The sequence below is a fragment of the Sander vitreus genome, chromosome 1 (genome assembly GCF_031162955.1).
Source record: "Sander vitreus isolate 19-12246 chromosome 1, sanVit1, whole genome shotgun sequence".
Classification (NCBI taxonomy): domain Eukaryota; kingdom Metazoa; phylum Chordata; class Actinopteri; order Perciformes; family Percidae; genus Sander; species Sander vitreus.
In genome coordinates this window covers 22556521-22617468 of record NC_135855.1, presented here as the reverse complement: position 1 = coordinate 22617468, position 60948 = coordinate 22556521, and the positions used below count along the sequence as shown (strand labels likewise).

At 39.1% G+C, this 60948-nt stretch overlaps 2 protein-coding genes across 6 annotated transcripts; one reads left to right on the top strand and one right to left on the bottom strand.

Annotated features, from left to right (window-relative positions):
* Positions 1 to 235: 235 nt before the first annotated feature.
* On the top strand, positions 236 to 3107 carry bmal1b (basic helix-loop-helix ARNT like 1b). Its single transcript, XM_078258595.1, is given in 8 exon segments — positions 236 to 344; positions 1917 to 1960; positions 1962 to 2047; positions 2176 to 2304; positions 2306 to 2420; positions 2594 to 2699; positions 2955 to 2995; positions 2997 to 3107. Coding segments are annotated over 8 exon segments (741 nt in total).
* Positions 3108 to 3650: 543 nt separating this feature from the next.
* btbd10b (BTB (POZ) domain containing 10b) lies at positions 3651 to 14218 on the bottom strand. 5 transcript variants are annotated; one of them, XM_078248384.1, is made up of 9 exons: positions 13933 to 14025; positions 13364 to 13511; positions 10099 to 10292; positions 8835 to 9150; positions 8537 to 8639; positions 6235 to 6355; positions 5736 to 5933; positions 5527 to 5637; positions 3651 to 4681 (listed from the first exon to the last, which is right to left on the bottom strand). In XM_078248384.1, the coding sequence occupies exons 3-9, from the start codon at positions 10247 to 10249 to the stop codon at positions 4353 to 4355; spliced, it is 1329 nt and encodes a 442-aa protein (XP_078104510.1). In that variant the 5' UTR covers positions 10250 to 10292; positions 13364 to 13511; positions 13933 to 14025; the 3' UTR covers positions 3651 to 4352. The 5 variants fall into 5 exon arrangements, with proteins under 5 accessions (XP_078104510.1, XP_078104527.1, XP_078104501.1 ...); XM_078248401.1 differs by lacking the exon at positions 13364 to 13511 and having other exon boundaries at positions 10099 to 10295; positions 14012 to 14218; XM_078248375.1 differs by lacking the exon at positions 13364 to 13511 and having other exon boundaries at positions 14012 to 14218.
* Positions 14219 to 60948: the final 46730 nt, after the last annotated feature.

Here is a 60948-nt window from a genome sequence, read left to right as displayed (position 1 = left end):
GTTTGTTGTTGACTGCGATCTAGGGAAAACATTGTTTGTTTATGAATCAGTATACAAGATCATATAGCCTGGTAGGTGCTGTTCATTTGTTCTGTCATTTTAAATGACAGTAATCTTACTTCAGTGTGCTAGACATTTGACTTTACTAAGTGTATTTTTTGAGACTGAATGGCATACTGTGGATACTGTTTGTGTAATATGGCCTCAACAATTGGTTTGTCTCGAGAATGACCTGATGGGTCAGAGCCTGTTTGATTACCTGCATCCTAAAGACATTTCCACAGTCAAGGAGCAGATATCCTCAGCAATAACCGCACCACAAGAAGGACTCACCAATGCAAAAAGAAATCCACAATAATAGCAAGAGCACCTTAGATAATTTCATTTAATATTTATGCAAACAAACGCAGGATAATTCATCCAAACAACTTACATCATTATTTACCTTAAATTCAAAATCTAAAGTATTTTCCCCTATGCCTATATTTTGGTACTAGTAGGTATGTATTTTATGTACTATAGTACAATAAATTACACTGTTATCTAGTAGAGATGCACCGATTACAACTTTCTAGGCCGATTCCGATTTCCGATTTTCTTTGAGTTAGGCCAGCTGATACCGATTTTAGCCGATTCCGATTTCATTTTTTCTAACCACTTTACAGCACACACAAATATTTATTTTCTATCTTTTCTTTAATAGAAAATGTTACATTTTGCATAGAACATTTAAATAGATAATTGATTGCTATAAAATACAACTATATAAATTACTCCTGGTGTGGGAAATTAACACACATCTAAAGTGCAATGTTATGGAAGAACCATTTCCTTCTTTTCACATCTAATATCCAACTAAACAAATGTGATATATTTAGCAAACTAAACTTCTGTATGTATGAAAACAGGGAAAACAGGTAATGGCAATAAAATAATATAAAAATAACAAATAAAAATAAAATAAATATAGCCTTAATGCAGTATAAAGATATTTCTCAAAACACACACACAGGCCTGTTTGAACGTCAACAGTAACGTTACCTAAACAGCGTGTAGTTCCTTTTTTAGCAAGTTTGCTTTATGTGTCATTGTGCATAAATGTGAACACTACCATTGCTGTCAACAGGGTTATCTGCTAACGTTAGCTACCCATGGTTACCTCGGAACAATCCAGCAAATAGACGGTAGGCTACCCTAGAGTGCCATTACCTGAAACAGATGATTCAACGTCACCGCTCATTTTACACACAGTTTAACAACAAAACTAAACTCTTTAAATTATACTATGTTTTTAATGTTGGTTTTAAGCGGTATGCACCCCCACTAACCTGGAAAGCGTTTTAAACAGTAATGTTAATACAGCATGTCGGAGGAATACAGCGTCTCTTTTTTTGTTGTCTCCTACAGTGGCCAGCGGGGCGTCAGAGGCAGAGGGACCACACAGCGTTTGCTAACGTTAGCTTCTTGTCTCATCTGGGGTCTGATACACTCATCAAAGTCAGTGTGCCCAGCTCTATTTTCCGATAAACTGTAGCCCCCATATTTCATGGGACCCGCGTGAGTGTGGTTTTCATGTTCCAGTTTTTCAGCCTCGGAGGGGAGAGAGAGCGGCTGACTGTTCGAGCCGTGTATAATTACGACTTTATGACATTCCATAAACAGCTGATGGAGCGGCAGTGTGCCGCTGCTACATGCATACCGCGAAAACCCTGCATGTGCACGTGTGATGTTGCGCGATGTAAATCATGCGGCGCCTGAGTGCATTTGACCAGCATAAAATCGGCATATGTCAGTCTGACCGGCAGGTCGCCGGTCATGGCCGATGACGTGAAAATCGGCCAATTCCGGTCAATCGGTGCATCTCTATTATCTAGTTCCACTGTTACATTTAAAAAAAAAAAAAAATGTATTTCCAGGTGGTCTTTTCGTGAAGACAGATATCAATCCAAGTTCTTTATGACTGTTTTGGGATGAGACGCTCATTTTTCTGCAGGATGAAGTGCAACCGAAACATGGAAGATTTTTTCTCCAGCTGCTAGAAAAAGAATTATGCTTAGTGCCCACAGTATCCATTGAACCAATATTTTGTGTTCTGTCGATTTATCAAGTCTCATGCTCACACATCAGTGTTGCTTATCATTTTAGAATACACCTGAACAATTTTTCTCTATCCACAGCAGATTGTAAAGGCTTCTGCACCATTCACAGCACTGGCAACTTATATAGTTGGCCCCCCACTGAGGTAAATCTGGATGAAAATAATGAGCTGGACAATGATGGATGTATCTTGGGCTGTCTGGTGGCTGTTGCATCCTCACACGGTTTCTCAGCCGCCGCAGAATCCCAGCAAGGTCAAGCCTGTGGAGTTTGTTCCACGTCATACCATTGACAGGAAGTTTGTCTTTGTAGATCAAAGGTAGGTTTTACCAGAAAGTCTGACTTTTAATGTTTATGTGATGCCTACACACCTCTTATCAATCATGCTTCAGATAGTAATGCTTGGATTTCACTTCCTAATCGTTAAATTATCCAACATCACTAACATATATTGAAAGACAATAAAGTAAATAATACTCTTTTCTATCTTTTAAAGGGGCTCTGCCATTTTGGTTATTTATCTCAAGAGCTGCTGGGAACTACATTTTACAAATACTTTAATGAAGATGATATTGCTCATTTAGCAGAATGTCACAGGCAAGGTATGCATCTTACAGAAGGGACAACACTTGAATAACTGTTATTGCTCACATGTACAGTACACAAGGCTCTCTCAAAAACAAGGACTGCTGTCCATGTACAGTGATTACAGTGATTAATGTATGGCAGTCTGATCTGCTCTGGTGGAATTACAGTGCTTTGCTGCAATGGGTGAAAATAATGTTGTAGTTCATCTTACCTCTGGACACTTCATCCATTACCTGTGATTGTCCCCCACTGTCCATGTCCATTGTAAGTGCTGCAAAGAGAGAAGATCAATACAAACTGCTACAGGTTAAAAAATCAAAGATGGCTCATTCATCACACTGAGACGCCGCTGGTTCGGTTTGAAGAAGCCTTGGACCAAAGAAGTGGAGTACATTGTCTCTACCAATACTGTAGTAGTGTAAGTAAAACTTACCTTTTCTGGTTTATAACATGTTGTACCTTCCTGTTGTATGACATTCTTTCTATATTTGCGGTTTCTGGTGTTATATTTAGTGTAATATATTTTATTAAGCCTTATTAGATTGGGAATAACATAAATAACATGGGATTATTTAGTTTTATTATTTTGTGTGTTATTTTTGCAGATATTGTAGTTTACCAAGAGTAAGACTCTACAGCCATGCTGGCAGCTCTGTGCAGTTGTACTTGACCTTCCTCCTTAGGGGACCATTAATGTATGTATACATTTTTATGAAATGTATTGGTAATCTGATACTATGATTATTTGTTTTCTGTACCTTTTTTTTGTATCCTAATTACATGATAACGTTCCATGTAATCCGTTGCTCCCCAAGCCTGCTTGTGATCCATTCTGTGTAAGATGTCTAGACTACTAGACTGTTCACTCACTTCCCTTCTTATTCATCACATTAGCATGAACACTCCTTTGACAGGTCCTAAACTATTAACAGGTTTTACAATTAAGGATTGAATATACAATAATGTTATTTTGATGTATTTATTTGATGATTTTACGTTTTATTTTTTAACAACAATTTCAAGCTTTGCACAAAAAAAAATTCTGACCACAACAGCCTGTGCTCTGCTTAATATCCTGGCTGTGGGAGGAGCATAACATCACCTATCAGATCCAGCCAATGACTACATACCCAATTACAAGATTAAAAGACATCTGAGAGGAGTTCAACTGGAGATCATGACATTATGCGGTGATAACTGATTTTCTCCATGACCAGAAAATCACATTTTCCCCAAACTATGTTTAGTAGTTAGGCCACCCAAGAGAATCAAAATCAATATTATCAGTGAAATAAAACCCTGTGAGAAAACAGTGACACCACAAGAGTGCTCAGCCAAACCCATCAAGTTAAGGTACAATAACATTGTAAATAATAATGTTAATAATAAGTGTTTTACAGATTTTTTTTTTCAAACAGAAAAATAAATTCCTTTGGTCAAGTAAAAAACAAAAACAAAAATAATAGTTAACTCTTCCTTTCAACAGTCTTAAGTCCCTCGTGTTCCTTTTTCTACAGTCAACCAGGTTCTTGAGGCTCTAAGGCTGCAATGGAGGTGTCAAGGCAATATGGTTATGGTGCCCCTGGCGCTCCTTGCTGCAGCATGCTGGGAGAAGGACTAGAGGAATAGGAGAGGGGCAGAGGCATTGAAAGAGGACCGGTGTGTCCTCAGACAGCAGGTGAAGGTGCATCAGGGTCAGGCTCGTTGCTGTAGTTGTTGCTGTAGTGATTTGCACTAGGTGGGTGATTAGGTAGGATGTCCAGTTCATCCACTTGAGGGCCAGGGTGCATCACCAGCTGGTCCTGGGGGATGTCTGCTGCTGCTGCTGCCAGGTTAGTGATGGACTTGGACTTGACACACTGGAAGTCCACATGGCGGCTTTTACCCTCTTCCTTCTCCCAGGACATGCGGATAAAGGGCCTCTGGACATAGTTGTAAATTACCTCTGGACGACCTCCTGGTCGTTTTTTGACTTTCTCTTTATATGTAGGGTAGCCTGCCAAAGACAGTGTGGACAATTATTAGATCAGTTTTTCCTAGTCTTGTTCACCTAGAATACAATAACACCAAAATGATGGGACTAGAGCCAATCATATATACAGGTAATTTGGACAGCACTCCAATTAATACTTTTTATTGCCACACGGACGTTTCGGGCAAGACGCCCTTCTTCAGCGTGTTTTTCAGGCAATCTCAAACTACTACAAATACTACACAACCAGCACATCAACTACATCCCAACAGAGGGAGCCACAGCCTATCCAGACACCGTAAGCTACCCAAGTCAGAATGATAAGAAAAACACAAATGAAATGAATAAGCATGAATACAATTAAGAGACAGGGAAGTCACCAATTCATAAAGAACAATCAAATTAAATCTCCTCATTCATTCCATTGCGATTCTGCCCCTAACCTATACTTTTTTACAAGCGCCAATCAACCAGGAGGTAAATAATAATAAGGTAATAATGTTTCAGTGCTTAGAATAATATATATATATATATATATATATATATATATATATATATATATATATATATATATATATACATATATATATATATATATATATATATCCACCTCGACCAGGGTTGGGTTTTGAAGGCTAGATTTATTTTGGATCTAGTTTCAAGTCGGGAAAAAATACCCAGATAAGACAAGATACTGTTCTGGTATCCAGTAGACAAACACATCCAACCCCAAACCAAAGAAAATTCACTTTTTAACCAGGTCATAACTTTGGACACTTTAACCTTGTTTCCCTTAACTGATCTTTACAAATTGGCTAGATGAAGCAGATTTAAATCATCACGTTTTACCATTAGAGAGTTCAACTTACCTTCAATGCCCAGTCTTATTTTCTTTAATCCTCTCTCCTTTAAAACTGATTTGGCAACATCTCGGTTCTCAATATACTTGAAAAATCTGTACAGTTTTGTGCTGTAGATGACTGCAAAGAGAAGAACCAAAACAACATTTCTTAATCACATATCTGTCTTCTGTATATGTGCAGACCTGTGTCTGTCTTTTGTATTAGTGTGTACTCACTCTGTGAATACTCTTCTCCCATTTGTGGTGGATATTCTTCGTCCCAGTCAACCACATCATCATCAGTAAGGACTACAATGTGACATTCCCTCTCTCCGCTCTGGGCACTGGCAACCATCAAAGGCAGAACCATTTCCTCCAGGTAAAACTCAAATTGCCGCCGAGCTCCATCATTAGACAGCTCATGCATCAGGGCACCTGATAATAAAGGAGATTGTATTGGTTAGAAAGTGTTACCCAATTCAAACTGGCTCTCAGAACTCTCCGCCATGGGTTAAACTTGTCTAAACCCTTAGAGGCCATTAATAAAAACCTTGCTACCTGATAGATAGAATAGATGATAGAATACATTTGTCATGTTGCACCTTTTTTGTAAGACTGTAGACGGTGAATGAGACAACTAAAAAGGGCAGCCATGCTGTGTCTCTTAAAGCTGACTCAAACTGCCACCGTTAATGGTTAACACTAACAGCTTCAGTCCCCCAGAGAAAATACTCACTAAGGTCTCTGCATTTGATGGTGCTGTAGTCAAAGGAGATGCATAGATAGTCACACGCCTCCCGCAACTCCGGGATGGAGATTCCATCAGGACAGCGGATTATCCCAGATTTGTAGTAATCCTGTCAATTAGACAGAAATCACATAGAAGGCAGCCATTTTAAACACTGTGTTAATCCATTAACTCATAATATGAAATACACATAAAAGAATCAAACCTAAACACAAGCTTTCAATAAACAAGACCAGGTAACCCAAAACCTAGAATATGGCATGGCCACATTGTTACAGGGATAGTCAGCAGTGGTGTCTATGATGTGAATATACAGTAGATATTAAGTGTTCATCTGTAGTGGTCCCAGTAATATTTGTTTGTGGTAAACTGAAGTAGCATATCACATGACATGGTAAAGATTACATTTCAGACAAATGATTGAGGACAAGGAATCATGCTATTTTAAACAAGTTACTGTTCTAGAGTACTCATCCAAAGTGTTATTCTCTAATTAATGTTACTTTGTTAAACAGACAAGACCTAGGCTTCACCCCAGGACAATTATGAACCTCAGCTTTAAATGTTGGTATTGATGAACTGCAGCATTTATTCGTGGACACTACATTTACTACCACCTCACAACTTCACCGTTTTATTTCACTCTCTGCAGTGCACAGATGTTAATATCTCCACCGGAAACCGAGAGTGAAACTTAAGTTCCATTGTTGCATCGTTGTATTGTAGCCTACTACTTTTTGTTATTTTGAGTTTATCTTTCACCAGCGGCTGAAGCACCGTGAACGGCCGGCCTAATGCCATTAAACTGTTGAGCAATTTTTTCTGTGAGCCACAACAAAATCTTGCAAGAAAACACACTGATAATCTATTGCAAACTATATATATATATATATATATATATATATATATATATATATATATATATATATATATATATATATATATATAAAAAAGACATATTATGATATAAATGATCTGGTTTCGAAACTTCTGTAACAGCATCTTACTTTTCCAAAGCATTTTGCCATCTGAATTTAGAGCTCCACAAGTTAGACTTTACAGGTTACTGAACTCATTTATACTCAAATCGGTCAAACTGTATCAAGATGGGTTCTGACTAGGCCGAGGGCAACATGCAGTTAGCCAGGAAATGAGATGTACGTGTTAGTTGCTTTATGACTGTTAATATGTTGTATGTATGCGTGATACTAACTGTCAAGCAATTAAATCAAATGCGTGCAGCTGTCTATTTGTCATATTGTACTATAGTTTAATGTATTTTTTTCCCTTTATGAATGTCAAATAGAGTTGGTCTGTGATGCAAGACAAATTTCAGAGGAATCTGACAACAAAGTCCTACCTATCTAATCATCATCTATCTCATCTTTCCTAAGAAGTCACCAGAAGCATCTTTTCCAGTAGTAAGTATGTCACTCACTCAGGCTACATTTACATTGCTACGTTTTGGTTTAAAAACAAATAGCTATTGCTACGTTTACAGACAAGACCTGTCTGACCTGTCTCTGGCGTTTCAGAGCCCCTAAACCGGAGAAATTTTAAAAGTTTTGGTTTGGAATCTCCGGGGTTGCGTTGCAGTCTCAACGGCCGCAAACGGAGACCTTTGGAAACACCAACACTGACGCCAATGTTTCGCCACCTAATTGGGTCTTATCGGTCATGACATCTTGTTGTCTGAGACTAAGCTACTAACGTTACCATGACAACTACCAGCAACGGGAGGAGTATACATGCTGCCTCCCGTTTACCCTGGCACGTGCATGCCCAGTATACGAGAATGTTCATGAGATATGTGGTTTGGGCTTGTTAGTTTAAACAAGGTTAGTTCTTCTGCTGGAGCTAAAAACACTTGTGTGCACGGAGATCGCTTTTGGCTCAAAACTCAGCTTAAAAACCAAAACGTAGCGATGCAAATGTAGCCTCACTGTATCACAAAGTAAATCTAACTTTCCTGCAATTAGTCTGATAATAGTTTGAACATATACAATCAGTCGCAAGTTTCTGAGATGCACCTAGTTTAATGTCATGCAGGCAACGTACAACAGCCCTGCTATAAATCCCACCTTCATGATATCATCTGACATCATATAATGTTCAGTTTTTGTTGACACTATCTTAGAGAGGTGTAGCTTTAGTTTTATTGTTTTTTTTGAAGGCTGTAGTTTGTGGTGCTGTTGAACTGTATTGTGTTATAGTGTGAGGTGTTTCTAATTTTTAGTCTAGCATCATTGATACATCATTGAAATAGAGAAAATGTTAGAGAGAGACTGACCAGAATTGCTCGGAAAACGGTTGAGCTAATGCCCTCAGCCACCTCGTACTCTCCCTTCTCGTTGGGTCGTGTGAAATTATGTTCTCTTCCAGATCCAAACATTCTAAAATCAAGACAGAGTGGTTTATTTTCTGAACTACAGACAATGGAAATCCAAAATGTCCATAGCATTTTTATGTCTACATTTATATGCATATACATTGAGTACATACATTGCTGCTGATTAGTAAAATACTTTCAGTTATTGTGGCAATAATAAATAATGACAGATAATAATGACGGTCAAAGTATACTCTACCTGCCCAACATGGTATTGGGTTGTGCAGTGAAGATGGAAGGATCTACTACAAAGCGTGTGTTGTCAACGATTAGAGTGACTCTTTCTGAGGTCCGAATGTTTCGGTTTCCCACAGTGGCACCTGCTGCTCCCTCCTTGGGATTCTCATAGACAAAAACCATGTCTCCAACTCCCAAGCTCTTGAAGGTGCCTTCAATACTTGACAGGCTGCTGTTGCGACTGCTCACCACCCCGCTGCTGCTGGAGCCGCTGGGAGAGACTCTCTGAGGCCGTGGGCTACTGGGCCTCGATGATGGGCCACCATCTCGTTCACGGTCTACACACAGACAGGCAGAACAATGAGTAACAAAGGAATATTTTCCCTTTTAACTAAAGACACAAACCAAGCAAAGATCCCATCAGAAACATTTAACAACTTAATTATTGACATACATTTTCTACCATTTTGCAGCTTGATTGGAATGTTTTAGTATTTGTTCAATTCTTATTTATGCATTCTTGAGAAATCAGATTTGTGACCATCTTTGGCATGGTGTTTGGTGTTTTAAGCCCCCAACGTCATCTTCCAGGCAGTGCTGCATGGAAGGCACTAGGGTTAGGGTTAGGTGCCTTGAAGTCGACGGTCGCAGCGCTGCCTTGAAGTCGACGGTGGGGGCTTAAAACACCATCGAGCCTTTGGCATGCATTTCAGTAGTGGTCCACTGCTAGTAATATCTGATCTAAAACAACCAGACTAAAATGGACCCAACTCAGAACATGTGTCTTGTATCTAGAGCTGCACGATATGAGGAAAAATTCTAATTGTGATTATTTTGACTGATATTGCAATTGCGATATGATTCACGACATTGGAGGGATTGATCATTTTTGTATCATTATTCTCATTTTCATTGACATTTAAAAAAAAAAGAAAAAAAAATTATAGTGTGATTTTTGCGAGGATCTGTAGCAAACAAAGATTTTTTTTTTAGTCTGTAGGATACAATCTGTTGGCCGGGACATCTCTGCAGCACCACAAAGCGATTAATTGTGCAGCTCTACTTGTATACAAGCAATCAGACTACAATCAGTCTTGGTCTAAAACACAAACAGGTGTAATACTGCTAACTTGATCCATTCACAGCCAGAAACATTAGAGATATAAATCATGTCTGAGCTGCAGGTTAATAAATGCAGTCAGCTGTTCTCAACAGTAGCTGCCAAGAGCTGTGAACCTCTAACATGATATCCACATAAGCCCTCTATTCTTTCCATGCACACTCACCACTGTTGTGTTGGCGGGTGGGTGAGGTGACGTTGCGAATGCAGGGGGTGAGCTGGCCTTCTCTCTCGTGTGAGGAGTCCCTGGAGCGATCGCTGGAACGGCGGCGGTCACGTGAGCGGTCACAGCCTCCACTGGCACCATGCATGCTCATCTTCCTCTGTTCTGCCTCCTCTTGAGATGCTCAGGCCTGACTGCTGCTTTTCAAAACAAAAGCATACTTAACATTCTTCTCTCGTTCTTTTTCACCCAGAAGATGTTTTTATTTCATATTATGACAGACAGGCACACCCATTTCTGGTAGATAGACTCAAGAGCTTTACAGATGTTGTGCACACGACTTCCGTGCACTTGTTGACAAAGTATGATAAACAACAACACATCTGCCAGAACATGGGATAGGTTTCCCTTAAAGGAGAATTCCGGTCGATTTCAACACGTAGCTCTGTTGTTTGTAAAGTTGGAGTGCTGTCAGTAGCGAGAAAAACGAAAACAATCGGTGTTGCCTAGACTGTGTTATCTTCCTGCTACAGTTTGCACCCAGGAGGCTGAAACAGGGGAAGTTTTAAACGTGCTTTTAGCCTCTTAACATGTTCAAATGTCATTACAAGTGCCTACCCATGTGAAGTGATTCCTTCCGAGTGAACACAGTGAATCTGACTGCCGTAGATGTGAAAGAAACGCATAAAAGTGTTGCTAATTCAGCTCCGTTTAGTTCCGGTGTTGAGACAGCAAGACTTAGGACCATCTACAAACTACAACACCGAAAAGAGCTACAACAAAAATATGTATTAACCTCTTAACAAACGGCTGCATTTTCAAGCTTTTTGGTCTAAACCAAATTAAAAGTGGTACAGCTCCCATATACTTTGACACTCAGCGATGTGCCTGGTATCATTGGAAAGGAAACACTCTGTACCAGTGTCAGGGTGATTCTAGACCTTACTGACATAGAGTTACAGAGGCTAGAATGGAGGGTTTTTATTTCCATCCAAGTCATACATCTGTAAAATTATTAAAATACACTGCTGTAAACACATCTAGTGAGTTACAGACAACACAATGGCATAGCCACATGTCTCAGCTTACTACAGAAAAAAATCCAGAAGCCAAAAGACTCAAAAATGGATTTTATATGACTTTTTTTTCTACATATATGTCTGTGCGTTTTTCTGATTTCCATTTGAAAAGTGCAAAGAAAAAAGCCAATAAAGTACAAAAAAAAACCACTTCTCAAATACACAAACACACCCACATCAATCATACATATACTTGAAATAACTATATACATAAATATATAGAAATAAGTAATTATACATTGCACAGGGTGCCATATGCTTATAGGAGGCCCTGTTTTTGCTTTGACACAGCTCCAGCCATTACAGGATTAAAATTTCAATGGCACATTTGGTCTCCATCGACTTGTCTGCTCATTGGCTAAAAATGTAGACGGGTCTTATAGCATTTAAATCTAACTGGTCCGAGCAAATGTCGATCGTTTGCACGTGGGCTCACATCGCGTCAGAGGACTCTTCAGCTTTCCATTGGTGTATCACAGGCAAACCTGCACCGATTGGCTTATACCAGGTCTCTATGGAAACCTAAGAAGTCAGAGAATACAGTGACGCCCACATCAAGTTGGTAGGAGCCTCAGAAGAGACGCAAGGAAGCAATACAGATACGGAAATGAAAAACAGTTTAGCGATTTTCCGTTGTGATTCGGCCAGAAACGTCAAGATTGTGAGGCGAACAGCTCGTTTTGGATATAATGGCTTGGATATTCCATTTCCTTGGACTCTTGGGGATTTAAGAAAAAAAAGTTTTGGGCAAAAAACCCTGCAGTGGCTAAAGGGACAAGAAAAAAGGTATGGATGCACCAGACACGGGCTGTGCTGTTTACGCTGTATTGTTTTATTTTCTATAACTTTGTAGCAGTTGCATAACTGCTATAAATCATCTTATGCTATGTGTGTGGTCTTAATGGAATCCTGAGAGTCTAAGCTTTCAATTGGTGTGTCGCATGGCTGTATATTTTGGAGATTTAATGCTTTAAAGTTATAAAAACGTTTATGAGTGGAGGTTACAGCGACGCCACAGCCACAAGGTGTACCGTAGACGGTACAGTGAACGTTAAGTTAATGTATAATGATTAAATAAAGTAGTGTATCCAAACTTACCTCAATTAGAACTTGTCTCCTGCTAGTTGTACTACAGCACTTACTTTTAATAAATAAGCATATGCCTATTTTTGAAAATATTTTTGTATCTCTTTTCGGTTTTGTAGTTTGTAGACGGTCCCGAAGCACTAGTCTTGCTGTCTCAACCGGAACTAAACAGAGCTGAAGTAGCACAACGTTTATGCATTTCTTTCACATCTAGGGCAGTCAGATTCACTGTGTTCACTTGGAAGGAATCACTTCACATGGGTAGGCACTTGTAATGACATTTCGAACATGTTAAGAGGCTTTAAAACTTGCCCTGTTTCAGCCTCCTGGGTGCAAACTGTAGCAGGAGGATAACACAGTGTAGGCAACACCGATTGTTTTCGTTTTTCTCGCTACTGACAGCACTCCAACTTTACAAACAACAGAGCTACGTGTTGAAATCGACCGGAATTCTCCTTTAAACTTTAACAGGGTTTTCACACAGTTTATCTTCATGATCTGGTTTACACACAACTATTTTCACAGTTAAGGGAGTGTAAAACATTACCACTTCTACAAGCTTACACAAGGGCCTTAAAACGCATGCAACAACCAGACCTACCACATTCTGTAAGCTTGTGATAAGAATGTGACACACAGACTTAGAATGCAGCTAAGTTGTGTTGCTATCACCTTTGATGTCTTATCTAACACAAAACAAATACTGTATCAGAGATGCCTCAGCTTTAGATCACACAAGTAGTGTGTAATCAAACCGTGTAATTACAGTTACAGAAGGAAGTACACACAGAGTGAAGTGCAAAAAGAATGTAAAAGCACCAGAAGACATAGGATATATTATAGGAGTCGTGTACAACATACAGATAAATAACCTGATACACAGATACTGTATGCTTATAATCTGATATATTTGAAATATCTATGATTAATACCTAATCAGTTTTACTTGAATGCCACGATATCCCAGATTATTAATTCACATTTCAAGATACAAATGTGTGACTAATTTAATCCAGCATCAGTCCTGTCTCTTAACAGTGAGTGACACAAATATGCTGCCATGAACTCTTCCACGGGGGTCTGGGAATTTTCAGATGGCTCACCTCGAATGCTTGCAGAGTTTGCGAGGTCGGCTTGTTGCGTTTCGTTCCCAGTTTTCGGTGTCACTGGAGTTACTGTCATATGACTGCAGACGTGCTTCCATTACCCGAACAGGGGGGAGTATGGTCTGGATCTTTCAACGTTCATAATCTAGTTGATGGCGAAATCAACAAGTCAGTTCGATCCACTGATCAGCTCCTTACAAACCACGGGCTAGCAGCTGTCAGCTAACAAAATAGTTTGTCAGTGCTGTCGATTTGATTGTAAACGAAGCTGGGCGACGCGGTTGTCGTTAAATGGTCAGATGAGTTTTACCCATCTCAGAACCAAATCTGGTCAACGTTGCTGTCAGGCTGAGTCAGCCTAGATTAGCTAGCTAGCTAGCTAGTTTGCTGCGTTAGCATACCTAGCTAGCTAGCTAACATTAGCTGGCGTTGCTAGCGGTACGATACAACACTATAAACATAATATTCTGGGACAGCTGTGTGGCTAGTGGACTTGTCCCAACAGTACTGGCATAAAGGCTGTTATATTCTAGGCAGACATGGCAAAAAATATAAAGAATAGCTACCTAGTTGGTTACGTTTTCCGTTGTAGTGTAATCCCAATCTTTTACCAGCTAACCAGCCATCTCCCTTCAAAACACTCACCAGGCTGACGTCCGACGTGACGATCGTTGGCTTGACGTACTGACGCACTCAAAGCTAGCTAGGTTAGCTGTCGATAAACTTGCTAATTACATTACTGTAGCTCTGGCTGGAAAGTGAATTGGATTTGAAAATGAAACTGCTTGAATGTGTTCGATTTGTTTTCAACAGCTGGTAGTTTTACTATTTCCTAAAAAGGAATCGATTGTTGAGTTCTCGCGAGATGTTGCGTGTGGGCGATATTTTCTTTTTTGTCCACTTGAAAATGTAGCCTAAGCACATAAACTACCTATGGCACATACAAAAGCATAAAAAGATAGGCCTAAACACATGAGGAAATAAACATACAACATAGGATATAAACAGCCATGGAGAAAAAGGAAAAATAACAAAGGAAAATGATAAATTAGACAAATTAAATAATTAAATTACATTACATTTGTGTACAGATATGGTTGAAAGTATTTTGTTAGAAGGTTTAACAGATCTAACTTTCTAAATATGTTTGGATCAAATGATAAATTATATTTACATTTACAGATATAATTGCAATTGTTCTTTAAAAAAATATCAAAGATTAATTCATTTAAAAGTGATGATAATTTTAATCATATACTTTGGAGTATGGTTTCAGAATAGAGTCACATAGATCAGCTCAGCTCTCACTCTATACGATCAGGAAAAACCTTAACACCTTATGAAATGCAAGAAACCTTTGAACAGGAAAGTCAAAAACCATGAAAAAGATATAGCATATGGGGAATAATAGATACGTCAATGGGTGGTGGCTGGTGGATGGTGAATAGCCTCCCTATTGGTAGCTGATAGTTATTTTCAGAGAAAGCTCTACTACCTTAGTACAGTATTTTGTCTTTATATAGGCCTAGTGAAGGCAAGAAGACTGTAAAGATCTGAGGACTTGTCAAGGAATGTAGTGGGTTAAAAGGGCTTTGTACAGTAAGATAGGACAAAATTCTGAATGTGGGCCCATGTGTGTTAAAAGTTGAATGTGGAGCTGAGTCTTTGATAATCACAAGGAATTGGTACGATCAGCATTGAACAACTGGTTTGAAGCAAAATCACCATCAGATAGAATTAAAGTAGGCTAATACACTACAATTTAAACATTATTAATCAAATTATTGGGAGAATTTCCACACAAATTCAGATAGACATGGAATGAAAAATCTAATCTAAACCAAGCTGGAAACAAGAAAAGATTAGAGTAGATCATTATACACATGAGATGGATAGAAAAGCAAGTATTTATTAAATACATTTCTTTTAACTGTTACATCATCATCACCAGACCTTGGCTGTTTTATCAAGCAATACGGGAAAAACGTTTCTTAAAGGCTACAGACAGACAGACAAATGAAAAGGTAACAGAGTTTGTAAATTGGAATAAATGTTACAGGTAACTAAACTAATTTCAGATTATTTATCAGGATACACAGTTGAAATGATTGTCATTTCATTTTAATAATTCAGACATACAATGTTGTAATATACTGAAACTATAGAGTTATTTGTATGTAATACAAGACAAGATAATGGCGATACTCCAGACATTTTAGTCAATGAGCATCTCTGTTGAGTTTTTGTAGGTTTCAGCTCATAAAGGGACACAGGAAAACAAAAAGGTGAAGAGCTTATAGTGTTGGGGATATAAACAATGATGAGATTTTTTTTTTTATGATAGTCAGCAAAGAGTGAGGTGAGGGAGTTTAAACAGATCTTTTGTAGATGAAATTTGTTGTAGAAGCAGGAGCAGAGGAGAAGCTGACAACCCGGCTCATGCTGTAGCAAAGTACAAGCAAAAAAGATTGTACCAAGACTGGATCACAAACAAATTATTCCTAATCCAAAAAGTATTTACATAAGAGGAAGCCTATAATGTGCAAGTGAAACAATAAACAGTACATGTAAGACTAGCTGTTTACATTAGTTGGTCCTTATTTACACATTGCAATACACAGTAAACACAATTTATTTAAAATAGTTCATTTTGACACCTATAGTAAGAACAGGAGATATTATTTAATATATGTAATATAATATATATTATAATATTTAACCTAAAACATTGTGTGTATGAACACTTCTACATGATGGCCTGAGATGTTGACTTTAATCATTGCTAGACATTGCAAAAGAATGTAAACAAATTAATTATATTAAAGTTAATTAATAATAAATAAATAAAACACAATAATGATAACACAGAAATAAATAAATAAATAAACAATAAGAAAGACAAACATACAAAATAGTAACAGCTAGAAAAAAAAAATTTCACTGTCAGATCCACAAATTTTGCATGGGGCTTCTGGTTGGTAAGAAAAAAGATAACTAATAGGTTGTATTTAACTTTTTCGCATGTTTGATTCAAGAACGTCATTTGGGAAAATATTTTTAATATTCCCTGATTGTCCATGCTGTGGTTTGGCGCTGACAACAATTATGTCCTTTAACTTTTCCTGAAGCCAGTCCTGTCTGTCTCCCACTTGTTTGTGTTCCCGAACGTTGTGCATAAGCTGTACCTCACTGATGCTTCTTTTTCTGTAGAAATAGAAAATACCACAAGGAACAAACCCACCATCAATGAATTATTCATTATAATTATTCACTGTCAATTAGTTATTTTCAAAGTAAAAATGATGATGATATAATGTTATTTCACGACGTTAAGAAACAGACTTTACCTCAGTGGTTTAGCCTCTATGTGTAAACTGACGAGGAAGAGTATCAGAACCAATGTTTCCAAGTACCTCAATGAAAACATGTTTAGTAACTGAAACAAATTAAGTAAAATAGTGGTTAGAACATATTTCTTTTCCTCCCAATATAACACTTAGTGTTTTTTTAATCATATCCAATTGTACATTGACTAAATATTCTACTACTGATCCACTATCATGCCATTCTTACCAGATTTTCAGTCCTAATATCCAGGAAAAAGTACGGCAGGTTTTGTTGAGATAGTACTATCAGTGCGGCAAAGAAGTCAAACTTGTTGATCAGTCTTTCGTGCGAGGAAGGTGCTCTCCTTTATATACAGCATAGCCCTCCCCTGGTCATCAATGAGCCATTTTCCCTGTTGATGTTGATGTCACTTTTCCAATGCATCGATGGGGACAGGCATCTGCATGACACCACCTCCACCACCACTCACTACTAACTCATCTTTCAACACCTCTGCAAAGTGCCCTGTTCGTCACACTGTTTTTAAACTTGTTCCATTTTCACTCTTCATGCTAAATAATGAGAGTATTGTGTATCGGATGAAACACTGTGTGAAACAAACCTATTTATTGATCTCTAAGTAGATATGTTTCATGCAGTGGGACTGCAGTGAAAACATATACTCTTTGAAATGGCAATGACTGTCAAGCTTAATTTATTAGCAATGCAATTTATTTTATGGTTCACCTCATGCAAGCATCTAAAGGTCGTGTTGAAGTGCAACTCGGCCAGCCTGAAGGAATGAAGCAAAGAGACAAATCCAGTGCTGATTAAAAGTTATTCTCAAACACAGAAAATCACTGAAGAGATAGCCACGGCTATTTAGTGCAGGATGTTCGAGTCAGGAGACTGTACCTGCTCTCTGACTGAATCTCTGCAAATTACAGTTTCCGCATTTTCTGTCAATGACAAAGTCTCACTGTAGAACCTGTCATGTTGGATCAGCTATGGAAAGGTTACAGGCATCTTATTTTGATTTAAACAACACACCATTAAAGGTCCATTAAACCATTTTGGAGCCAAATTTGAAATTCTTCAGCTGTATGATGCACACCTGTTTGCCTGTGTGTAAACTTGCAGTATGAGTGTGGATTTCCACAGCGATCCCACTTGTAATTTCACACATGATCTCAATAAGAATGATTTGACATGACATTTGAAAAAAAAAATGCTTTGAGAAACATACATTCAATTAATCTTTTTAAATGTGTAAAGCAGTGTTGCAGTTATATGATGTATGAGTTGTGCATAACCTTGTCATAGTGTCACAAGGTGCATGAGGTAACCATGAAAGACATTTTCTAAATGTGGCAAAGGAATGGCTATGCCATGACTGGAGGAATAGGTGCCACAGAAGGACCTATATCTTTCTGTCATTAAGCTCCCCTGCACAATATGCTATGTATTTATGTGTGTGTGTGTGTGTGTGTGTGTGTGTGTGTGTGTGTGTGTGTGTGTGTCCTCTAGCAATTATGCACATTTTAAGTTATATTATTTCTTTTTGGGGGGGTGTTCATTTTACTTTTCCTTTAAATTGATGATTTAACTTCCAAATCATTAAAGACTTATTTATAATGCAACAGTTCACAATTTTGTATCTCATATTTAAGTGTTATTACTTATTTTGATTGCTGTGTTAACGTGCTTCTATATTACCACATCACTAGAATTTATCATTATCCCATATGTCGATATCCTAATTTAGTGTCAGGCTTACTATCTTAGTAAACAATATCCACATTTGCCCCATGTAACATCACCAATCTTCCACAGAAATAAATATAAAGTGTAAGGATGTTATAACACCTGTCTCTCAGTACATGTACGTCCATATAGTTGATGCTGACCACTGTCTTTAGCAGCTCTCTCCATCGTGCACGTAAACAGCCTGAGCACTCAGCCCCACCTGTGGTTTCAACTAGGCTAGATTTTTTGTACATGTGTAGTATACTCAAGTGAGTTGCTCTCATTACCTCATGCGGTCACAATGTGAGCCATCTCAGTCATGGTATGCAGCTGGTGTGCAAGAGGACTTGACAGGTATTGATGGGAGAGAATTGCACGCAAATCATTAACTTGGGTCACCCCCAAGTCACAAAGAAAGTAATGCACATAAAAATGACTCATCGCTTTGATCTATATATATAAGTGTATTGGCTGTAAATAGGCTGCCTCTATAAATATTTGGGTTTTGAAAGCTTTCATTGATTTTCATATGATTATATTTACCATACTTCCTGGTCATTTAATGTTTTGCCATACCTGTTGTGTTCTGTATAAGTTAATGATTTTAGAAAGTGAATAGTAAACAGTTTCATTAATTTTAATCCAATGTGTGAGATGTGTTTTCTGAATGTATGCACATTTCCAGTGAGGAAAAGATTAATTTATCTGGCCTCTGTATGTTTATATAAGGTCTTATTATATTGAAGGACACCAGCACTATATAATGCTTTCCCAGAAATCTTTTTTCATGAAATGAGGTCACCTCACTTGAAGATATCATGTAACGAAACAGGATATATTTAGATTGTCGACATCATCCCATCTTTGCTCGTGAAACCAAACTAACACATAGGATACATATCTAAATCCAACCACTTGGACAACAATTATGAAATTTATGAGGGGGTTAGAATCCAGTGCAGCAATAAATCTTTAAGATGTGTTTGCATCCAAGTCCTCTTGGGGCTATTCAACAGTTTCTTTGCCAAACCAAATGTTTTTATTCTTCCTTGAAATATGTTTGCAGAGATATGCCAGTCTTGTCACTGTCATTTTATGTGGATACCCACACTCACATCAATCTATCACATACTTTTGCAATGTCTATCTGACTACCCGGCACAGGTGGTGGTGGTGTCAAATTAGTAGTTAGTATCTCTTCACTGTTGTGCACATGAAGAAAGAGCCCAACAGGACAGGGCCAGCAGCAAACTGGTCAGTTTTTCTTCATTATCTTCATCATTCTTTTGACAACATGATAATTATCAATATAATAATATCTAATTAGCTCCCTAACATAACAGCCCTCTTTTTCTTTAAAGCAACACTAGAGAACTTTTCCCGCTTCGGTCCTCCTACAGGTTGGAATGTAATGGACAATTCCGCTTCCAACTGTAGGATGACCGAAGCGGGAAAAGTTACCTAGTGTTGCTTTAAAGTTGTTGTCCGTAAGATTTGAGTTAGGTTGTTTCTAGCGGCAACTTTGGCGGTAAGATGTTATTGCAGGCAGGTGTCGACTGTGTGACTTCGGTAGATTGGCAGCTCTAACCTGTGCGATGCCTTCACATGCTTCAGTCCCTTAATTCCACACAGATAGCAGTTTAGTCTAAGGTGAGCTAATGAGCTAAGAGCTAATACATCCATGTGGGGAAAGGCACAGCAGTGGAGATGATAGAGCCGGAAAGGAAGCGGGTAACTAACGTGGCTAATCGTGCTAACACGGTCAACAGTGCTAACGCAGCTAGTGGGATTACTTAACGAGGCAATTGAGGTGCGATGTTTTCCACAGTGAAGTCGTCTTGTCTGCATTAGCACTGTTGCCCGTGTTAGCACGGTTAGCCACCTAGCGTTAAGGCGCCGATATACTTGCTTTTAACTACTCGTACGCAAGATGGCTGCTACACGTATCCTGTGTTCCTTTGGCACATAGATTGTGCACGTCTTGAGAAATAACGCTATGGTCCTCAAGACAGTATATCATCTGACAGGCAGGTCAGCAGCTGTTCCACATTCCAGCCCAGGAGGTGGCTTCCAGTGTCGGCCAGGGACGATATGGCCCTGATCTGCCTCCTAGTGGATATACGTTTAATCCTTCAGGTACATGCAAAGTATGCAGGCAAGTATGTGAACAATGCTGTTCGCGCCACCGCAGCTTGTCTACGTGTCACATTTTTAAAGAGCTAGAATATCTGGGCCTTTAGCATTCAATCTAACCAATGTGACACAAACACCCTACTAGCCACTGAGACAGAATGTGATATAACCTTAGCTGATGAAGTGGAGGCCGAGGAAGAGCGGCCAGCACGCACCACTTTCCCCTTATTCGTCTCACCCAGGGAGGAAATGGCCAAACGTCCCTTCCGATTCGAGTGAGGTGCCTCACTGCTAACATTATTAGCTGACACAACATGAACAACGAACAGTGCTAACATCTGAACCAGCCTGAGCATCAGAAAGTGCAGGAAAGAAAAACGCTTGAGGCCATACACAATTTGCGCCATATATTTATAAAATAAAGGGGGTTGTTGTTGGTGCTTCTGCCTTCTCCCGAAGGTAGCGGCACGAGCTGGCCTGAAGCCCGAGGTGGGAATGGGTGAGCAGATCCGGGATGGCAAGTGGCGGTCCTAACGTTATCCCCAAAGCTCTCCGCAGGCTAGCAGTGCTGCTGAACCCGCTGGCAGTGACCTGACTGCTGCTGCGGGCAGAGATGATAGCCCAGCTGCTCCGATGCTTTACGGCTGGCTTCAAGCTTGGCTGTCATTTCCTGAATGTTCGTCCCAAAAAGCGACTCCGAGAGAGGGTGGTTCATTACAAGGAGGACGGACCAAGCGTCAGGTATCCGTGTCCCACCTGAGCTGCACACATCGACTGGCTGTAGCCGATGGCAAAGGTTGACATGTGATCTCAGCCAGCATCAGCTCGGTCCTCTTGTGGATGTGGGAGTTTAGTTTTTTGTTTATTTTTATTTGGACTTGAAGTTGAATTGTCTTCTTTCTCTGTCTGTTAGCCCCCAATTGTGAGTCAGCAGTTATGAAATGTAGGCGCCCGATTAATGTACCGTTCCTTCGCACCTTTCCTCGTCAGAAGTTCCCAATTTCCAAGTACAATGGAACGCAGAATTTAAGTGGCAGTGACAAGCTCCACCTGGGACAGATGGAGAGACCAACTCGTGCTGACTGACGTACATAGCGTCAGTAACTGTGCCCTCCATTTACATTTAGGGTGGGAAAGTCGCACCGCACACTCAGATTGTATTACTTGCCAAAGCAGCAAATACAAGCACTTTCATCAGTGGGTCATATGTTCAATTATGATTGTTTTAACTCACTTTTTGATAGATAGGTACTTTCTAGACAATTAATTACATTAAAATATTACGGACAATAACTTTAAAGGGGAACTAGCAATTTTACACATTAAAGTTTTAATGTAAATTCTTGGGGAGTACTATGTCAATACAGTTGTATGAAGCTCTTTGTGGCTTCAGAGAGAACTGCGTAAAATCTGTGATGTCACTTCTGTCAGCGTGGAATAAAAAATCTGATATCTCTGGTTTGCTGCATCGATGGGGGAGTGTGATTTTTTTTTTCTCCATCAAATGGAAATATTCTAGATGTCTTGTGCAAAAGTTTACACATTTCCCTAAAATTCAGCCTGACATAGTTGGTATCTTTGGACATTTTGGAACTTGAATTTAAAATAAAGTTTTGCAGGTTTGCTTTTGTGTTCTGAACAGCATGAGTTAATGAGGTCACTAAATGCTGACCTTGACTGTACAGCCATTTAAGTGATTGAGATGTACACAGACTGTGCTTAGTGAAGCAGTCTGTGAAGCAGTCTGTGAAGAAAAAAGAAAAAGAAAAACATTCATATAGAAGATATACTGACAAAAAGGAAAATCTGGTCAGGAAATTGGTAAAGCAGCAGTCAGAGGGACTGTTTCTGCTTTGTACATAGTTTTTGTGACACCTTAAATTAAATTAAAGGTGAACACATGCTCTTTTGTGGTTATGCTCTTCTGGATGTTTACACCTCTTTATATACAGTCTATGCTTCACCCTGAAAGCTCCTCAGTGAGTTTCATCTACTATTGTACCTGAAACAGCTTTAGAGGAGTGGCATTGTTAACAATGGCAGTACATTGATAATATAGTGTTGGGAGCATTTTACATACCATTTAACCTACAATATAAATGATCTCATCAAAATTTGTCTTGGACATTTTGTGACTTTGTTACTTTCTGAAACATATTTTTCCACAACTGCACATCATAATTTTAGCTTTCATCCACAAGAGGTCGCTGTGATCCAACAGTTCAGTTAAAAAGACAACAATCCACTGTGATTCCTCTTTAAACAGGTTGTTATTAAAATACTTTCATGGAAAGACTTCTAGAATTACTGTGTCTATAACTACACGTTACAAGAGTTTATTCTCTGCACTTCAACAGGCGATTAAAAAGTGATAAAACAGAACAACATGAAAACACAGAAAGGGGTGATAAAATAATGAAAGCAGTCCGACAGTACAATAACAATAAAACCAAGAGCAGAAACACATAATGACAATTTAAACTTAAGTTAAGACTTGATCCTGGCTCAGGAGAACCATGTCATTTACAGCCCTTGAATTTAATATCAGGCTGTCAAGGGCTATTTGACCCACACTGTGTGGAGACCTTTAAAATTACCCTTAAAATCATAGCCTCTATTGGAAGGTTTTGATGATTTGTAAGAAAGACATAAGATGACAAAACACCTTACTGCAGTCAGCCTTAATTACTTTACTATGCAACCTTTTTATTGCTCAATCCAAGTCTGTATTCTATAACTGTGCACAAATAGTTTTGGTCAACAGCAGCTGTGCCTTCAGTGGTTATGTATGTGTGAATGTGTCTTTTGTACATTGCATGTTTACCAACAACAGACAGACTTGATCCAATCCAAATTAGTGGGCCATGCCTGCAGACATAAAGACATTTATGGCAAGGCAGGTCTATTTGTATAGCATATTTTCACAACAAGGTAATTCAAAGGGCTTTACATGAGACAGAAAGACATGAAGAAAAGACAAAAGAAAAACAAAACAATATAAAAAAACACATATAACCTACATAGGGCTTCAAAAAGAGTAAAATAAATAAAGAGCAAAAAACAAATATTAAGCTAAAAATAAGCTAAAATAGAATAAAACAAATTAAACAGTGGGATAAAAATTAGTGCTGCTACAGTGCAGTGCAAGATATGAATAAATAGTCAAACAGAAAGATTTTAAGCCCCGATTTAAAAGAACTGAGAGTTGGAGCAGATCTCTGGGAGTTTGCTCCAGATATATGGTGCATACAAACTGAATGCTGCATCTCCATGTTTAGCTTTGACTCTGGCTGACCTGTCCAGGATGATCTGAGAGGTCTGCACAGTTCAAACCGTAGCAGCAGATCAGAAATGTATGTATGTATGACAAGTTTTTTCTAAATCCTGCTGAGACATAAATCATTTACTTCTTGATATATTCTTGAGGTGATAGTAGGCTGATTTTGTAATTGTCTTAATGTGGATGTTAAAATGTAGGTCTGAGTCTACGACTACACCAAGATTTCTGGCCTGGCTTGTGGTCTTAAACATTAGCGATTGAAGGTGAGCACAGACGTTTTAATCCTTCTTCTTTGGGTGCAAAGGCAATTATTTCTGTTTTATTTAACTGGAGAAAATGTTGGTGCTGACCAATGTTGGCCCTGGTGATATTGTTATATAAATCTGTGTGTCATCTGTATAATTATGGTAAGATATTCTGTTGTTTTCGATGATCTGCGATAGTGGGAGCATGTTGATTTTGAACAGAAGAGGCCCGAGAATGGAGCCTTGGGGAACTCCACATATCATTTGTGTATGCTCGGATGTGTAATTGCTGATCTACACAAACTGTAGCGGCCTCTTGGATTCATTGATCAAGACGCAGAGAGTTTCAAACGGGTGTCGATTTATTTCTTCCTCTCAACGAGCACCATGCACCATAAGCACCATGAACACCGTGAAAACTACAGAATAAACAGAAGAAATACAAAATGCTTCTATGTAGTTTCACAAATAAGTTGCACATAAATCATGTTCGCATATTAATCATGTTTACACCCAATACAAATCATTTTAACATGTTAACTAATAACCAATATGAAATATGAAATGAAATATGTTATGTTATAAGCTATTATGACAAATAAAATATCACGTTTCTTTTAAATGAAATACAATATATTATAATTGTTCACAGAAATAATATATTGCTTTTATCTTGATGACATGTGCAATTAACCCATAAACAAATGAAGTAATGACATTCTCGTTTCCTTAAACAAAATCCCTTCTGATAATAATACACACTCCACACATTTACCTTCATACCTCATTCCGCTTTCCAAGGGCGCTAATCAAAGAGTTTCCGCCATCAGCTAGCATGCTCTCTAGCTCGACACACCCTTACAGTTCGGAGCTCTTAGAAATAACAGGTATGAACAATACAAAAATAATAAAGTAAATCACAATGTAAGCTCTTTCTTTACAGGATTCAAATGGATGAACATGATAAATAACTAATGTGTTTACAAGTTTTTACCGTTCCTCCGACGATGCGTGAGCACCACATTGTGAAGACAGAGTAGCAGGAAGTTTAGCATCACAAAAACATCAGAAGAAGAAAATGGCACTTTTCAAAATAAAAGCAGAACAGACCACAAGGTGGCACTGTAGAACTACAATGTCTTGTTAACACATAAATATAATACTGTGTAGGAGAATATTAATGCAATTTATCAGACATTTACACAAACTAGTCCCTCTCCTTCAAATATGATTCAAATCAGTTTATCCAAGTGCCAGTAAGTCAACCCCAGTTTTCCAGTCTACCTACTTGTATGTTGTCGTATGCAGCACTGAGATATAATAATATCAAGCTTTTGAGACCCAAGCAAAGGGCGGGTGTGGAAGAGTAAGCCTGAATGAATAATTCAATCGTGTTTTCAGTGATATACTGTTTTCTTATAATCTTTGAGTAAACATTTGTGTGAACAGAAACAAATCCTGATAAACATCAGTCACCACAATCAATCCAAAAAAGCTCCAATTACCAAGGGGTTTTTGCACAATGGCAACCATTGGTAAAGTATAGGCAGTTATATGATTTACATTTACATACACTGTATTTAGTGATCAGCTTCTGCAAAGGGGGTGAAACACTTCTAGATGATAAAACAATCTTTTTCTCAAATAGACTACCCAACAGTTCCCTTAAATGTGGTCTGATAAGTGTAAAACGGTAGGTAGGAAAGTGCTTGAATCATGTGGGTTAAGCAGTGTCTGCTTTGAGATGAAATACAAAATCTCACAGCACTATTGTCTTGGGTACAAGCAGTGCAAAACCAGAAATACTACAGTACTGTACTGGCATCCACTTTATTATTAAGTGGAAAAACACCTCCTGCTGAGCTTCAGAAGTCCCATGTGGTTTGATATGAATGAAATACAAAGGCAGAAAGACAGTTTGGTTGCAAATGAAATTTAAAGTAGAAGTAATGTATCCAGGTGTATAAATAGTGTATAAAGAGTGTTTTCGTTGAGCCACAGTGTATTTTAGCTATCGTTGCATTACATTGCATTGTATAGTTTTCCTGTTCACATCGTTGTACTTTCTTGGATGAATGCTACAGAACTTTTTACCAGTCTTTACTATTTGAGGGATGCATTTGTGGAAAAGAAATGTAATAAAGTTTATTTTCTTGCCTTCAGGACAAACTATTGTGGGAAATAAATACAAGCAACAACAAAAGAACACTTTAACCGCAAAATGTAACACCCTTTGTGCTGCCAATGCAAGAAAGACTGCTGCAAGAAAAATGCTAGCTATAAATGAAGAAATACTTAAAATGCCTCTTCAGTAGTTACAAGAGACAAAACTGATGCAGGATTCTGTCAAAACATGCTAAATTTTTACAAAGTCCACTTCATTTTCTTACAGGAATGGAAATACAGGTGTGACTTATTGAATCACTCAATCTGGAATCATATTCAATTATTTTAATGGATGTAATGTAAAATTTAACCATTATTGATACTACACCCAACTATTATAAAATGCCTGATAATTGATATAGCTGGTAGTTTACTCTTTAAGAAGATTAAATTAATATACACAATGGATGCCTTTTTTCCAGAAAGCCTTTTCATATTTGTGTACAGTATGAATCTGCCTAAATATTACCTTGATAATGAAAATGTATACAGAATCCAACCGAGTCACTGCTGTGCTAGCACGATGCCAGAGTTGGCTCACTAACCCCGTTTTCCTCCTGTGTGTGAGATGCAGAGACCTCACTCACTGGTCTGTTGGATAAACTACCTGTGGAGGCGGAAGCCAACTGCAGAGTTGGTCAATGGTTCATATTTGGGGATACAAATTAATACATTTTAATGTTGATATGGCAAACAGTTGCTTATGTACACATCTAGCAGTTACAGAGCAACATTAGCATTCATCTGGAGTTGTGTGTCTGGCCACCTGGCAAAAATAAGTCCAATATTCACTTTCTTTATGCTCTGGTTTTGATCTCAACCTACTCCTGAGGGAAATATCTGGATATGCTCCACTATGTTCACTTGCTTATTGCCAACTGTGTCTGTGACATTAGAGTGGAATGGATCTTCTTATCTTTCTCTCTGCAAGAAAGTAAATAAGCGTATTTCCCAAAATGTTAAACCATTGTTTTAAGTCCTAATTGCGTCTGTGTCTTCTGCGTTTATATTGTCTCACAGTGAATCACAGGTGGTGCAAAAGAGGAGATCTTAGCAGTTTATTTTTGCTTTTAAGTTTAAATATATTGTAGGTGCCGTTGATCAACTCAACAATGTAAAAGTATTTTAAACAAAAGCTGGTAATCCCAGCGGTAATCACAGTCAACGGCTTTCCGATTCACTATGATATAACTTATCTGAGCTACTGGGACTTGAATAAGAAAACCTATGCATGGAAACACGTGGCTTGGGAAATTAACTGCTTCGTCATGTACCAGTAAAGCAGCACCAGGAATTGGAGCTGAATAGTAGACGCCAAAAAAACAGCAAACCAGCAATCCATATCCGTGCAAATGGAATGTGGCAGATAACAGACTGGTTTTCAGGAGCAGGAAACAGGCACCAAGAGGAAACAAGAACATGCATGAAAGAGTGTAACGCAATGGCAGCAAGGCAACATTCACAATCTGGCAGAACTGTATGCTGGGCCTTATGCAGCATTCACATCATATCATTCAGACATCTATAACGAGCAGCCAAGTGAGAAAGGCCGCTCACGTCAGTCTACAAGTTGTAATTCTGAGTTGGAAATATTGGACAGCTACTGTACATCTAAATACAATCTAATATCAACACTATTACAATCCATTCAGATAATTTAAAAGCAACCACACTTTCTGTCTCTGGTTTAACTTTTAAACAAATATGCAACGCAACAAATGTATTTTTCAAATGGTGTAACGACAAGCCACGGTGGTGTATCCATTTGGAATAATACTTTAACACTCAAGGTTCCTACACTTAAATAATGGAAGGGTGAGCAAAGTGAAACATTCTTCCCCCGTCAATCAGGAACTCCTGTCCAATGTAACACAATTCAGTACAATGACGAGAACAACAAAAACCTCCTTTGTGATTCTGATAATCTTTATTTTGGTTGACTCTGAGTCAGAAATGTGTAGTTATAGGTCAATTTTCTGTATGTACAGTACAGGTGTGGATGGAATAAAGAGTTATTGCTACTGTGTGCTCCCTAAGCTGTCTGAAGTCTTCTGTGCTTTGTGATTATTATTTCACAATTGGACACTTTTCTCATCTGTGTAGTGACCATCTGATACACCAGATGATGAATGGGGAGACATGTAATAAAAAGAGATGAATGTTTCCTGAACATACATGCACAGTAAAGGAACAGCACATATTTATTTTCACATCTAATCAGTGACCAAGACATTGCACATGTACACTATGACCTGAATTGTATTAGATTAATTTGTTTATTGGCAATGATGGCATTTAATGGTGATAGAAGCCTGTTCAATGTTAATGTTACTATTCTTTTAATGATCCTTCATTAAATGGTGTGGCACAAAATAATTTTTACCCCTCAACAGGTTACTTCTATCTAAAAATCAAAAGCATTCTTTCTGTAGCACTTTTTAAAAGGTGTGTCAAAGTTGCAAAGTACTTTGCAGAGTAAATAAATTGCTTCAAAGAGTAACAAGAGGACAAAATAGACTAAAAAGCGTAGAAACTCAAAAAGGCAATTCATGTTGGATTCAAGCATTTAATTACTGTGTCTGAATCAATTTTTAAGACAACAATAGGAGGCAAAGGAGAGAGCAATTTAGTATGAGAATAAAATATTGAATATCAAGCAATGAAATTGACAAACATAAAACCCAACATAATGCAAAAAGCCTTTTAAATCATATATATTAAACTAACATTAAACCAGGGAAGAGAGGTTTTAAAGTTTAAAGAAAAAAAAAGTGACTGAAACTATAAACTACGAGCTACATGTTAGTGTGTTCAATCTGTAATCTTCTTGTTTCATCCTTTGTGTGTTTAATTATTAACTAACAAAGCAAAACACAGTTTACATGCTTTTGTTTGAAAAATCAATTTGTTATGGTGACTGCCACACTTACCCAGAAAATGTGCAACGCCATACAAAACAAGAAGTAAGGAAAATAAATGTGTCGTAGGCTATTATGTAAACTCATGTGATGGGTATACTTGTTCAGGTATACTCCTATATTGTGATGTATATGCTTGAGTATTTGTTTCCTAATAGTCATCCTCACTACTGTATGAAAAAGAAAAAAGGATGGCTGACATATTTCTTGCATTAGAAATTATTAAGATGTTACAAGCCAAAAAATAATTATACTGTAATGATCACACACTCCTTTCACATTATTTCAACTAATTGTACGATCAGTGGCTGACATTTTTCTAAACATTTACAGTTTGAGCTGCATATTCACTTCAAATACCTGTGCTGAACCTCAAGTTCTATATTTTGAATAAAACATCAGAAATGTTCTGCATTCCTGTTTTAATTCTTTCAAGAATTAAGATGTAGATTTTTCCATTCTGATCTGTTAGAGGCATTTACACCACTAACCATTCTTCTATTCATCCTAGAGTAACCGAGGCAAGTGGTGGGGGTTCAAATCCCCCAAATAACATATCAAATATTGCCATAAGTTCCCCACAAATGATAAAATACAGACTTCTGATTTTGACTGGAAGGGAAATTTGTTGAACGGCAATATTAAAATCAGGGTTTGGACAGTCTTAAACCATAAAAATAAAAACTCAAGCGATGATAAATAAAAATTAAAGCTGCAAGCAGCGTTGGACGGGCCCTTGCTCCTCTGCGCGCGTCGGGGTTACTGGCGGATGCCGCACCTTGGGACCGTGCATTTGCACGGCATTCAGACACTGCAAATCGTCACCAATGAAAAGGGAACTCCCTGCTGAGTTCAATGATACCTCACACAAGACTCTACGTCATACAGTTCATTAGCTGTGAAAGGGGGCGTGGCTTACGCATAGGGGGCGGGCCAAACCATGACCAATGAAAAGGGAACTCTATGCTGAGTTCAATGATGCTTCAGAATCAGAATCAGAAAAGGTTTTATTGCCAAGTACGTTTTTTACACATACAAGGAATTTGTCTTGGTGTTGTTGGTGCATGTCACACATTCTCTAAATATAAGAAGGATCAGAAGAATATAAAGAAGTAAGTATACATATATACACACAGTATGTAATAACAAAAAATTAAAAATAATAATAACATAAATAAAATAAAATAAGTTAAGCAAAAAGGAACGGTACAGCAGAGGAAGTACAGTGGCATGTAGAGCCAGAGGCGTAGTGTGGAGAGAGTCACGGTGGGTTCCGGGCCTTGTTGATTAGGCTAGTGGCGGAGGGTGAAAAAACTGTTCATATGGCGTGTGGTTTTGGTCCTGATGGACCTCAGCCTCCTGCCAGAGGGGAGGTCCATGGACTGGTGACTGGAGGTGCAGCTGTTGGTGTACAGGGAGAACAGCAGAGGAGAAAGAACGCAGCCCTGAGGGGATCCGGTGCTGATGGTCTGTGAGTTCAAGACATGTTCCCCCAGCTTCACATGCTGCTTCCTGTCAGACAGGAAGTCAGTGATCCACCTACAGGTGGAATCAGGCACACCAAGCTGGGAGAGCTTCTCCTGAAGCAGAGCCGGGATGATGGTATTAAAGGCAGAGCTGAAGTCCACAAACAGGATCCTGCGGAGTCCAGGTGCTGGAGGATGTAGTGGAGGGCCAGGTTTACTGCATCTTCTACAGACCCATTGGCTCTGTAGGCAAACTGCAGGGGGTCCAGGAGGGGGTTGGTGATGGCTTTGAAGTGAGAAAGCACAAGGCGCTCAAAGGACTTCATAACCACAGAGGTCAGGGCAACAGGTCTGAAGTCGTTAAGTCCTGTGGTCCTTGGCTTCTTGGGAACAGGGATGATACTTCACACAAGACTCTACCTTAAATGGGTGAACTGTTATGAAAGGGCGTGGCTTAGACATAAGGGGCGGGCCAAACCATGACCAATGACAAACAAACTCTGCTGAGTTCAATGATACCTCACACAAGACTCTGCCTTAAATGGTTCAAAAGCCACAAAAGGGGGCGTGGTCTGGGTACATGGGCGGGGTTAAAATATAGGGGCCGGCTCAGTATCACAAGTAGACCACACATTCTAAGTTTCATGTAAATCGGATGATGTTTGTCATATAAGGCTGATTTCCTGTTGCCAGTGGGGGGCGCTATGACCAATAGTCAATATTGGCCTGTATATGTCCTTAGGCCTGGACTCTTGTTGATTGCGGGAAATTTCAAGCAGATGACAATGTACACTGTAGTTACAGCCACTTTCTCGTTCATCGCTAAACACTCAAAATGGCCGCCACGCCACGCCCACATTGTTTGACGAAAGGTTTTTCTTTTGATACATTTTTATCTTTAAGTTGTTGAGATGGTACAGACCAAATTTGAAGTCCATCGGATGAAATCTCTAGGATTCAAACCAATTGGACAATGTACACTCAAGTTACACCCACTTCCTGTTTTGATGACGAAATGCACAAAATAGACGCCCCGCCACGGCCATGCCCTATGACGAAAAGTTTTTCTTTTAATGAATTTTCATCTTTAATGTCTTAAGATGGCACAGAAAAAAATTGAAGTTGATCAGATGAAGTCTCTAGGAGGAGTTCGTTAAAGTACGACATGTGGAAATTGCCAAAATCACACTAATTTTGAGCTTTCAATTAAAAATAGCGGACTTCCTGTTGGGTTTAGGGTATGGCTCCAATGAGCTTTTTTGTACGTCTTGACATGCTACATATGTGTACCAAGTTTTGTTAGTCTACGTTAAACATACTGCAGGGGCTACATTTTTTAAATATTGTAGGGGGTGCTAGCGAGCCATTTTTGTGTGCCTATTCCCGAAACTCTTAAAATATCAAATTTTTCACCAGGCCTGATGCGTGTGCAAAGTTTGGTGAGTTTTTGAGTATGATAAGGTCCCCAAAGAGGCGATTCATTGCGTGGGAAAAGAAAGAATAATAATTCCTTCAGTTTCAATAGGGTAGGGTGACCAGACGTCCCCGGTTTCCGGGGACAGTCCCCGGTTTCGGTGACCTGTCCCCGGCTGGAGCTGTCCCCGGAAATGTCCCCGGTTTTCACTGTGACTGACAGACCCGAAATTGGAATGAAATAGTCGTGCACCCTACACGCACAGGCTCAAGACAGAGCAAGCCTCAGAGCTCAGAGATGTTCTAGAATGCCCATTTTACGATGCTAAAATTACTGTTTATTTACATGGAGTCTGGTGGGTTTAGCAAACACAATTTTGCGGACTTTTTATGTTTTAAAAAAGGATCTTACTCTTTAACAGAAAGGTCGACCTCCTTAGAAATACTTTCCACAATGTTGTCAGACACTTAGAATATTAATCTGAGTCTGTCAGTGGCAAAACAAGCACTTTTATGAACATAAAAACAAGCTGTACAATTGACGTCCTATTAACTTACATTGTAGCTTGTTTCGCCTTTGCCGACTGCAGTGATCTTGTTTAATACTGGACCAATGTCAAAGGAAAAAACATTGAACTTGATGTTATATTTGCATTCTGCATAAATCTCTGCACACCCATTATTCTCTGTGAAATATCTCACAAACTCTTCACTCAACACATGCATCGGTACAACAAGCGGTCCCTGAGTAATCCGATTTTGAAATTGCAACATAATTTCTACATGATCTACAAAATTATAATGTATTCTCATGTAAACTATTTATGTCAGCACAGATATTTTTTGTAAATTGCTTAGCCAGTGTATTCCACCATAATGGTTATTATATTGCCAGATTCCAGACAATCCCACTTACTTATATAGATCCCACTTACAAATATGAATATATATTTCTACTGGTATGCTTCCTAGTGACATTAATGCAAAAATATGAAGAAAAAAACTATTCCACCTGTGTGTGCATGGTTAAAATTCTGAAGTGCAAAATAGCTCAGGCTACAGCACAAATATTCCCATCCATAGATATATGAATAATAAAGTCTAACCTCTGAATTTCTTTTCAAAGTGCACCAGATTGATGCATTTAAACGTTAAAATACACAAAATTTTCTTACAGGGGAGCATGCCCATGGACCCCCCCCAAGGGGGGCTTGTGCCCCAGTGCAGCTCTAGGTCTAGTGATGCCCCTGGGGCAGTGTCCCCGTTTTAAGTTTACAAAGACAAAAAATTACTTGTTTTGGAGGTATTTATGCTTCTGAGCTGAAAATGTCCCCGGATTTTGTCTCAGAAATCTGGTCACCTTACAATAGGGCCTTCGCCGCTGTCAGTGCTCTGGCCCTAACAAGATGCTAACCCTAACAGTGTCAGGGATACGGGGCACACAGCATAAGCACATACACACCACCACATGCAGTGAAGGGGAGAGGGATGCCCATAGTCCAGCACCATGCCTATCTGGCGAGAATACTAGAAAAAAAGGGAAAAAGGGTCAGAAAACAAGAAACATGATGAAAAACTGCTTACTGTCTCCATGGTGACCATACAAGCTCTGTAACTATGGTTTGTAATTATCTAAATCCTAAACAAGATTGAAACACCTTTAGAATAAACAGTTATAATTATTGTATAAAACCCACAATATTTATTGTATTAAAAAACAACTTTCACTAAAAGAGCCCTTTTCTGTATTGGAGGGCAATTGGACAGTTTATCCAGCACTCTTTGGCCTTGAATTGTGCAGGTCAGTCCAGCTGCAGCGGTTTCAGTTTGGTCTTTATTATAAGTGGAGCTGAAATCAAGAGTGATAAGAGGTTATTTGCAGTTCATGTTTGATGGCCTTGCAGAAAAAAAATCTGCATTGCTGCTCTGCTCTAACAAGTCATGATTCCAACCTGCAGACTGGAGCAGGTGACAGAGATGAGTGCTGAGGCTGAAATAAATTGCAGAGCTGTCAACTAAAATAATCACAGAGCTTACTGGCAAACTGTCCCCAACTGTTTGAGTACAGAAGCTGCTCTGTGCATAAGACTTACATCACCATGTATGAAAATATAAAATGTCTTTCCTGGAATCTTCCCGAGACACAACAGCGTAATATATTAGTCTTTTTCCCATAAACCAAGACTGAGTGCTTTATGATTTCCACAATTGTTTCAGATTATTTCAATACATATAAATCCCCGCTATTTTAAGAAAGTATCCTCTTCTTATCAAACAGTGGAGCATGCAAAATTGTGGCAACAGCCTTCAAAGGAAGTAAATGACAGCGACTCAATTTCAGCACAATGCAGTTAACAACCTGTAAATTACAACCAAATGCCAGTCTGCAGGGAAGTCTGAAAGTGTTTTACTGTGAATATAAATTTTACCAAATTGTTTTGATAGATTGTAGTCTGACAAAGTGTTAGGGAGGTAAACAATGGCCAAAGGAAGGTTTTTTGGCAGACCAGACGTAATCTCTTTAAACCGATCAAAACATTTTACAGCTTGGAGGGACACAGCATGGCTGCTTATTAAAATCTTTACTTTTGTGTGCAACTGCAATATAACCTTTAAAAATGAAATGGATAAAAGACTATAGACAGTAAACCACAATATAAGATTAAAAGCATGTACTGTATTTGCGACAAATGTGAGGTACTTGTACTTTGTTTGGCTCTTTATACTTCTACTCCACTACATCTCAGAGGGAAATATTTTACTTTTTGTTATAAGTTAAAGCCAACAGAGCAAGTACAGCAAATTAATCCATAATTTAAATAACTATTAGTTGCAGTCCTTTATACAAAGTAGTTAAACATTAGCTGTACTTACTACCTACCACAGCAGTATAATCCTGTTTTTCCATTAATAGGTTGACGCTGTCTCATACGACAGGAGAATATGTACTTTATATGTCTTATTTAATATCTCCAGATCAATACAGTGTAGAGACTTACTTTTTTTTGTTTAGAAGCAGAGGTTTCAACAAGGTCCAATTGTAGGCCATCCAGAAGCTTTTTTAATCCATCATGGAATTACAGTGTCATTAATAAATAATTATGAGTCCAAAAATCAGGAGGTGTAGCTCATTAGCCGACAGCTAGACCTTTCTAAAGAGTCCTTCGGTGTCTTTGTAGCCCTTCCAGAAGCTTAGTAATCGAGAAAGCTGTGACAATTCCAGAGCAATAAAACCACGATTGAACGGCTATTTATTTATTTGTGGCTATTTATTTAGTCATCTTATTGTACTAAAGAACAATCTATTCCTGTTAGCCGGGTTCCATCAATCAATCTTAGATTGGGGCAACTTAACTGATAGCTGGCTATGCCAAAGTAATTTGGGGATCGAGTTTGCTCAGCCAATAGAGAGGCCTTACAGGATGGCCTTATTTACTGTGTCTGTGTATTGTAAGGCAGAGAAGAGAAAGAAAAGAGATGGCAGAATGATGCCTGGATGTTGAAATGAGTGTGATTTGGCCTACTGATGTCAAATAGCAGAGAGATAATGCATTAGAGGTGACATAGTCTTGCCAGACCTTCCTTCACAATGCTGCGGAGCTGTGGAAGAGGGTCTGGTCAGTCCACGCAACATTCTGGGATGGGAGAAAAACGTGCTCTGGTTTATTGGCATTTCTTTAAACCAATCAAAATCGTCATGGGCGGTGCTAAGCACTGCACGGAGCCGCGGTGCCGCTGGAAAAAAGCATCTGGAAGGAACTTGTTTTGGTGGAATGTGTACGTTCAAAAGTTGTTTTAGTTGTGCAACAGAAAACTCAGATTGGACAGATAGTCTAGCTAGCTGTCTCAACTTACCATGCAGAGATCTGAGGAGCAGTTAACCATAGTCATAAATCCACCGGAGTTTAGAATTCCAACACAAAGGAAGCTCGGAAAAAAGGACATACGTACATATGGCGGAATTTCCGGCGGCAACAGGGCAATCTCGGAAGTGAAAGGTCGTGGATATAGACTAGAGGTGACACAACTAACCTTTTTGGATAACAGCGTATGGACTTTTCTGGCAAAAAACATAAATAGTTTTATATTTCTGTTAGTTTGTTTTTGTTTTCCCTGATTGCACACTTGGGAGGACAATTTTTAAAAACCAAAAGGCTTAGTCATTGTTGTTCCCTATGTGATTTCAATACATTTCTGTGAAATTCCATTACCGCTTAGTCTTTTCTTTTGTCTCTATAGTCAATATAACAAACAAATGTGACATCCCTGCCGCATGCATGTCCTGATAGCCCAGGTTCTCCTGAAAGAAATGATGTCTAGAACTTGATTGTGCATAACAGGGTTGGGGTTATACAAGTATTATTACACAAGGAGACCAGGCTAACCAAAGATGGGAAAAATGGCTTAGACCTCTGCATGTGTAAGAATAATCTAGTTATATGACTAATAATTGTATAACAGTCAAAGGGGCCATTTTCTGTTCACGTTCCTGATTAGACATACTTTTAACATTTTCAATGCAGGACTTTTACTTGTGTACTTGAGTATTTGTACAGTGTGGTATCAGTACTTTTAGTTAATAAAGGATCTGAATACTTTCTCTACCACTGCACTCTCCACAAGTGTCTTCTTCCTGCCGAAAGCCATCACAATCTCTTTGGTTTTGCTTACGTTCAGTAAGAGGTTTTTGGCTTGACTCTGTAATGAGAGCTCAATTGAGCAGTGAATAAGTCTTTTAAAAACACACTACTGCCAGCCTGACATCGTCATCCCGACCTCAAATGTTGTGGGTGGGGCTAAGTTTGGCTGTCATCCAGGCTACACTACCGCAGCAGCTGGAGACAAAATGTAGGTGTTTAAGAGTTACATTGTGTAAGAATTTCTCCCATCTAGTGGTGAAATTGTATATGACAACCAACTGAATATTACTTTCTAGCCCTTCCTCCTACGGTGGCCGAACCTGAAATTAGCTCTCTCCATCGTTTACATGCAGCTGTTCTATTTCACTCCAATATTTTTCTTTGGTCTTGTTGCTTTGCCTGTCGCGTTGTCGTTTTAATTCTCTTTTTCTCTTCACTGGCGGGTAATCTCCCCCTTGCATTCGTCAAGGTGCCACTAGGTGTAAGACGGCGAAATGCGGAGGTATGTCCCTCTTTGGGTAATGTATTTTAGAGATGGAGGCGCTACATGGCTGGCTGCCGTCATTCGAGGGAGTCGCTCGTATGTATTCTGAATGATTCTGAATGGTAGATTCTACGCTTACGAGAATACTTTGATTATTTGGTGGAAGTAATTACACATGAATGAGCACATATTTGTGAAAGAACAAAGGTTTTTTTTGCTAAGAATCAACTCAAAGAATTACACAATGTAGGTTTAAGATGGATGCAAAAGTAAGAAACATACAGAATAGGAAACTTCTCTCCACCTAGACAGTGCATACATACAGTGTATAGCAGGACCTGTTATCATGAGTACTCTGTGAACTGCCATTCACTTAGCTCATGCAGTGACAGATCCATTTTACACTCATGGCTTGAACCACCAAGTTACCTGCTGAGACCCACCAATTTGTTACAGCCCTTGGTTGGACAACCACACACTTAGACTATAAAACAGAATTGGTTATGCATGGCTATACGTTTTTTGTTTTTTTTTATCTTTAAAAGGTGTAAGTGAATAATTTTCTGTTGAGGGAACCCTGGCATTTGAGATTAGGCTCCCTACAGCTCCAAAAGAATTTTAAATGTGAGAAACTTGCATGCACATTTAGTGACTGCTCCATACACACTGCTGTCAGCAAATACCTTTGTTCTTACAGGTTACTGAGCACCGACCACAACTTTCCTCCAGGCCTGAAGACAGGATTTAAAGAATTGTTCAAAGGTGGTGTGTGCAGAGGCTGTTGAGAAAATGAAAAATAAAAACTATATAGTACCTCCACTGTTTCCAATATGTGAAGTAGTGTACATATCATGATGCATTTTTATATGCTTAGATTTAAATGTGGTGATACATATTCATAACTAAATGCAAAATAACACATTTTACATCCAAACCAATAATTGAAGCGATCTTTCGGGAAGCAGGGCCACACCTCAACAGCGCCTCTTCTGGCATTCCTTTAAAAACCCATAACTCTCTCCTCTCATTCTCTCTCGTATTTTGCACCGCTCCCACCCTGATTCTTACTTCTCCTTGAGGTCCTGAGGGTGGGGTGGGGGGGTGGGGTGCTACGGCAGATTACCTAGCTTCCCAACAACGCAGTCAGCAAATGGATTACTACAAGCAACTTCACGCCTCGCACATACCAATCATCTTTTATTATGCACTGTTGCCCTGTTGAAGAGGCAGGGTTCTGTTGTCAGTTGTCATGAAATAAGGCAGCCAACATCAAAGACATAGTTTGTGTTGCAACAGTTGTTCTGTACTTACTGCATCAAAAACAGCCACCAGTCTTCACTGCAGTAATAAAGTGGGATAGGGGACTTTTATGTTTCAAAATGGGATCGTTTTGGCCTGATATCATATTTTCACAGGAAACAAGAACTTTGTGTGCCGAGGGTGGGGTTACGGTAGTTAAAAATAAGCGTTGCTGCTCGACAATGCCACCTAGTTTTCTATAGAGACTAGGAACTCTAAATTAAAAATACATAAAATAATTTACTTTTAAAAAAGGCACAGGTTCTGTTCTACAAGGGAGAGCAGTGTAACATAAAGGAACAAATGACAAAGACAGGGTAAAATACAACATGATCATTTATTTTAACACAGTATATTGGACTCTGAAAAAAACTAAAAACCCTTAAAAAAAACAAAAAATAAAAATTATAATAATAATAATTTAATTTATAATTTATACTGTTTATTGATCCCCAATGGGGAAATTACAATTTACATTCTGTTTGTTAGAAATCACTAGACACAGGCCTGAAATACACACACATGCTCAGGACCTATTCATGCACTAATGGAGAGATGTCAGAGTGAGTGGGCTGCCGGTGCTGGACCAGCATCCTGAGCTGCTGGGGGGGCTGTTAATACTCTATATAAAAAACAAAGGTGGCGGAGCTCAGCTCAGTTACCGCATCAGAGTCCATTAACCCAGGTACAGCCACACTGGTCCGTAGTCTCTACCTTCCATTTCCTCCTCAGCAAACCTCACTCAAAGACATGGAACGCTGGTCTTGCGTCCGGCGGCCATAAGCCTCTCCGGAATCCCCAGTCGACGACACTCCGTGACATGGTACGCTCATCCTGGTGTCGGGCGGCTCTTTTCAGCCAAAGTCCTTTCCCCAGTTGAAAGGACTCTTAAGTGCTGATGGTGTTGGTTCACTGAACATCTGATGTGGTGTGCACATTTAAACACAGGATCCAGTGCCGTTCCAAGGTTTTATTGTTGTCAATGCAGGGAAAAGGTTTACACTGGTTGCAGGTTGATGGATGGATGGATAGATGGATGGATGGATGGATGGATGGATGGTTGATTTTGTCTAAACAAAATATATACATAAAATGTCACAGATCTAAATAGACTTGAACAATCAATCATAACAAATTAGGTTGGATTCAGCTTGACTTACATCAGTAATGCATCCACAGTCTGCACTGCATCCACAATCTGTACTTGGTTTTTCTCTTAACTTTAAACAGGATTTCACGCTGCAATCTAACATAAACCAAACAATATACATCAAACTTTCAGGAATAACATTCAATGTGACCAAATATGTGTTATACAACAAAAAAGTCCATTAGACTCACATCACTCATCTCTTTGTTCTGCCTGCTTTGTTGGGAGGGAAAAGGAGTGTCACAGGCCTAAAGGGCGGAGTCATATAAGCTTGGAAAGGGGAGTGGTTTCAGTGGTGATTGACAGTCCATGAATGAAGCATGTCAGGCGGAAACTTGATATTTAACACCAGTGTTGTCTACTGAAGCGGTACCAAATCAGTGCGTTTCTTACCATTGTCATCTCCTTCTCCTTTTCCTTCTCCTTCTCCTTCTCATTTTCTTTCTCTGTCTCCTTCTCGTCATCTCCTTCCCGGTGTGTTACTCCTTTTCATCATGTTTCTCTCTTAAAACATGGCCTATTCACTGCGCCAAAGGTGACTCACATCAATACTAATTGAGCACAGGGGTAAAGGAAGGAGAAGTAAACGGCACACAGCACAAATCAAACACTACAAAATAAAAGCATGCCAGGCCCAAAGCAACACAACAAAACAAACCATACAAACAGAAATTGAATCAATAATTAAAGCAAATAAATTAACATGCAAAACGACGACAAATCCGGAATAAATAAAGCACAGCAAACCAAAACATACTTGCACAAAATTATAAAAAAAACACAAAAACTCTGCCGTGTGACATTTGCATGATCCAGCAGACCAAGGGAAAGTCTGAGTCAAAAGGTGAAACCAAGTCCCTTCAATGCAACAAATGAGAAACCTTTATTTAAAAAGATTCTACAAAAAACATTGTGTGCAGGCGTGACCCATAAGCCACAATAAACCTGTAATTATTGCCAAAATTGATAAGCATGACTATGCATAATGTTGACGATTATTAATGCAATACCCAGAGGGATATAATAATTGTAAATTACAGGCTGGATTGGTCCTGCCTGCTCTATAATGTGCACTTTAATGTTCATAGCATAATTTGGCATAGGATATGAATAATATTCAAGTTCTAATCATTCTTGGTGGAATATAAAAACACAAAGGCATCAATCATAATATTTAATATTTAGAAAAATGAAAAAACAACAAGTATCAATAACTGAAAGCAGAAATTCTTACATGAATAATGTGCCACAATGAATCACACAGTTGCAATAATGCAAGCATTGTATTATGTGTATATTACCACTCTTCAAGAGAAATACTATTAAGCTCTACTTTTTTTTTGTTCATTGATTTTCCTAATATAGTCACACTCTAATTTATCGGCCCAATAATTAAAAACACAAAGCACCTTGTGCTGTCTTATTTATCTTTTTTTTCTGAAAAAACTGCTGTCATCAGACCTCTACTGAAAAAACTGAAAAACCCACTCTGGATCCAGAAGTTCTCTCCAACTACAGGCCCATTTCCAATCTTCCATTCCTATCAAAGGGTCTGGAAAAAACAGTTGCAGTACAACTTCATGATCACCTCAAACACAATAACCTGTTTGAAACGTTTCAGTCTGGTTTTCGCCCTGGCCATAGCACAGAAACAGCATTGGTCAGGGTTACCAACAACCTCCTGATGGCAGCAGATACTGGTTCCCCATCTCTACTCATCCGCCTGGACCTATCAGCTGCATTTGATACAGTAGAACACGACATCCTCCTCCACCGCTTACAAAACACCATTGGACTCTCAGAAAATGTTCACAACTGGTTCATTTCATACCTGACTGGCAGAACCGAGCAAGTCCGGCGGTGTCCCTCAGGGCTCTGTGCTGGGCCCCACCCTTTTCTCCATCTACATGCTCCCCCTTGGCAAAGTAATTAGCAGACATGGTATATCATTCCACTGTTATGCTGATGACACACAGCTTTACCTCAGAACAACCCCCACTTGTTCTGCTCCCCTGCCAACATCCACACTGACTACCTGCCTGGAGGAGATAGAGACGTGGATGAAGCTCAACTTTCTTCAGCTAAATAGTTCCAAAACAGAAGCCATCTTAGTTGGCATACCACATCAGCTTTGCCTTTCCACCATCGACAGTATCACTTTCTCTGGCCAAAACATCTCCCTTTCCACATCTGTCACCAACTTGGGTGTTAAAATGGACCCTCAACTCACCTTTGACACCCACATCAAACACCTCTGTAAAACATCATTCTACCACCTTAAGAACATTGTCAAACTGCGTCCAACACTCACCCTGGCAGATGCAGAGGAGCTTGTCTATGCCTTTGTCTCCTCCAGGCTGGACTACTGTAATGCACTCCTCATTGGGATCTCTGGCAAGAGCATCCAGAGATTACAATACATCCAGAACAGCGCTGCCAGGATCCTGATGAGGGTGCACAAGCACGATCACATCACCCCCATCCTGAAATCTCTTCACTGGCTCCCTATCCCACTCAGAATAGAATATAAGGTCTCCCTCCTCACCCTCCAGTGCCTTCATGGACATGCCCACCTTTACCTACAGGAACTCCTCACCCGCCAGACCTCCTCACGCACCCTCTGGTCTGCATCCACAAACACCCTCCAAGCCCCCAGAACCAAACTCTGCAGCATGGGTGATAGGGCCTTTCATCTGCTGCTCCGAGGCTGTGGAACACCCTCCCTGAACACCTGAGGGCCCCACAATCTACGGATGTTTTTAAACGAAACCTCAAAACATATCTTTTCAAGAAAGCTTTTTACTAAATGGATTTTATAGGTTTTCCTCTTAACTATTTTTATTAACCTTGATATTTATATTTTTTTAGTAAATTGCATTATTATATGCTCTGTAGCACTTTGAGATTGCTGAAATGTAAAGTGCAATACAAATAAAATGTATTATTATTATTATTAAAAGCCTTCAGGTTCTCAAGTCTCAAGTCAAATCTCACAGCAGACAAGTCCTAGTCATGTTCCAAGTCCTAATTTTCATAACTATCTGTCAGTCTGACTCAAGTCCTCAGTCCTCAAGTGACTCCAAGTCTCAAGTCTATGGCTCTGAATAGGTCCATTAAATCTAAACTAAGAATACAATGTTTGATAGGCCCTTTAAAAGTTGTGATTTAGTTCATTTTACTAAATTAAAAACATCACTTTACTTTCATCTAGTTTTCTACTCAGTAAATTAAATGGAAGAGGTTCACCTCCCAGAGGGTGCTTGAAAGCTCTTTAACATCTCCTGAACATTTGAGTATAGTAATTTAGTATGCACAATTTATAGTAATATTAAATGTGTTTGTCCAAAACCCTGAAAGAAAAATCACTGAAATGATAATAACAAAAATTGGAGTGTACTTTTAAGAACCCTTTACACCTGCTCATTCTTCATACAAAAATGTAATATTATCATTATAATAATGGTCTTTTCATCCTTTCCAATTTCATAAATGCATAAGCTACTTACAGTAGGTATGTGGCCTGTTTCTAATATATCCAGGCTTTTACATGGAGACTCGCTTTACCACACGCTGTAATGAGTCTCTGACTGGCACCCGTGAGTGGGCAGGGAACAGGATGTTCCTGTCCTCAACAGTTATTTTTCTGAAGTGACCTGTAACACCACATAATATAGTTAGCTAATGACATGCCCCCTGCTTTTGCAATAACACTACAGGTTAGTACTGTAGGTAGTAAGCTGGGCAGGCGAACATTTGCAGCTTATGTTGGTGGTGGTGATGGCGCCGTGGATATAATACATGCCTTTGGTGTGGGAGATCTGGGTTCAATTCCCACTGTGATACATCAACCAATGTGTCCCTGAGCAAGACACTTAACATCTAGTTGCTCCAGAGGCACGTTGTGGCAATTGTAAGTCACCTTGGATAAAAGCATCAGCTAAATGACATGTTATGTACTGTATTAGAGCAGATAAACACAATCCATTTCTTATACTCAGAAAACAGACAGCATCCTCCACACTCTTGAGATACAGTACAGAGAATTGGTCATTTGGAACGAGATGAGGGGAGAGCAGAGAGGTACTGCTTTAGAGCTTAAGACAAGAAAATCATCGCTGTCAGTCAAAGAGACGTGCTTGCAGGTAAACACTGCGTGATTCTATAATGTGAGCTAAAGATGACAGCTGTACAGTGCAGGGTAAAAATGACATACAAGCTTAAACCACTGCAGACAAAGGTAGTGACTAAGCTCTTCTTCATTGTTTTTTTTTGTATTTGTTGTTCTTCTGTGTAGCGTGTAGCTGATTGTCACATCTACAGAGGGTAGACACAATAACATGATCAATACCGTACAATATCTCTAACCTTTGTGAAACCTTTTTCTTGTGGCTGTAAAAGCTGTTTAAGTCCAATTGATATTAAATTGCATTTTTGTTGTCTGCTACAGCATACGCATCTGTAAATCACTTTTTCAGAGTTCTCTTTTGAGAAAAAAATCAGACACCAAAAGAGAGAAATTTATATTCTATACGTTTTGGTTTCATGGCGGTGCCCCTTCAGCTGGCCGACACAAAAAGAAGCAAAAAGAGCACCTTTCTTCTTCCTTTAAAAACAAACAAACTATAAAACATAAAAAACATTATTATTAAGACATTATTTTTGACTACAAAACGGGATGACTAAATGTGATTTCAGCTGGACTTTTATGTTTGAGTTTGTAGTTTTGTGGTGGTATTTTTGTATTGGATTGAATCTTATTCCACAGGTGTCCATGTTATTCTGTCAGCCCACTGATGTGATGTACCTGAGTGAAAACATACTGTAAACGTGCTGTCCAGTCCAGTTTAAAATAGAAAAAAATGCTGCTAATTGAGCTTTTTTTTTTTAACAAGTTGAATAATGACCATTGTTTTTTTCTGCTTGGACAGAGCCGCAACACAAACACACAAAAGAGAAACCACACATTCAATGAACCTCGCAGACACGACAACTATGGTCAATACATGGAGGTGTTACAGTACTTCATCTGTCCCCAGGCCTTCTGCCCCAGGTTAAAAAGAAGAGCTTGATGTTTGGATCAAACAGACTCTGTGGGACAGGATGTCAAAATGCACAGCCACAAGATTTCTCTAAGAACTTGAATAAAGAAATATACTGGACACTACTGGGTCCATGTATTGCCTGTTCATTCAATTATTTCATTACATCTTGACACTAAAATATATACACTAAAGCAGGATTAATCTTAACCAGCATTTCAATGGAAGCCCACAAGGGAGCTGATATCCATAATAAGCCTTGCAGCATCCAGCATGGTAACTGTGACAAACTATGAGGAGGCCAAGGCTGATGCACTAGACTAAATAAGTCCTATTTTCATTCTCAGACACATGTTTTACATTCTTTAGTTTTACATCGTTTTTATTGTTTGCAAATAAAATTTTTTTGTATAATATCCACTATTCTAAAAAAAAATAACATCTTTTTTAGAATAGTGGATAGAAGAGATGTGACGGGAAATGAGGAGCTGAAAAGAAGGAATGGCATGCAACACAGGTCCCAAGCCATTTCTTCTTAAGTACAATTATATTTCTTAAGTTTCAGCTGGGAGGAGGCCTCGGGGAGACCCAGGACTAGGTGGAGGGATTATATCTCTAACCTGGCCTGGGAGCGCCTCGGGATCCCCCAGTCGGAGCTGGTTAATGTGGCCCGGGAAAGGGAAGTTTGGGGTCCCCTGCTGGAGCTGCTACCACCGCGACCCGACCCTGGATAAGCGGATGAAGAAGATGGATGGATGAAGTTTCAGCGTGGTTAAAAATTAATGAATGAGAAAGAGTTTAGAGGGAGTATGACACTTTCTAATAAATCTTTCTCATTTATTTACTGGCTTGAAAACAAAATTAACATAACACAAATTTCCATCATTAATCTTCAGTGATTTTTATGTCTCTTGGCTAATGTTTTTAGCAGTATCTGACAAAGAGGCTGTTTACTTTTTACACATTAATTTACACATATGGTACCCTTTTGTATACATATTGAGTTGTAGTGGTGTGTATTGCTGTCTTCCATTGTTTCTTTTTTGATAATACCTCTTGGAGAAGGGGCAATAGTTGGAATGTTTCATATCTTACACATAGTACTTACAACGAAAAAAAGGTAAAGTACAATATACTGTATTGAAAAATTATGTTAGCAGATGATCATCATGAACCAGATTGCTTGTTTGGTGCAGATTCACTACCTTGTGTTAAACAGTGAGCCTGAGGATGTGGATATAACAATAAGAATGCAGTACAGACCACCAGAACACTGGTGTGAATAAAGAAAAGAGATAATAAGCCAAACCCCAGATGAACGGTGTTATTGTGCTGTGAGGAAGACGATGAGTGAAGCCTCAGGGTGGAGCTGCTGCCTGCAAACAAATGGTACTCACTGGGGGAATGAACAGAATATGTTGAGCCAGACTATCAAGATGACTGAAAGAGGAAGTTAAGACAATGGTTGATGTTCTTATTTACTGGTGGTAAAGCCCAGGGGAACTTACCAGACCCATCATCAGAGCAGTGGCAGCAGAAAAGTAATTAGACCATCCCCTGAGAGCATTTCCATTAATTGGAATTATTCAAGGATGTCATTGTAGTGAGAGGTCAGAGGGAGGGTGAACGAGAGCAAATCAAGAGAAGTAAAAGATAAAGTAAAAGAAGGTAAACAAACCAAATACACAAAAAACACATATCAATTAACATGGCATTTAATGCACTATTTTATGCATTGAAGCTTATCTTAAATTAGTTTTGTATCAGCAATCAAGCTGTAAATGTAAAGTAACCAAGAGGGCAGTCAAGTTACCGGAAACATGAAGGAAGGCTGTTAGGCGATGTTGTGTATTCTGTAGAAGTTTGTAGAATAAGACCTTAGAAGCCAGATGAAGCAATGTCATTCTGACCCTTATTATTCTGAAAATAGTTCAGAAGTGTGGTGGAAATATTGCTGCTGTAAAGTCAGTGATACTGTTTTTCATTTCAAAGAAAGACAGAAGTTGATCCTTGTCTGTTAAAACACAGGCCTGAAGGACAAACATAATTTTTAATTGAAGGCAGTGATGTGCCATCGCGCATGAGGTGTTGAGCCACAACGCAGGCTCCTGTGTAAATGCCACTGAATCACTGACTAATAATTTTAAATAACTTATGTATGCCCTGTGCAGGTTCAAATGGCCTCATCACTCACTCTCAGTCCCAGGCCAGATCATCCTCTTTTACATCACTTCCACAGTATAAAACCTAATCAGAGACAGTCATTTATCCTGCTGAAGGAATATGACTGCCATTACTGCACTGAAAGTGCTGTGTGTGCAGGAACACCACACACTCATATGTAATGCCTATCAAACTGCTCATTTATATTGTGAAGCTATTTCCAGCTTCCCTCACAAGGTTCTATGTTCTATGCTAACGTGCACAGTGGAGCACCACATGCTTTGTTTGGCAGATAGGGTTTGAGATGGAGAACCTCAGGGTAGCTATCATATATTGTAGCCATTATTACTCAATGATGTATCACTTGCATTTTTCCACATAGCTTAAAGGGACAAGGATGACATCATTTTACAAACTTTCTGTCAAGAAAAACATCACAGCTAGCTACTGAACATGTTGGCTATGCTGGATAATGAAATCATTGCCATTTACAACACATTTATCCGTCACATGTAACTGCGGTTCTAGCTGCTAATCAAACAGATTGCAGACAATTGCACTGAAAAAAAGATGTAGTTTGACATTTTGCCTTTGTTGGCCCTTAACCCTGGCAGTCGATGTCTTCTTTTAATACAAGCAGATGGGAACAGGAGGCTTCAGATAGAAGAATTGTAGAAGTTGTGTTATAAAATGTTAAATTTGATGATTAATTAAGGGATAATCCCTGCACCAATGACTAGGTTTGTGGTTTGTTGCTTGTCTTTTCAAATTTTACCCATTTGAATTCCAGTGTAGTGTCTCTAAAACATTAAAACATCCACGTGAGATGTTGTGATCGGATCTCAATATGCAAATTAGTTAAGTGGGGTTGGCAGACTTGTGTAGGTCAAGAGAAGCAATGCCACAAAATAACGTTATTAATTTCTAAATAATTTTTTATGAGGGAAGACGTGTTAACTAAAGTACTACCTGTAGCTTTTGCTGGACTTGCAAAAGTTAGCAGGAAGAGACGGAGTTAGGCTGAGGCCTGGATTTTCGTGTGATATGTGATCCCACGATTCTCACGTGATCTTGTGATGTTGCGAGAATCTACCTACTGTGCAAGGAAACATTTGAGCTGCGTAGAAGCTAAAAAGCAGCTTTACTTGGTCTTCATTCTTGAAGCCTTTTCACTTAAAGTGCTCATATTATGCTCATTTTCAGGTTCATAATTGTATTTAGAGGTTATATCAGAATAGGTTTACATAGTTTAATTTTCAAAAAACACCATATTTTTGTTGTACTATACATTGCTGCAGCTCCTCTTTTGTGTTGAGCTCTCCGTTTTAGCTACCGAGTGAGGCATCTCACTTCTGTTCCATCTTTGTTGGGAGTTGCACATGCACAGTAGATAAGCACTGCTAGCTAGTCAGAAGCAGAGTATGAGGGCGTGCCACACTAGCAGCTAGGCGAGCACTATAACATGTGTTACAAAGTGACGCATGTTCGTCACGGAAGTAAAGGCTCGATTACAATAGAGCTGTTTGGAGCAGTTTGTGAACAGTGTTTTCTGTTGGAGATGGTAAGTCCCTTTGGGGTGGACTTTGGGCTTTTACACTTTGTAAACCTATAACGTGCACAAAAAAGATATATAACACAATAAAGGAAAGGGTAAAAGCCAAAAAGCATAATATGAACACTAAACACAAAACATATTTTGAATTATTCAAATTAACCATTTTATAATGCTTACCTGAGTCCACTTTGCGGTGGCAGCAGGATAAACAAGGTAGCCCAGACATCTTTGTCCCTAGCCATGTGCGCCAGCATTTTTCTGGGGGATCCTGAGACATCCCCAGGCCAGATGGCATATATAATCCCTGACGTGTGTTCTGGATCTGTCGCAGGGCCTTCTCCCAATTAGCCTTCTCCCAATTAGCCTTACCCAGAATTTTTTTTTTCTGAAAAGGGAACTAAATAACTTTTCAGTGCTTAAGACTATGAGGTTGCCCCACTTATTGTACACTGGATGTACAAAGATAAAGATTTGCAACAAAAGAATTTTCTAACAAGTTTCAGAAATTTTGTTTGTTTAATACATTAGATAGTACACCAGACACGGTGACGTCCTCCTAATCAAGATTTTTATTATTTAACTGTGACCGGAACTTTCCCTTACCTTAACCAAGTGTTTTAGATGCCTCACCTTAACATAATTGACCCAGCTAAGTGTGCAACATGTAGAAACAACAAAGTTGATGCTGACAATGAAACACAGAATTAAATAAGACAACGAGAAATATGAGGTAGAAGGTGACAGGTTGCCGCTGCCACAATAAATCACTGAAATGCAGCAGGTGTTTAAAAGGGAGGAAAGACAGCTGAGCAAACACTGCCACACTAAGCAGGACCAACACACTCAGAGGAGCCTTATGTAAGCAACACACACTGTGATGCCGACAGCAGACAGCAGTGACAGTAATGATGCAGCCCACAGACAACAGTCGGTGGCTATACTAATGCCATGTGTCGAAGAAGGAAAAGAAAGAAAGAAAAATACTGTCAGGCACAAACTAGACAGAGGAACTAGACAGGGGAAGTATTGGTTATATGGCAGTGAAAATAGATTGGGGTTTGAAGTTTTTCCGTTTTGAAGAATTAGCTGGAGTAAGTTGGCTCCAAAATAATGGAGCTTGGCAGGAAAATGCTTGGCTACCTCCTTATTTTTCTTCTTCAGGTTTGAGACAGCAATAAAACTGGAGATCCTCTCAGGACATGAGGGGACAGAGAGGTCAGATAAACAGGTTGGTGAGCACTACCGAACCGGTTTAAAGTGAAATGTAGCTTGATTAGTGAACATGTTCAGTGCACATACTGTACGAACAATTCCTAAAGCTGAACTGACAACACTGAATCATTACTCACTGATTCAATCAGAAGCTTTTTGCTTTGAAGTTTCCTTCACAGGTGACTGAAAGTGCAGTTGAGCTCAGCAGTGATTTACACAGGCATGGAACAAGTACTAGAATACTTAACTTAAGTATAAGCTTGTTATTGTATTTCAGCATTTAGTATGTTAGCCACACCCATCATGCACCTGTTGGTGGTACGTGTGTTTTATCTGTCAACCTCAGACTCGAGACTGGTGGACTCAAATGCACGACTCTTAACTCAGAAAGTTTTAACAAAAAGTTTACTTGGCAAAAAAGGTTAAACAAAAAGCGCTCACAAAGAGGATCAGTCACTATACAAAATCAATTAACAAGAACCTGGAAACATGAAGGTATGACTAGAAATCTTGACGACACTTTCACGTGGAACGAACAAGACGAACTGGCACAAGACAAAGGGAGACAAGGAACATTTATACATGAGGTAGGGGAAAACAGGTGAAAACAATCAGGGGCGGGGATAACAATCACACTGGTGGGAAAATCACACAAAGGGAGGAAGTCAGGGTCTGTAACGAGAGGGAAAGTGAATACAAAATAAAACAGGAAGTACACAACAAGACAAGACATGAGTGACTAAACTTAACAAACTTAACGAGACATAACATTATCTGAGTTAGTTAGCATGCTCACCTGGTAGCAGTCTTATTATTTTTTTCTTATGTGTGCCAGAGCGTCAGCTGAGTGCAGTGTCACCTCTCTGAAGCTCTGCCTTCCTACAGCCCCAGACACACAGCAGCTTTGACTCTGCTGCAGCTGCTGATCTGGCTCCTTTCTTTTGTTCCATTCAGCTTTCAGGACTTTGTCATGTGACTTGTCATGAGTACAATACTTCAGATAAAGCTTTAATTAATATTCTAGCAGCAGAATGTTTTTTGAGGTTTTAATAATGTAAGTTTCTGATAATGAAGTTGGGGACAGTAGGCCAGGTAACTGGACATTACAACAGTCAAGTTTAAATGAGGGAAAGGCATGAGTTTCATAATCGTTTGCATGAACCAAACAAAGAATTCTTGTCATAGTTTTCATGCCCAATAAGTAAAGGAAATAAGCAAAACGTGAAAGATCTGAAAGATGTGACAGTGGCAATGCAGACTGAGAGATCACAATCACATGCCAAAGCTGCTCACAAAATGACACTATGACCATAGAAATCTTTATGAAGACAAACAAAATGTTTTCTTTTAGTTGAAAACCAAAATTGTTTTGGGAGGGAGCTGGAAATAAAACATGAGGGTGCAAAATACCAGCTGCAGCTAAATGGAAACTCAGACAATATGTGGTTTACTGAGATGCATGTAGGGTTATACTTTATGCAGCCCAGTGGATCCAGGCAGCAAAGGATAAATGGATACCACAAATGAGAGGATTTACACTAAAAATTAATTCAGCAAATGCTCCCCTCTCTTTTGCACTGAAATAAAAGTCTGTACTGAGGCAAGAACAAGTCCATGATGTAACAGAAAAATATAAAATTGTTGAAATGATACACATATGTTTTATGGAAGAGAACAAGGGAACATACAGCACCATTTCATTAAGCAAATTCAACAAAGTCAAGGTATTTCTGTGATTCTGTGAGGCAGTACAAGTGGGACACGTGGGTGAGAGGTGGATCAGAAATACTATGTTTGTCTGTGAAGAACATATAATGATCATAATAAACAAACGTAATGAATAAATATGAGCAACACCAAATTGCAACAGTAAAAAGCAGCTGCTGCCAAGCTCCTAAAAAGATGGCTGGAGGAAAACTGCATGTGTAAGTAAATAGGCTTATCACTGCCAGGTCATTAAAGCACTGTGGGGATTTTTTTCCCATTAATACAGTATGATGTCTTTACACTGAGGTGATGGAAGGATTTTCAAGTCACAAAGTCCCCTAAAGGCTGTACTGATGTGAATAGGAGTGCAATCTATTGCTTCAGTCACTCTCAAGACTCAAATGAAGGAATTTCAGCACACTTACCATAATATGCAACTGTAAATTTCATTCAGGAAAAAACTAGTATGACTATCTTTTTTATTCTGAAAAAGAAAATTATAAACATTTATATGTGTCACAATAAATCATCATGTTCCATCCTTCATCCACAGGACTGCCCCATTTTTCCACAGAGTTTATGACATTTTTTATATTTGGATTCCCACAGCCTGAGGAGGTAAGCTTAGCTTCGAACTGAGTCATTGTCGTGAGACAGAAAAGCCAGGGCTAAGCCCAACTTTAGCTTGGTAACCCACTAATCCTGCTTCGTGAGAGACCCTTGAAAACAAAATCTTAATGTCACATCTAATCCTAGAATCCTCAATGCCCCAAAATTCTTTACAACTAAGCTTCTTCATGTAGCCACTTGCAGTGCAGTGTTTGCTTGTGAATGGAAAAAAAGCTTTTTTCCTATCTAAGCTATCTTTCATAGCCCTCACTTTCACTTATGTGTACTTTACGTAAATGTTTACCGATTGTGGTTGCCAATTAAAATTCAACAGCTTGCCGTTTAAATACGCCTTACATGACAAAACAAAATTCCAAAAGGATTTGAAAAAATGGAGAAAGACAAACCTTGGAACAGGATAGATGCAGTAAAACACTAAAATAAGAGCAATGAATTGTAAAACAGCTGTGAAAGAACATCCTGCAGAGTTGCATTTAAATACAAGGACAAAAATGGTACACGGTGAGATAAATGATATATTTATTTTCCTTGTGATTTTTTTCACAATCAGTTCACAATCCAAGGTCAACAGAAGATGACACCTTTGTACCCTAGAAAAGAAAGTAAAGTTATTAGATGGATTTTCTTTTCACTCCATGTGATATTAAACTTAGAAATATTGTCACACTTAGTATTTTAGCTGAGGCTTTTGAGTGTCAGATTCAATAATATTCCCCTCCAGTGATGGGAAACCACCACCCCAGCTGTCACAATAAACAATGGCTCCCAATGGAACCACCCCACTGACCTATAACTCAACTTTTTCTGCAGACAAAGTCTTCTCTGTTTCTCTAACAGTACACTTAGACTCATGCTCTGTGCTCATTGACATACCAAAATGCCTGAGACACGTGAGATACACCTGCTCTCCTCTAATCTCAGTCAGTAGAGTAACATGATGCACATCAGATTAGTCTTGTGTCTGTATCAAATGTGTTCTTATCTAAAACAGGTGTGCCATTCATAATGATTATGTAGCAATGGAAGTGAAACTTCTGTAGACAATTATTAAAAGAATGCTTCTGTTGTACGGCCGATATACAGTACATACCCATATATGTGCAATTTTGGGCTGTTTCCGGTGAAAAAATGATGTATTCTTGTTGTTGGTAGCAGGTTAAAATTGAATAAATGCCATGGACGCCATGCTTTTTTCATTCCATTGGGAAATGGCACTACATAGTGGATACATTTACACACTCAAGAATTCAGATACTCTGTGTGATTTGCAATGAACTTGAAGGATCACTGTTATCACAAAGGGTCCAATAAGAAGAGACACGTGCAGATACACATGCATATGATCTTTTTTAATTTCACCAAGACAATATGGCAGAGAGAGATTGAAAATGGACAAATTTGATATTGATATTTTTATTGTACACTTTAAAGCAAGATGGTGGTTTTTGGTTTTTCCCTCCATGTCTTACTGGTAGGATTTGTTGTTTTTTCTATTCATGTGGTGCATCTGTGAGGGCTTGTGCTCAAAGCCCTTCTGCTCTTATCTCCACCCTGAACGCAGGATAAGACAGGGCAGTACTTGCTGTCTTAAGTTGGCCCTCTTTAGGCAGTTTGGCTCCTTGTCTACATATCCTACTCTGACCTGGAAATGAAAAGCATGGAGTGAGGGCTCTGGAGAGATGACAGAGCTGTGTCCCCATCTTCCTGACAGATCTGATCTTTAATACCGCTTTGCTTCTCCTTAGCTGTCAATCTGCTCTCCCTCCAACCGATAACTGGCTCTTTTTGCCGTCTCCTAATTGTGTCTCCTAAGCTTAAGTTTGTCATAACATATTGGTGCATGGCATCGTGGCGGTTATGAGCATGGACAGCCTTGACTGCTCTGACAGCTTGCTGCTTTCCAAGCTTATGCCTCAGATGCCCTATAGTGAAATTGAAGATTGTTTTTTTTTCAGCAACATATTTTGCATTGCAGACGACAGAAGAGTAAGATTGCCTCCTTCATCATCCTGCGGTGCCACAGCTGTCCAGCTGAGCTGTAGTACTGTTTGCACAGCATGGCTGCACTTCTCTGCGGTCACTGGCATTTAGGAATGAGTTTTCCCTGGGACATTTTCACGCTAGCAGGGGCTTAATAACACATTAAGCTAGGAAGGAAATGGGTGTCATTAGCGTACACAGGATGAAGCTGGCAATAACCTGCTTATTAGATATAGGTAGGTAATATATATTTAAATAGATAATTTGAGAGTAAGGTGAAAACTTGAACAGCATCAGTGGCTAATTTTTGCAGCCCATAAGCCATTTGATTACTGTGGAAATATGTTAATGTGGATACTGCCTCTCTCAACCTGCCAGAAATTACAAACTGAGAGTAAACTAATTAAGTAGGGGAGACAGAACCAGTCCTTGTGAATTGACATTGCATCTACCAGATAATGACTTGCTGAAAAATCAGATAGATGAGCATTCTGAAAAGCAGACAGAAGTGCCTATATATAGATAGCTAGACATAGATAGATGTTTTCCTTATGCAGTAACTTAGAAATAAAGCCATTATATGGCATTTGTTGCACTCTTCACCCTGTAGGTTAAAGCAACACTAGGTAACTTTTCCCGCTTCGGTCCCCCTACAGGTTGGAAGTGGAATTGTCCATTACATTACATTGTCCAGTTCATTCGAACTACAGATCCTCTACCCGATCTGGCAAACTTGCATAATGTAATGTAATGGACAATTCCGCTTCCAACCTGTAGGGGGACAGAAGCGGGAAAAGTTATCTAGTGTTGCTTTAAGCATGTCCCTTTGCACAGGAGTGCAGTAACTGGTTTAAGAGATTGTACAGGATAACTTTCAGTGTTTGGTGTTTTAAGCCCCCAACGTCGCCTTCCAGGCAGCGCAGCAATGGTTATGTTTAGGGTTAGCTGCCTGGAAGGTGACGTTGGAGGCTTAAAACACCATCGAGCATAAGTTTCAGCAGCTTGACTTGCTGGGCTTACAGTGCAGAATAGGAACTAGACTGCTGATACTACTGGATTTCCCACCTGTGGCTCATGCGGTCTCTCAGGGAAAACAACACATGCAAAAACCTGTTGTTTTTACTGTAAAAAAAACTGGCAGCTGTGGTTGTCAGAATTTTACCTGATAAATACAGTAAATACAATAGTATAATTAAAGTTTTTGCCATGAAATATGGCAGTGTTTTATTGTGAAAGTCTAAGGATTTCACTTCTAATACTCTTACATGTTTAAAAAATGGTTTTGCCATTAAAGGGGCGCTATGCAGTTTTGGCCATTTCTTTCTCGCTTTTTGCTTGCAGGTTTCTCTATAGAGCTCCCTCTACAGCTTCGGAATAGATATTTGGCAGTTACTATGTTTACTTGTGTCAGTCTTCCGTTTCCTCTTTCTCTGTTCCTCCAACAATGCTTTCCTAGCTTTCTGCTTCTTTTTTGCCAGCTCAGCCATGACAATAGTGTGAAAAACTCCATCGCTAGCCGGTTCCTGAATGGGCGTATGTGTGCAGTGCTGTGAAGCAATTCGTTACATCGCGAGACCTGATATCATGCGATACTTCCTGATGCTGAGGCTGGCGGCTCGCCGGCCGAAAGTTGCAAGGGTGGTTTTTCCGCTCACAGGCGTTAGGGGGAAGCGAGACGACCACCATTCAACTCGAAAAAAGTCATATAACCATTCCAATGACTCCGAAGCTGTTCAGTAGTCAAGGTAAATTAAGCAAAAAAAAACTGCATAGTTCCCCTTTAAACAAAGTGGCTGACTTTTTTTTGACGTTAATCGGGTTAGTGAGTCAGGTTACATTGTCTAAAATCTGTAATCTAAAATCTTAATATATTCAACATACGTAAATAACACAAACAATACTCAATGCTATTTACATGTAACAGTGAAATACATGCTTCTGTAAACCATAAAATAAAAATACATCTGTGCTCAGTATGATACTTACGGCTAAGCTTGATGGGTAAGAGAAACGAAACAGAACTGGCTCCGGATAGCCAGATAGCTTAAGGTGGTAATTTGGGTAAAACAATGTACTTGGATAGAATTACCACAGTAGGTGGACAGAAGCCCAACGTTTTGAATGGCCTTAAATAGATCAGCAAGCTGTCAAGATGTTTTCAAGGTGTTGCTTTTATGGTAGCTGTTAAGGCAAGGGAGCAGTCTGTGGACATCGAAGGTCCTGCCTGGTTGGATGGAATGAATTACCGAAATGGGATCCCAGGACCGAACATTAGCATCAGGGAGAGAGCAGAGAGAAAAATCACAGGATCAAAGGTGGTTTCATATACACTGTATATCACAATATTTTTAGAATTTGAATGAATGATACAGTATGTCACAGTACACTGCTTTTTCTGGTAATTTAAATTGAAAATGGTTTATAAATGAAAGGACACTCTCAAACACCTACATTCTCACTATAAGCTTTGGTGTAACATACAATGAAAGCATTGTGTCCAGTTGAATCAATCAGTGACCTGAATGTGCCCCTTTCTGCCCCTGGCTGCATTGCGCACAGTGGGAAAAATAATTTTCTACTTGATATATGACGTCTTGATACTCTGCTAGCAGTTGGAGTAATGTCACTTTATTGACGATAACATCCCAAAAAAACATTAGCTATTGTAACAAGAACAAGGATTAGCCATTGATAAGACTGGATTTCCGACTGTGTCCCATAAGGTTTCTCAGGATTCAGCTTCTAGCATCTGATAAAACTGTTGGTTTCCGATTGCCTGTTCCTTTCTCTGATTATTAACGTCTCTTGTGTGTAGCTGTCTCATTCTTGAGGTGATTAGGTGGTTTCAGTGCCTTGCCTAGACTCTTTCCTCTCCCCTCATTTTCTTCCCACAATCCAAATAACCACACATATATTAGTCCCACTATGGATTTCTGTAGGGTGGTATCCTGCTTCTTGCCCAGTTGGTACTTCAGCCACACATAATGACAAAAATAACCATAATAAAGGCAACATATCAAGAAAGTAAAAGTTGTGAAACAGCATCAGGCATCTGTGATGCTGTTTTTCTGAAAGACAGGACCGTTCATTGTGCTCAGTAATGAGCCTCAAGGGTCTGTCCCTAAACTAATATTTTTCTCAATAAGCGCACTGCCCTTGAGGCATATCATACAGTAGACATGATATTGGTTTCCATTGCTGCCAGGATGACACTTCCCATTGACTCTAATATAACAAATCAATGTGACACTCTCCAGAGCTTTCTTTAGAGTCTGACAAATTCAATAATTCAGTAGATTTCACACTGAGAGGGACCAAAATATTTTCAGTATGTGATTTAGATACCTAAAGTAGTAGTAAAGTAAACTACTAAATACAAATAAATATCTGCCTTGCTTACCTACACCTACAAGGATTGGGCTAAATGGAACAGTTCACCATCATGATATTTGGTAATGACATTCATGGTCCCAAAAATATTCTGTGAATATTTTGCTGACTCCTTGACCTTTCAAGTTGCACCACTGTCGGGTCCAAACGTCCTCTTGCCCAACACTTGACATGTAATCTCTGAAACTACAGGCCATGATAGCACAAAATGAACACCACAGTCAGCTGATTCCTCAACACCCCATATCTTGTTTTTATATGTCTGTGTGAATGTCTCTTTGTGACTGGAGCCTTGTCAAAGAAGATTTTCTGTAACCCTTACGTAACAGACAATAAAGTATTATCTTATCTTATGATATTTGTTGTGGATATTCATGGTTTCCCGATCTTTCCTCTGGAGCTATGCTGTAAGGCTCAAATAAAAAATAAAATAAAAGAAAATTATGAATTTTTTCCAATTTGGAGATTATATGAGCTTTCTTCTGGCACCATCCTCACGTCAAAGAAAGCTCGTCATGTCAAATTACATTCATGCTCTCGGGGAAATTAAACCCATTTGAGTTTTATGATGCTATGGCCTTTCCTCTGGCACTACCTTCTAAGCAAAATTTTAATTTTTAGCTGCTCGGGGTCATAACAATGAACAATAAAGGCAGCAACCTCGCAGGACTTTGTTTTTTTTATTGCAACAGTATTTTAACCACTGTGCAGAGATGTTCAAGTCAAGTCTCAAGTCTTTGAGCTCGAGTCCAAGTCAAGTCTGAAGTCTTTTGCCAGAAGTCCAAGTCAAGTCTCAAGTCTCTGGCCATCTGATCTGTCCCTAACACTGTATTGTTAAATCTTATGAATTCAAAACATGTCCTGTAGCTACCATCCATACAGTACAGTATCAAAATCAGTTGTAGGATAACTTTATGGGGTCTACTTAACACATCCCTCTAGACCTCGGACCTGGTGAAATATTAACCTAAGTCTGTCACATCATATGGATACAATTATAAAGATACAATTTGCATGTTCCCAGCATTAGCACAACACTTTGCGATGGTTAGCTTGTTACCTGTGATTATATATGCTAAATGTAACGTCTCTTTCACTCAAAAAAATGTCTAACGTCGAAGTGGAAATCAAGAGAAAAGTGGCAGCGCCACACCAGTTACAGAACAACATGTCTCAGTGTCAGTCCAAATTACGCACAATAAGCAGTATTAACCCACTGATGTAATGCCATTTATTTATTTTCTAAGTGTTAGTAGGCTCAGTGAAACTGAGTCCAGCGCAAGGGAGACCCGACTCAGAGGAGGAGAGGTTAGTGAGGCCAGCGTCTCCACGGCAGGTGACAATGCACACGGATCCGCTGCGCCACGCATGGATGCAATAATGAAATAGTAAATAGGACTACAGTAACAGAAATATGTGCAGAATTAAGACAGTCAAGACGGCCCAGTGTTTGGTGGACCGGGTACACCTTGTTCACTTAATAGCCTACAAATCATCCACAGGATCAATTACGCATCACATGAGTTTGCCCACCCGACACAGCGTTTGTTCCTGGGGAGATGGATTCGTGCGTCCCGACTCCTGTGCGCCATAGATGTCTGAGCCTCAGCAACTACTGACTATAAAGATACAATGTGCCTGTTCTCAGCATTAGCACAACACTTTGCGATGGTTAGCTTGTTACCTGTGACGATATATGCTAAATGTAAAGTCTCTTTTCACATTAGTGTGTGAGTGACTGACCTATTTAGGTGCGTTTTGAGATGCCTGATGAAGTCCGACGTTGTTGATCCGGCATCATTTATCTTGGTGCCACACACTTTGTATGTAGCTGTTAGCTTACTGCCACTGTTTACCAAGTTATTGAAAGCAAAACAAATGAGAAAAGGCACAACTCCTGGAGGATTTGGTCGCCATCAGCAATGCATTTTTTATATGTGAGTGCGCGCACATAGGCGTATGCGTTACGTTGCACATTATGGCAAAGGGCAGGGGACATACAGCTCGTCATACGTTTCCCCGTATATGCGCCAATAAAAGAAAATAGAAATACAAATAAAATAAAATACATTTTGATTTAAAAAGCAATAATTGCATGGAAACAGGTTGTTGACGAGTCTCGAAGCTCGAGTCCAAGTCAAGTTTGAAGCCTTTTGGTCGAGTTGCAAGTCAAGTCTGAAGCCTTTTGGGTCGAGTCCGAGTCAAGTCTGAAGTCAGCTGTTTGTGCGACTTAAGTGCGACTCGAATCCGAGTCTCGGACTCGAGTCCCCATCTCTGCCACTGTGCTCTATTATCTAACAAAGAGATCCACTGCGTAGTGTGGTCATGTTTATTAAACTCAGTCTGTTTCTAAGCCTCCATTTTCACATTTCCTGAGCCAAACCTTACTTCAAAAAGACTCAGCTATGACTTATAATGATGCAGTAACAGTCTAAACACAGAGAAAAGCTGGGAAGCATTGAGCAGGTGCCTTCTGGTCAAGTGAGAACGAACGCATGATCCACTTGCAGATTTTAAGAAAAACAGCTCAGTGTCACCCGACAAACAATCAAGGGTAGTGATTTTACTTTACTGGACTATCCATCTGAATCTGAATCTTCCTCCACTGGGGGCTGCTCAGATGAAAAAGTAAACACCAACTCCTGGACGATGAACACAACAGGTCAGAAAAGGTGAAATTGGTTTGAGTTTGTTGAAGATCCAACTATTTCTGTACTTTTTTATATTCTATCACAAGTAAGGCATGAGCCAGGACAAACATGGCTTTGTGTTTTCCTGCCAAAGCAGGTGGTGCATATTTATTAATGTTTCAGCAGCATCCACCAACTGTTCAACCAAGTCTTTCAAACTCTTTGGAATGGGCTATCTTCATATTCTGTTATTCAAAAATTTCTGATTAAACCTACCTTTTTGGAAACTTATTTGGAGTCATATTTCTTACAACCTGGCAAAAATATATATATATATATATATATATATATATATATATATATAATTTTGATATTGGAAAAAAAAAGACCAATATCCACTCTCTTTTAGCTCAGTAAAGTACTCAGTAAACTGAGGGGAATGATAGAGTCGGGTGATAACTCTCTGTAAGCTTGTCATTTCATCCATTGTTAATATATCAAGACTGTCTACGTCTGTAATCTGAAATCTGTCTAAGTGTCTACAGCTAGCAGCTCTGTGAGGCTGTACGGTGCTTAAATAATAATATCAGCATGCTAACATAGATAGATAGATAGATAGATAGATAGATAGATAGATAGATAGATAGATAGATAGATAGATAGATAGATAGATAGATATTTGTTGATCCCAAAAATGGGAAATTACAGTGTTACAGCAGCAAAATATCAGTCACACAGTACAGAATATACATAACATACTAGGATACAATATACATGAAATAATAGGATACAATATACATACATACAATATACATGAAATAATAATAGGATAGAATACAAGAACAATATTTAAAATATATACAAGTTGGGAATACAAAATGTACAACTGCTTAACTAGTAATGATAAAGATGTAGATTAACCTATTGTGCAAGTTGCACTTAGTGCATATGTGATATCTAAGAGTATTATCTAGCACCCAGTGATGAGGTGTTAAAAAGTTGTATTGCC

Bases quoted from the DNA above. Each gene is read 5' to 3' on its own strand.
- btbd10b (XM_078248401.1), bottom strand. From the start codon at position 10,249: ATGAGCATGCATGGTGCCAGTGGAGGCTGTGACCGCTCACGTGACCGC. The intron at 9,151-10,098 runs GTGAGTGTGCAT...GTCTGTGTGTAG, and splicing joins CACCCGCCAACACAACAGTG to ACCGTGAACGAGATGGTGGC. The intron at 5,934-6,234 runs GTGAGTATTTTC...CTTTATTATCAG, and splicing joins CATCAAATGCAGAGACCTTA to GTGCCCTGATGCATGAGCTG.